The sequence below is a fragment of the Adiantum capillus-veneris genome, chromosome 6 (assembly GCF_014529385.1).
Source record: "Adiantum capillus-veneris isolate H3 chromosome 6, ASM1452938v2, whole genome shotgun sequence".
NCBI classification, from domain to species: Eukaryota; Viridiplantae; Streptophyta; class Polypodiopsida; order Polypodiales; family Pteridaceae; genus Adiantum; species Adiantum capillus-veneris.
In genome coordinates, this window is record NC_140936.1 from 166,596,018 (window position 1) to 166,668,106 (window position 72,089).

At 42.7% G+C, this 72,089-nt stretch overlaps 1 protein-coding gene across 1 annotated transcript; it reads right to left on the reverse strand.

Moving 5' to 3' along the window:
- Positions 1–15,666: 15,666 nt before the first annotated feature.
- On the reverse strand, positions 15,667–46,761 carry LOC147456665 (ABC transporter G family member 36-like). Its single transcript, XM_086515094.1, has 24 exons — positions 45,594–46,761; positions 44,997–45,117; positions 44,824–44,912; positions 44,632–44,716; positions 44,387–44,546; positions 44,231–44,307; positions 44,094–44,147; positions 43,913–44,003; positions 43,415–43,716; positions 43,036–43,317; positions 42,570–42,883; positions 42,296–42,456; positions 42,097–42,194; positions 41,605–41,767; positions 41,377–41,529; positions 41,143–41,306; positions 40,683–41,015; positions 18,624–18,914; positions 18,467–18,550; positions 18,256–18,389; positions 17,763–17,990; positions 17,501–17,672; positions 16,594–16,848; positions 15,667–16,502 (listed from the first exon to the last, which is right to left on the reverse strand). The coding sequence occupies exons 1-24, from the start codon at positions 45,995–45,997 to the stop codon at positions 16,221–16,223; spliced, it is 4,497 nt and encodes a 1,498-aa protein (XP_086371220.1). The 5' UTR covers positions 45,998–46,761; the 3' UTR covers positions 15,667–16,220.
- Positions 46,762–72,089: the final 25,328 nt, after the last annotated feature.

Sequence of the window (72,089 nt, forward strand, 5' to 3'; positions counted from 1 at the left end):
GTTGGCTAAAATTGAAAAAGGTCGTAATATGGACATGGATAACAACTGGTAGGGTTCGAGGACACTTGTGATACGTATTTAAGGCTAACGAATTTGCTGTCTTGTTTGCATGGATGCAGGTGATGACTCTATCCTTTTTTAGGATTTTTTCTTTTGCTTAGCTGATGTCCATCACTAATGTACCAATCCCTTGCCACATTGTAGACAATAATTGCAAATTACCCCATGTACAAAAACAAGAACCAATGTGATGTATACAAAACAGTATGGATGTGTGTACAATCTATTGCTATTGGTAGGATTATGGATATAAGGTGTTTCAAGTTCACTATCTTGGACTGTTTGGACAAGATGTGTTCACAGTTCACAAATGGGGATGGACATAGTGTGGTCTACATTTAAACTTTCTGTGAGGGAACTGGTGCTCGAAGTGGAATTTGTTTCAAGGATAGGCTGTTGATTGAAAATCGAAGGTGTATCCAACGGAGGGTACCTTTGATAGGGTGTCCATGGTAGCTTCTTCAACAGCTTGCGAGAGTCTGTTAAAGTTTATGCATCTCAAGTGGATGCCCAAGTTGATTGGAGGTGTATCCAATGGAGGGTACCTCTAATAGGTTGTCCCTGGTAGCTTCTTCAACAACTTGGTTTTCTTACAAGTGTCCACTATGACCTGTAGAGAGTCTGTTAAAGTTTATGCATCTCAAGCGATTGCCCAAGGTGATCCTAGGTTACTTATTTGTCTTTTTAAGTATTTAATTTACTTATTTGACAAGATTCTAGGTAGGGAAAATTCCTTTGGGTAGTTTATAAACAAGCTTAAGCCCCCATTGTATAATCACCGATTCATTGCCCAGTTGGTTGGCTGAAAATCTCTCTCTCTCTCTCTCTCTCTCTCTCTCTCTCTCTCTCTCTCTCTCTCTCTCCATCCATTGCTCTACGCTTTTGCATCATCGACTTTGACATATCTTCCATCTTCAGAACTCTCTTCATCCCTCCCTCAACCCATCCATCTCAGACTCCCCCCTCCATTGGGTGTCTCTCTTTGCATCTCTATTTTTCATCTCTAGTTCTTTCACCCTTGTCCTCTCTCTCTCTCTCTCTCTCTCTCTCTCTCTCTCTCTCTCTCTCTCTCTCACACACACACACACACACACACACACACACACACACACACACACACACACACACACACATACAAACAAATAAACAATTTCATGTGTAAAAATTGGAGTCAAATGGATGAAATCTTCAAACAAAACACAAGCCTTGAAGAATGAATTATTAGTAGAAACTAAAACGCTAAATTTACTTCCGCAAACTAGTACACATAGAGGGGGGGGGGGGGGGGGGGGGAGCACAAAGAGAGAATGGTGGGATAGAGAAGTAGAGGAAGACAGGGAGGGAGCGGTAGGACTCAAAAGTAGTGGCTACGTGTACATGATTTTGGTCAAGCTTTTTTTAGTGGGAGAGAGGGAGGGGAAAAAAGGGTTTAGGGAGAAAGGCTACTCCCCCCCCCAACACACACACACACACACACACACACACACACACACACACACACACACACACACACACACACACACACACACACACACACACACACACACACAAAAACCACTGGCAAGCTCCCTATTGCAAAGAAACCAAAAATATTCTCCCTACCTCTTGCTCCCTCCATCCATGCCCTCCTCCCTTCTTTCTTCTTCTTGCTCCTACATCATATCCCTTCTCCCTCCCTCTATATCGATGCCCCCCCCCCCCCCCCCCCCCCCCCCCCTCTCTCTCTCTCTCTCTCTTTATCCTTGCTCCCTACCTCTACCTAAAGTAAAAGGTCATCCTGAAGGCCCATGCATCAGTCATTCATGTAGTAGCAAAAGAAAACTACTTGTGCTTGATGTGAACTTTACGTTTTTAAAATGCTGGTACATGAAATTAGAGAGAGAGAGAGAGAGAAGGGGGGAGGGGGGGGGGGGAGAAGAGAAATAGGGGAGGAGAAACACACACACACACACACACACACACACACACACACACACACACACACACACACACACACACACACACACACACACACACACACGGGGGGGGTGGGGGGGGGGGGGGGGGGGGGGAGAGAAAGAAGAAGTAAGTGAAAAAGAGATGTGGAGGAAAGGGGAGGAAAAGAATAGGAGAGGTATATAGCGGGAGGAGGAGAGAGAGATGAGATAGAGGCTCATTTGATGAGGGAGTTAGTGACATCGAGGTGGGTTGCAGTCATGGAGAGAGAGAGAGAGAGAGAGAGAGAGAGAGAGAGAGAGGGAGAGAATGGGTGAAAGGAGGGAAGAAGTAAGTGATACAGAGATGTGGAGGTGGATGTTCGAGGAAATAAAGCGTAGCTAAGTAGAGATTAGAGTGTTTTACTTAATGAAGAGAGGTAATTTTCATACACGAGAGATTATATACAGTGTAGAGAGAGAGAGAGAGAGAGAGCACATGATATACGTGGCTACGTGCACATGATTTTTGATCAAGCTTTTTTTAGTTGCACAAAGAAGAGGTAGCAATAAAAATGCTACTACTTCCAACATTCATTCTTCAAGTATTTGATTGTTGAAAGAGAAAAGAAAAAGTTGCATTGTAGCTATTGTACATTTGTTGATCATTTGATGAAGCAAATTTTTAAGCTAAAGGCTAACGAGGCATGTAAGAAAGAAAGTAAATCATCTTCAAATGCAACCATTGTAGCATTTTGCAAAGTCACATATGTGATATTTTGATAGTGATGCTACAAAGTGCATTGTATCTCATTGTGACTTGTTCACTTCTCTTGATTTTTACCCCAATGGTAATACTATCACGTGCCAAATATGCCTCTTATCCGGTTAAGGGACTTGGAAAGATTAAACTCTAAAATTAATGATAGTTCCTTCATGCTTCTTGATGCACTTTTTGTGCATGGGATTAAGGACAATTTGATCTTTGTTTTTGCATTATCAAGACTTTGTTTTTCTATAAAGTTTGTGGATGATAGATGCATTATTCATGATCTTAGTTAAGGTGATACTATGGTGGCATTGTGTGCCTTGTCTGTCATTAGCTTTTGGTGTCTTTCATTTTTGTGCATTGGCTTTATTCAAAGTAAAAGTTGTTCGTCATGAAATGGTAAGAAAATTGATCTATAGATAGATCAATCCGGTGCTATTGGAATGGACATTAGGGAAATGATCATGAAGAATAAAGGCTTCTCTTCCTCGTGAATTGTTAACAAGAGGAGAAGAAAAAAGAGGAGGAAAGTGATTAGTAGAAGAGGAGAAGGAGAAAAGAGGAAGAGGAAAGAGAGAAATTAGTATGTGAAATTTCATCCTATCTCAAAAGAATTCCACCATGACTGGCAGACTTTTAGGTCCCAAAAGGTATGGGATTAGAAAATCTCATAGACTATGATTTAGGTTTAGACATGTTGTTATCAACAAAGTTGGATAGGGATGAATGTGCAAAGATAGACCCAATTGTTGTTGAACATTGGTAATAAAATCAAAGGACTATGCTGGGAGTTGGATGAGTTGGAGTGACTCATTGGAAAAGTTTAAACTCATTAATAAATTAAAGATGTTGATATAAGAGGCTTTACTTAGTTTATACTCATCTTTTGTAGAAAAAATATATGCCTTACAAAATGGATATTGTAGGAGTTGTACAACAAGATTTATTCTCAAAGGCTCTTCTTCTGATATCTATATCTTCATACTCTTTTTAAAATTTGGTGGTGTCCTCCTTGGACTCTTTCTTGGGGTGACATTTCCTTCTTCTTCTTCCTTTTCTTCTATATCTTGTCAACCTCTCTTCCTCCACTTTGCCTTTATCTTTGACTCTTTCTTTGGATCTCTCTTTGCCTCTTCCTCTGCTTGAAAAGCCTTTAGCAGGGTCTAAATTAAAGTAAAATTTCATACTTATCTAAGAATTATCAAATGCATGTGGTTGAGTAGTAGGAGTAAAGATAATCATAGCCTTTTCATTCTAGGGAATCCATCAAGATTGTTCATTAGGTAGCAAATATTTTCAATGATATCAATGGTTATAAATCCCCACTAAGAATTGTGGAAAATTAACTTACCTGGTGAGCAAGAGATAACATTAAATCATATAACAAAAAATCTTTTCAAAACACCTTATATCTCACGATAAGAAAACACCTTATATCTCACGATAAGAAAACAAATTTGAACTCACATTTCTTGTAGTCTTAAAAACCCAAATAGTTCACACCATGCACAAATTCAGATGCATTAGAGAAGACCATTTTTACATTAGTTGTGAACCCTATCAAGATTTCCTTCATAAAAAGTAGAACCAAAAGATTCTCACCTTGCGCAACTTTGGAAGGGTTGGATAGGGCTCCACCTAACCTATTCTCACATTAGCTGTTGTGAACCATATGGAATTTGAACACATTGAGTGTCTTTTCTAATGGTTGGGATGCTCACCAAATGGTGACTGAGTGTGGGAAAAGGGCAAAATAAAAACTTCACATAAATGATGCCTACCTCTATTTATATAGCCTTGTACAAATTTTAAGGAAAAATTGACCATTAAGCATGAAATTTGAGGAGGAGATTGGTGGGACTATAAGAAAGCTAAAGCCACTAAACATGAGGAAAATCGTTGGATGCAAAATTTAAAGATAAAGTTGATAGGACCATAAAAGGATTTGGCATCACTCCTTTTCCATGTTTGCTCCAATTTTTTGAAATCGTTATCCTTTCAACCTTGTTTTGGAGCTCTTCTACCTACCTACCTCCTTCAAATCCCTTGATCAAGTTAAAGGCGACAATATAACTCAAAATATTGTGATTTTGACATCCCCAGCGCATCAGGAGGGCATAAAAACCTTGGAAACACTCCTAGATTGTCCTATTGGACACCCAAAGAGGGAGAAAGGGGGGTTTCTTCCTTGCATAAATTTAGTGTAAGTGGATCTAGCAATCCTTTGCTAAATGTCCAAGATTGTAGCACTTCTTGACATGTTTATTGGATGTAGGACTAGATACAATACTAAAAAATGTTGATGAAAGTGATATGATGTGGCCGCAAATGCCAATTGCTTCTCCCCTTTAAGTAAAATTTCCCCTTTGTTCTCCCATTATGCCTTGGAGTGGTCTTAACGTTTGGATTTTCATCCCAAAGCCAGTGTCTGAACTCCATACAATTGCACATGATAATATCCACAATGATGGATGCATAAGCATACATGATGTTATGCTCAATTTTTTTTAAAAAAAATGGCCTTATATTACAATGATTTAAAGAAAGAGGAAAAATTCTTTGAATCTTTGCTCGTTTTAGTTGCTCTTTGAAAAACCCTTCTTGAAGCTCTTGAGAGTGTCCCTTTTGTATGCTTGGGGCTTTTCTTGAATGCGCTTTTGAAGCTGCTTGTTGAAGTCCCCTTGAAAAAGTTGAAAATTTTGATGCTCTTTTACTCACGAGAACTACCCTTATAAGCGCTTCAGGCTTGTGCTCTTCTACTCATGGGAACTGCCCCTTATAAGGGATTGAGGCTTATGCTCTTTTGCTTGTGGGGGATTGCATCCCTTACAAGGGGTTGGAGGCAAGAAGGGTGCAAGACCCCACTCTGTTGGAACTGAAAGGAGCCCAAAGTTGTGGTTAATCTAGATGACACTTTTGATGCCCTTTGATTTTCTCAAAATGGCCAATGGGGGTTGACCTCAAGACCTTTGCAAGGGATGATATATTCTAGGCAAGCTAACCTTGTTGCCCTTCACGTTTGCTTGTGCAAGGGCTCCACAACACCGGATTATAATCCATGCTTGATAGAGTTAATACACAAACACATGAAGTTCACATAGTCCATTGAGTCATTACAACATGTGTGGTCTAGCCTTCGTGGCAGTTGAGCTCTTTGTAGTGGGCCACTATTTTAGTCCAAAGTCTAGGGGGAGGTTTGTTGGGATTGTGGCCTTTGACATTTGTTGGGATTGTGGCCTTTGACATTTGTTGGGATTGTGTCCTTTGACCTATACCGAGAGTTGATGTGTGAACCATCTCTTTTATAGTCAATAACCCAGTCATCATATGAGCATGTGAGGGCGCATGGTCTAGCACACATGGTAGGTGAGTTTCCCAAAAGTCCAAAAAGGTATCGCAGTCACCCTAGCTTTCCAAATTCCTTTTTGGAGTAACTCTTTGACCCTTGGGAAAGATACCTATATGACCCTTGAGAGGTGCACCTAGCCACTTGTAGCTACTATATAGGTAGCCAATTCTTATACACTTCAAGCGTGCTGATAGTTTATTATTAATCAATTTATCATTTGAGTCTACTCTCTCTCTCTCTCTCTCTCTCTCTCTCTCTCTCTCTCTCTCTCTCTCTCTCTCTCTCACGCGCGCATTGAATAATTAGTGATTATCAAGTATGCTAAGATGAATTCTAGCCTTGCTGATCCCCCCTAAAGATTCCTTAGGTGGCCCAAATTTCAATTTGTCCAATATATGCTACATTGGAATTTAACCTTGCAGCTTGTATGTTGGGATTATTCAGAGTGCAACCCAAATTTTCGTGGAGTTTGGATCATTGAAGTTGTAAATGGAGGCTAAAAGTTTCTATAGCACTTTGTATTGGCCAAAACACTCAATTGGATGAGCAAGATGGGATTGCACTATGGTATTTGTATAGCATGTAGGGTCCATCCCCGAGTTTGGGATGAAATGGTTGGTATATCCAAACTGATGGTTTGTGCCATCTAGGGTCTTTCCATAATTGACCATGCACATGCATTCATATAATGTCAATATTAACCCTAGGTACCATTTCATGTGATTTGGAGCACCATAAGCAATGAGGAGGTTGATTTGTGACTAGTCCTCCATTTTAAGGAGGTCCCTTGCTTCATCCCAGTTGTACATTTTCTTGCTTTAGCTGCCATGACCTTGATTGGAATTTGGGTCATTTGGGTCATAAAAATAATTTTGATCATTTACAACACCAATGGGTCCTCTATCTGCTAGTCCCCATTTTGATGATTTTTAAACCATTGTTGGGGTAAATGTGTTCTGTCTTTGCTCGGGGCCAGACATTCGATGTTCGACCGCCCGTTGTGTGTACATATCTTATTCTTCATATATCAGAGAATAATGAGCTCCTCACCATACTTCAGGTTGCTTCATTCACACAACACTAGTCTCTTGCTTCTTCCCTTCCTTGCACACACGCATCGCACCGCCCACACACGCATTTTGCACACAAGTGCACTCACAATTGGCACTAGATTTACGGTTTGGTGATTGACGTGCATGCAAATGCTTCCTTTTTTTGGTTATTCCCTTTGGGTTGACCAATGTGTCCGTAACTTTCATGATGCTTATGGGCACCGTCTTGAAACCATATTTAAGCAATTTTGTTAGATTTTTTCTTGATGGCATTATAGTGTATAGTGCCTCTCAGGAAGAGCACTTCCAACAAATTTTTTATGCTCTCAAGGATGAATTAGATATAGAACCTATTGTGGCTATTGTGGATCCTTTGAAACCATGTTTTTAAGGAACAAATGCTAGTAATCGTGCTATTGGAGCAGTCCTTCTATAGGAGGGAAGGCCAATTGCACTGAAAGAAAAACGCTTGATTCTACACACCAAAATTATTCTAGTTACAAAAGAGAACTCTATGCAATAGTTTTGCTTTGTGTATCCAATTGTTTAAACACAACTCAACATAAGTACTGCAGATCATCTTGAAATGGATGGTTAGACGGAACGGGTCAACCAAGGGTTAGAGGATATGATATGAGCATACATTAGCAAGAATCAATCAGATTGAGAAAATTATCTCCCTATTCTCGAGTTTGTTTACAATAGTGCTAAGCATGTGACGAGTAGTTTTAGTCCTTTCATGCTTATGTATGGTTTTCAACCTAAGTCACAAATTATGGTGGGGTTAGCGATGAAAAAGCTTCAACAAGTCAAAAATTTCCCCCTAGAGCACATGGAAAAGGTATGCTAATGCGAAACATTGGCTAAGACTAGCTCGCCAAAATGCTTGACAAGCACAAGATTGGTATAAAAGGTATGCTAATGCAAAACATTGGCAAGTTACCTCACAGAAGAGAAAGAGGTATTTTTGCATGTGAGACAGCATTCAAAAAAATTGAAGGTTGGGATAACACCTAAATCATCTCTGAGGTTTTGTGGGTTGATGAGAAACATTGGCAAGTTACATCAGAAGGGGAAGAGGTATTTTTGCATGTACTAGAGGATTCAAAAAGTCTAAAGATTGGGCTAACACTTAGATTATCTCCAAGGTATTGTGGGCCTTTTAACATACTCACAAAAAATGATAATATGGCCTACAAACTCTCATTACCTACGCACTCTTGCATTCATTCGATATTCCATGTAAGTCGTTTACTTAAACGCTTGCATAATTCAATGTATAAGCAACTTGGATGTGTCACAACTTTATGTATGAATCAACCCTTGCTTCTGATAAGAAGTCGTCTATTTTATATATGCTCTCTTTTAATGACTGGATCAAAATTTTGGCTACTTAAAACAAAGATACTTCAGACGGTGTAGCCATGATCTAGCAATATTTTGCCCAATTACCCGTACTAGCCTTACAATACAACCAAGAGCTTGATCAATCTTCTTCTTCTAGTGTGAACTGTCTAATTTTCTTAAGAAATTATGTGGCCTCAATCCCACTTTTGTTAGTACCCGTACTACCCCTATTATCCCACAATCTGGTGGCGGCCTCTTTTGTAGAGACAGTGCTACTCTAGAAGCTGTCAAATAATTTCAAAATAATCTATGCTCCCTCAGTTACTCTACCCTGTTAGAGATGGGTTCCAAAGTTTTCAAAGTCTTCCCTTTTCTTTGAGTCAGACAAATTGAAGTTGAATCCTTTGGAGTAGACCATCAACTTTGGGTCCTTCCCAACAAAGTTTTTGTGGCACCTATCTAAGCAAAACTTGGATATATCTTGCCATCCTTCCACTACGAAAGATTGCAAACTCAAAGTACTTAAAGGCGAATAGTTCCTGGACAAAGGGGAGCTCGTTAAGGCTCCTTTTAGCCTCAATTTTATTGATCACTCTAAATGTTCATGTAATGTTGGTCTATATATTTGTACAAAAGGAAATATGGAGTTTGCCAAGATGTTAGGAAATATGACGTAGGTAAGTAGATAATTGAGTAGATTACTTAATGGAGAGAGATAATTTTCACACACAAGAGATTATAGAGTAGAGAGAGAGAGTACACACGATATACGTGGTTCACCCAATGTGGGCTACGTCCACGGGAAAGCAGCCACTCAATGGCTTTAGTACTTCAAACAAGAAGTAGGTTACAAAGGGATTATACCCTTAATAGAGCTCCCACCTTGCTTCACTCTCACCACTCCACACCCACCTTGTTGCATCAACTTCACACTATAAAATGTGTGTAGAAATGGCCTCCTTTTATAGGCCAAAAGGGTTGCCCTCTCTCATGAGAGGCAACCATGTGTAGCCGCCCTTGTGTAGATAAGTACAAATCGGACCCTCCACTCTGCCCATGTGTGGCCGCCCTTGAGAAGACAAGTCCACTTTTGAATCCGGCCACCGGCCATTGACTTCCGACCACCGGTCATCGGCCATTGACTACCGGCAACCGGCCAACCGACCAACCGACTGGTCGTTTTCCGACCACTTTTTGGCCGCCATCCGGCCATAATATTCCGGCGAGATTGGCCATGAAAATTTTGGTTTCCAACAAGTGATTTAGGTTTTTGGCGAGTGATTTTTCTTCACGCACGATGGCTTCTCCTCATAATGGGGGCCTTCCAAATGTGCGTTTTTACCACAAAAAAATTACAAGGGGTAAATCAGGCTCCATACTTAACAGAGAAATTTGGATTTCTACACCGAATCTATTTGGAATGTCTTTCAACCTTACTTAAAATGTCCTTGCTAATTTTTTGACCCAAAAGCCTCATATGATTCCAGTATTATGTGGTCTGACCATGCTATTTGGTACATTTGCAAATATTTGGAACAACTCTTTTCAAAAAAACCTGTGGACTTTTATTTATACGTTATTTTCTCCTGGCTAGGTGGGCAAGCTAAGCCCTTGGTAATTTCTCAGATTGCTTTTAACACCTTTCGCGGCCTGATGCTTGACATTCTTAAGGAACTCAAATCGGAAGAACCTGGCACTTATCCTCATCACCTATGCCAACTACAAGGGTGTTAAAATTGCTACTGGATTACTCAAACCCTGCATTGAAGATGATGACTCTCCCTTACTTAGAAGACCTAACTCATTAACCACCCCCAATAGCTCTTTTACATCTTTCCTAGCGCGTGGCACTTCTTCTAGCTTCAATAGGGGAAAATCTTGTAGCTTCACTAGAGGTGAGGAAGAAACACACCTATCCGGCACCTCCTTGACATGTAACTTATTAACTATGCATGTAATTTTTGGCCCTTGTGGAAGGAAACATCTTTCCAAAAAGACTTCGGTGGCAAAGCATATCTATGTACACTGTTTGTACCAGAATGAACTCCTTGTGGAAGGAAGCGTCTTTCCAAAAAGACTTCGGCGGCAAAGCATATCTATGTACACGGTTTGTACCAGAATGAACTCTTGGATTGGTTTTCACCCAAGTCTATCTTTTGTGAGTGTTTTGTTAGACTTTTTGGTAACCATAACATGCTAGATAAGGTCTTAATCGGCTGAAGCCTGGTCATATCATCAGCCCATTAGAAATCTACTTTACAACAATTACTTTCTACGTTACAATACTGTCCCTGATTTTTCATGTGAAAAGTTTGATGCATTTTGTAATGACTTTGGTAATTTAGGCAGGCATCTATGCACTTGTGATCTTAAAATTATTAATGATTCTACAGTCCAAAGGATTATTGCCAAAGGTCTGAACACTTTTCGACTTTTTCAAAAAAACCCATACCTTGCCCTCTCAGCTTTACTTAGCTGCTTGATTGACCTAGTCAACACTCTTCGACTGGAGAAGACAGTCCTACAAGACTTAACCAAATTGGTTGAACAATGTTTTTATCAAAAAGTGGCTCTTTTACCACATAACTAGTTATCTACGTATGCACTTGGATCACACTTGACCTCAGCTTAAAATTCCAAAAACTCACACATATTTGGTTTATTGTCGGTCTTGATAAGGCTGGCAATTGCTCGACTCTTATTTGCAAAAAATCTTACATGGAAAGCTACTCACTTACGATTGACAAGGGATGAGTTTGCTTTACTTAACATATCTCCTATTGAAGTTACTAATATTATTCTGAAAACGCTATAGTAATCTTGAATATTCTCTAGAGACAATCAAATTACCTGCGTTATTTCCTACCTATAAACATCACAAACATAAATTTTAGTGGATTTCGGACGCCTCAAATGGGATCTTTACTGATATTACTAGAGACATTACTTTATGCCTAGACCTTATATTAACAGAGTTTAAATCGGTCTGTGCAAAGAAATAGAAGGTATGTTTAGATTTTCTCAAGATCCACTACAATCCATTTTGGCTTGTTAAAAGCTTTACAGCCATAGAAAGAGGTTTCGAAGATAACTCTAGACCTTGGGAGAGGGAGATGGCTTGTAACAAACATTTGAAGAGCTAGAAAGAGACTATTTTGGATATGAGATTACAATGCTTTTTGCCTTTTGAGCAAGAAAAGGTCTTGTTCTAGGGGAATGGGTTTTTCTAGGGGGTTGATATTTTAGGTATTGTGTGTTTGTTTCATTATCCTTGCGTGTTTCACCGGGTCATGGATGACTCTCATGCGAGTAGTCATTTTATCATGAGTGTGCACCTGAAAGATTATTTAGAATCAAAGTAAGTAAAGATGGATTAGCCTGCAACCCTAAAGCCAGCAAAGTCAAAAGACTACGATAGTTGCGAGCAGGAATCCTTAACTATAGTCTAAGAGGGACCACCTAACAGAAGTCAACCTTAACAAAAATTATAGACAATGGGTCCAACATAGCTCGATAGTCCAACAAAATCCCTAAAGCCACCATCCCGGTTCCCCAGAAGACTAGGAGAGCCTTGTGTTGAAAGTTCAAAAGAAGAACGGCTTTAGACAAGGGACAAGGAGTAGCACCAAAATAACTCAGTCTTCGAATCATTTTTGTACATAGAAATGAGAGTGAGGTCTCATTCTAGTGTTTCTGTACATGGGGAAATCTGCAATGATTGTCTACAATGTGGCGAGAGTCAGGTACATTAGTGACGGACAAAAGCTAAGCCAAAAAAGTCCTAAGAAAGGATAGAGTCCTCGCCTGCATCCATGCAAACAAGACAATATATTCATTAGCTTTGAATACGTATTACAGGTGTTGACGAACCCTACTAGTTGTTATCCATGTCCATCTTACGATCTTTTTTAACTTAAGCCAACTATCCGAAATAGCTATAAATCAATGGAGCAGTTTTACTTCTTTTTGCCATAAGAAAGCCATTGCTTTAAGTACAAGGTGTGTGTGTTTTTTTATTATAAAAAAGTTCATATTTTTCTTGAATTTAAAAAGATCATCACTCCTTAAAGATTCAAGTAAGTTAATAGGTTATAAATAAGGTTACTATTTATCCCTATTTTTTAAGACCTTTAACATTTATTTAGATTAAATTCTGATCAGAAGGCCACTACCCCTTCTGATTTAAGTGTTTTACCCATATGCTTGTCCCATAGGTCTTTGTGTTTCAAGTGGTTGTGCAACTTTTCTTTATTTTTTTGGGTAAAGAAGGCACTTGCTTCAAAGTCAATGTTTGCCAATTGCATCACCTTAGTGGTCTCGCTTAATATTTAAGCACATAAACTTGTGATCTTGAAAGTTTTTAGTGTCTGCTAAAGACACCAATGGTGGGTGCTAAAAAACCAACCAATTACAATATTTTACTTTAACCAAAGACCTCCCATGTAATCCTTAAAAATATTCGATAATCAACCTGCTCACTCTCTCTTTAAAAAAAAAACCAAGTAGAGGCCCGAAAAAGATGTTTAAACAAAATAGGCCTTCCCTAGATAACAAGAAACGATTAAAGAACTTTCATATCAAAGCCAGTAAAGCAATATATTCTTTTGATCATCTAATGCCACAATTATGGTTAATTTTTCCAGTCCTAGGGAAGAAAAAACCAATCTATTTTAAAAAAATAGTCCTCTTACCCTTTATATTTCTAAAAAAAACTTTTTTTAAAAATCAACAACATACAAACATCTTTCTCTTTCGTGTGCATAACCATGCCACGAGAAGGAGCTATATATTGCTCAATCACTCTCGTGGCTTCAAAAACCAAACCAGAGGAAGTGCTTTCCATGTTCAATCCTAAAAAAAAAAAGTAGATCACAGGAGTACATAGTAATAAAAAACCAGAAAAAGGCCGTTTATTACAGCATTAAGAACACAGGCCCATCTTACGAAATACCATCCTAGGAGGAGAAAGAATCCAATCAGTTAACAGTTTTTATAAATTACACACATAAATTCACAGTACACGCTAATGTGTGCAAAAAAACTAGTAAGCTCAAAACTTTAAGATCATGTCGTTCATACCAAAAAAATACCCAAGCAAGACTCGACACCAACCTTAGAAACAATGTCATGCTCGATTATCTCCATGATTTCAGTATTGAAGCACTTTGATGCCACAATAACGAAACACCCTCAGTCCTCTCTTTCACACTCACACACACACACACACAATGCAATCAAAGGATAAGTGAGGGGAAAGTGTTTCCCTCACCTTTTAAATAGGGGAGCGACCTCCAATAGTCGGATAGAGACCCCCGCCAAATCATCTGATGAGATTCGCACAACGCCCAAGAGGGCACGTCATGGTGACCACCTGCAGATCCTTAGAGCAAGTGTATGGTGGGTGAGAGAGAGTGTGTGAGATCGTGAGTGGTTCTACAAGAAGCATAAGCTACTTATGAATCAAAAGTGCTACAAATTATTTGCATTGCAGTGGGTTGTGTGATGACAAGCGTTGATTACTCTTTGGCAATTAGAAAAGATTGCATGGAACTTCCGGTTTCAAACTTAACGAAAAATAACTGTCCAAGAAGGGTGACCGCTCGCATTGTAGAGTCTTGATTTCTTGATCAAACATTCTAACGAACTTAGACCACATTTCACTGGCAGTTTATACGGATGGAGAGATTTTCTTCGTGAGAGTGACTCTGTGATGACTAACATCACCTTCACATTGCTCGCATCCCAATCAACGCATGATGTGAGATACTCCTCAACTTGAAGTCATGCGTACCCATTGTTGTGTTGTCCCTCATGGGTCGTGCCTCCATGCTGTCAACGATGTTCCATAAGCCTTCTTGAGAAAACAAAAGCCGCATGATTAAATTCCAATAAGTATAGTTGTCACTGGCATTCGAACATGGTGGAGCCATTGTGGGGATTCAAGCCTCGGCAAACCAAAGCTGTCCCAAAGCCAAGTCCTTGGGGGCGCTAACTTTTCAAAACGCCAAGATCAATGACTTGCCCACAATTGTTTGACACCACCTTGTTTGCCAGAATGTTTTAAAACGCTATCACAAGGGCCTGCTGCGCTGCATTTCGAAACGCTCGCCAAAAATCACATGCCCACAATACGATGGCACTGGCAATCTCCTTCTGTGTATCTTTGGCTTGCACTGTCCTCTTTACTTGCATTGAAGAAGGCGAAGTGGCTCTGTGGATTGGCTTGGTAGCATTTTCCGGAGCGTTCTCTCCTACACAATCAACAGGCCTTGAGCTCTGATACCATGTCAAAGTCGACGAAGCGGAAGTGTAGAGCACGCAGGAGAGAGAGAGAGAGAGAGAGAGAGAGAAAGAGAGGGAGAGTTTCTGAAGCAACCATCCTCCACATCTGCATCCTCATCTTTGGCTTACTTTTCAACTTGCTCTTCCATATACCTTTCTCGAGGTGCAAACTCAGAATATAGCAGAGGAAAAGAAATATCGCTTTACGAATGCGTGTCAAAGAGGCCTGCTTCTTATCCATATGTACTTCGTGTTGATTGTTTCTATTGATGCCAACGGACCAAGGCACCTCTCCATTTAGCATTCTCTTTCATGACATTTTCAACAATATTGTCCATCGTTTTCTTTGCAAAATCTTCCTGCACTAGCCTGCTATCTTTAAGTTCTTAATCAAAGCATCTTTATCTTTATCTTTATCTGTCATATGTTTCTCCACTTTCACCTTCCAAGGTTCATAACCACACAAGTGTCTCATTCATCTTGTAAACCACATATTTATCTCAATTCTTAAATTAAAAAAGCTGGCATTATCGTTGCATTCTCAAACCGCAGTTCATTTATTACTTCTTTTCTCATGTGGCATACATTTCATTCTTCCCACCTTCCATAGCCTCATGTGTGATTCCCTTTTCCATGGCTAGTTCAAATATTATGCATTTTTCTGAGACAATACATTGTCTTTAATTCTGGCCGAAATCATCCCCACTTGCACGTTGAGAGTACTCATGTGGTCGAGGTCGAGGTCGAGGTCGAGGTCGAGAGAGAAGAAGAAAAAGAAGAGAATTTTAACGTCCTAGGAAACTATCCCAAGAGACCTTAAAGATCTATCTGACGAGGAGAGTTGAACTCAACACCTGTTATGAGAGAGAGAGAGAGAGAGAGAGAGAGAGAGAGAGAGAGAGAGAGAGAGAGAGTCCATTATTCAAAATCCGACCTTCAGAAAAAATTGTCGGAAAGAAAGTTTGAACAACTATACAAAGGACCAAGAATGTGAGTTGGTGTTGTACATTTGCTGGACAGGGAGGGATCTGTTTGAAGAAGGGATGATGATACATGTATGGAAATAAAAATGGTGTTTTCCTTTATGTGCTGTCATTCTGGCAAGCCAAGCCATATAAGTGAATAATACCAACAAAAAATAAAAAAATCCTACACTCAACTCATTCTTACAGATAAGCAAGCTGAGGTCAGTATTTCCTTTGATTCAGCTACTGCTCACATCCTATTACCTCCTCTGGAATGCACAGCAATAGCTTTGTGAGGTCTTTGGCATTTGCAGAGAGATCACAAACCCTACGCAGCAGCTTTGTGAGGTCTTTGGCACGCATAATTGTCGCCAATGCCTCATTTTCTCGCTCCTTGTATACCAGCGAAGCAAAGCTATTTGTCCTGTGATGCCTCTTTTTCTTCAGGAGAACAGGTTGCCACCACAACTTATATTAATTTGGTCATCTCCTTTGAAAGTTCAGCGCCCTCACACACAAGGCAAAAACTAGGGCAAAGAACACTGGGAAGACTATAAGCACAGCTGCAACCTCTCCAAGGAAGTCCTTGTGAAAACCAAATGTCCTGTTGAGGTACTCACTCACTTCTTCATTGCCTAATGCTCCTTCTGGCGTCGTGACCTCTATCAGCCTTTGCACATCAGCATATTGAGAGGTAATAAGGCCATTCACTGTCCATGCAGTTGGGCATAGCCAATAATACCAACGCCACCATTCTGGTAGTTTCTACAACACAAGCGAAACAAATTATGGTGAAGGATCAAGCAGCTGATAAGTGAAACAAAGCCCAAATAACTTCGATGTAATAAGCACTCACAGGTCTCGGCATCAAAAAGCCCGAAAAGAGGTTGAACACTGCATAAAACGCCGATGCCACTATTGCAGCTACTTGATGATTGGGTGTGATGGACACAGCCATCATCCCGTAGTATGTGAAGTAGAGAAATGTGCAGAACATAGTGAACAAGAACCACAAACATTTGGATGCGACCCACTGAAACCCTATCATAGAATACACTAACAGTCCGTACATGATTGTTTGAAAGAACACATACGGCAATTCAATTGCAACCTGAAAATTCAAAGGAAAGAAATCATTTTAGAAGACCATCAAAGTTATTTGGGAAGTGTATGTGCAAATCATACTCAATCTGCATTGCACAATCCTAACAAAAACAGTAAGAATCATGGCTTGTCACAAGGTGGTTGAAAGGCTGTACGTAAGAGAGTAGGTTCTTAGACCACGGCTTTAGCGGTTGTGAGTCCTCATCAAAAGAGAGTACGATAGAAAACAACATGGCTGTCTGTCAAGTGGGAACAGGAGGGGTAAGGGGCAACCCCAATAATCCCTTTACAACGCTCATGTTAAGCTGCATTGTGTCAAGGAGATCAGTTTTGTCTCTTATGGTAAAAAGCTTTGTGACAATTTAGAACAACAAGTACCTTCATAAGGTCTGAGTCTGAATTTACACCTCATGAAAAGGACTTTACACTCGCACAAAAGGACTTTACACCTCATGAAAAGGACTTTATACTCGCACAAAAACGCAATCCACAATAGACAAAACAATATACAGGACAATCCACAATAGACAAGACAATATACAAGGTTCTTGGCATATTTGTGCATGCATGTGCATGATTCTTCATAGGGAGTAGTTATAATAATCAAATTATAGCAGATCAAAGCATTCATCAAATTATGGGCATTCATACTAACCAACCTGTGACAAGGCATAAGGTATGGCAGAATACATCCCAGCACCACGCTCTCGATAGAAGACTGTACGCTCAACTGACACAACTGGCTGCACTGTTGAGCAATTGTTTATTCCCAAAAACAGTGTTGCTCCATACATAGCCCCCATTACAGTGAGGAGATCTTGCTGATTGTCACTGGCCATCCAAATGCACGTGTCATTAGAATTAATAAATCAAAGGAAACTTTCTAACATTGTATCTGAATTTTTTAAAGAGGACACTTACATCTTTGTGCCAAGCTGCCAAAATATGGTGCCAAATATGAGAGCTGATATGAAAGTGAAACTGAAGCGAACTAAGTTGTAATCCGGACTGCGCCAGTACGTCAAGTGCTGCTTCCATAAGAGCGATTTGAACTGCCCCCGTGTTGTTTGGCAATATTGGGTGGGGAAGAACAAATCTTGTGAACCTGGAACTGGCTTGCTGAGCTCCTTTACCATTTCCTTGTTGCGCCTGAATAGCAATGTCTTCCAAGTGAGAAGCAAAGTTTCAACAATACAACTAATAGAGTAGCCAAAACCCTATCCCCCCCTCCCGCTTCTCTCGAACACTACAGCTGGCATGAACAAGACACAATACAAAAAGGAGGCACATGCATGCATTTGGGCCAGTTGATTGGTAAAACAGGGTAACTTCCTATCTCAAAATTTGTTGACCATGTGAAGAAGGAAACTCAAAAACTTTGAAAACCAAGCAAAAATATTAGATGACAGCATACTGTGCAAGAGAGGATTTTCTGTAAATTTCTGCAAAGTCCACTCCAAGACGCTGTTCTTGTGAAACATTGCTAACCTCCAACATCCATGTGGCAGGATTGTACTTGTCTTTGATTCTAGGAACTCCCGGAATGGCCTATACAAGTAGCTGGCAATCGTCAACACAACCGTTTTAAAGTATTGAAAAAAGGCAGCACTTGAAGGCAACATTACCTGGAAATATTCAATTATTTTCTGGGAATTTTGACCAAGTGGCCCAGCATAGATGACCTGACCGCCTCTTTTCATCAACAAAAGCTGACAATGAATTGACAAATTATGATCCAATATCCACATATCTAATCAAAAGATTAGCAGAGATCACCCCTACCTCATCAAATGATTCAAAAATATCAATGCTTGGCTGATGAATTGTGCACACAACTGTCCGCCCAGTGTCCACAGTGTTTCGTACCGCTCGCATTACAATAGCTGCTGCCCTTGCATCTAACCCAGATGTAGGTTCATCCATAAAGATAATTGAGGGGTTCGCCACTAGCTCTACAGCAATGGTGAGCCTTTTACGTTGCTCCGTTGACAGGCCACTAACACCGGGCAGTCCTACCAGGGCACCACTAAGGTTGTCAAGCTCAACCAGCTCCATGACCTCATCCACAAATTGCTGAGACAAAAGCAACACCGAAACACATCAGTATCTGTAAAAGAGACTGAAAGCTCATTCTCTCTCTCTCTCTCTCTCTCTCTCTCTCTCTCTCTGCACCTCATTAGCCCTCACATGATTGTACCCCTCCCCATATGTTTTGAGCTGATGTATTATGTGATAAGGACGTTGATGATAATGAGGATGTAGGTTAGGCTTACATACCTACCCACTCTAGGTACCCTCATTTATTATTATCTTTATGTTTCCCTGACACTGTACTTGAGGCACACATGGCTGTAACCTTTTGGTCTCATAGGTTATTTTGGCCTTTTTAAGACGCTAATATAACCTTTCAATTCATTTCATCTCTCTCTCTCTCTCTCTCTCTCTCTCTCTCTCTCTCTCTAAAATGACCCTTTGCATCACATAAAATCGACCATAGGTCCATATACAAGAAAATGGGAAAAAACCCTGAAAGGTATACAAGGAAATCATGGGGTAAAATCCTAAATCAAGCCACAAGATACCTCTAGGGGTGAAGATACTTCAATCAGGTAGTGAACAATAGCTCTTTGGATAGTGATTAAGTCTACACAAATCTGCCAAATCTCTATCCACTTCCTTAGGGGATGTAGGCTGTAGCGAAAACCACAAATTCCAGTGCTGGGTATCTGACTGATAGAAAGCATCCGATGTAAAAGCCTCCTGTAGTAGCTCACAAAAGCCAAGGGACTATAGGCTGTGCCTCCAAAATCATCCGCATCCACTCTTAACATTTCCTGACCCAAAAAAGGATGCGGACCTGCATAAAAACCAAACTGTAATGGACCCACTGGGCCACTTGCTGTCCACCTCAAAAGCCAAGGGAAGGTAGCAAGATGCACATCTCTCAGACGAAACCAACTTCCCTACGGCCTCTTTGAACTGACGCTCAAACAAATTTGCCAATTGTCTGATAATTTGTATCATACACAACCTTTCTCGTTCAAAAGGAGTCATCATGTAAAACTTGCACTCTAAATCTGATCATGGGTGCTCTCTTTGGATCGAGGAAATTGTGACGTGCTCCTGACAACCACAAGAAAAATATAACCGGCTTGTAGCCTTACTAAAGGGCGGTAGAACTTTAGCTTTCACCCAAAACTATGTTGTCTAAATTTCCCTGCACTTTATGACACAAAGAAACTTCACAAATGAACCTGCAACAACTGGAAATCACCACTTTAAGACAATCCACGATTTGGTACCTAGAGTGCTCCCAAGTAGACAATGACACCCTATTGGCCCCAAAAATTGGCGCCCCTTTCGATATTTTTTTATTCAATTGCAAACCAACGACCCGAACACTTACACCAAACTCTTACCAATCTGTTCAAACCTGTCAAGGGCTGAAGTTGCAGGTTTTTGACCCAATTTAGGTAACATAACAGCGTCAAAACTTCAGTAGGTCAAAAGTACACGTTTAGGATGGATTCCCTTGCGTTTTAGAAGCTTCTGGTGAGCTATAGGTCGATTCAAGCATGCTGTAATTTCCTGTTTTGGTCACTGCCAAGTGCCCAAACCCTTGTATAACCAACCCAAGGCTTCGCCGAGGCTTCCTTGGTGTTACCTTGCACTTTAGGTGCGAAACCCTAAACTTGCAAATAAACACAGAAGGCTGTCATTCTTTGTTTTGGATCGTTTTGGGCAGAGCAAACACGTCTACGCATGTCTCAGGAGCTTCCACACGCAAGGGACACTTCCCCTTTGATTTGAATGAGTTTTCACGTGAGAAAACTCTCCGTTTTTGCAATTTGTTGCGATGAAACTGTGCGTATTTGTGGGGGATTAGCAATTAGCTAATCTGGTTCCTGTTCAAAAGGCTCTTGTTATGGCAAACACGCATAAAACCCATAGAACTGTACATGTTCATTCGAGTAGCCCAACTAGTGGGGCGTTACCATATGTGCAAAGGGGAGAGAGAGATGCATGAGAGAAAATCATCACACTACATAGACAAGGGAAGTTTAAAACTGAAAATCCACTCTCAGAAGAGTAAAATGCAGCCTCTACTCTCTTTTTGGGCACCCCCAGCTGGGAATGAGCCTTCTAAAAGGTGTGTTGGCTTGCAGGTTGCTCTCCTACTGAAATGTGTCCAGTTTGCCCTATTTGGTTTAATTCCTAAACCCCTACTTATAATGTCTTGCCGCAGGGCCTAAAAGACTTTAGCTTAGCCTAGCCACTTCTCTACTAGTCAGATTTCAGTGTTGATCGACACAACCATCTTGTGGCTGCTTGGCCTCGACTCCTACGGGTGAAACTCTCAACCATTGGCCGTTTCACACTGGCAGTGCAATGTCCGGGCATTTGTGATTTCAAAAAGAGGGTCCCAAAACTAGAATAAAAATCAAGGGAAGGACACCAACAAATGAAGTTAGTGCTATGGAGTGGAATGAGGAAGAAGCGACAAGAGAAGGAAAAGAAGAAGAAAAAGGAGTTCGTTTTTGCCCTAAAAAGCTCTAAAAACATGCTTTTTGATGTTTTTCTGTGTTGTAGATATGTGACAATTCAGTGACGTGGCACCACCAAGGTTCGATTAATGGAATAGATGGGACCTAAAGCCTAGTAAAGAAGAAGAAACATAAAAAACCCCAACTTATGAGGTCCTGCCGAGTGGCCCAAACTATTAATGGGTTAGGATTAATAATACTAACCCCAAATAACTCACAAGAGCCGGCCGAGGGGCCTAAACCAAAAATAAAGCAGATGCTTTTAGACTCCAGGTGCTTTTCATGTAAAGATTTTAAGTTTGGACCAAGGGCCTTTAAATATGTAACAAAGGATGTTTCTCTGGCATTATTCTACATACCTTCGTGACATAATAATAAAGAAATACCGAAAGGGACGCCAATTTTTGGGGCCACTACTGTCACAAACTAATGACATGGCATGACCACCCGTGGACAGAAAATGATGACATGGCAGTGTCTGTTGTATGGACAAGTTGACGTGGCAGTTGTACGGACCGCCGCATTTTGCACCAACATGCCACGTGGACAACAATACGGATTTTCGCATTTTGCGTTGATAGGTGCTGACGTGGAAGACTGGACGGATTTTTGGAAATTACACTGGCAGCTTTTGGCCAGTAGCTTTTGAGTTTGAGTTTTTGGACTAACTGCTTTTGGGGCTCTGCTTTTGGCATCCCTTGTAAACTTTATAAGAGCCCCTGGGGCCTCACTCTTCAGGGAATCTGGACGCCGATACTGAGAGAAGAGGACCCCTCGGGAGTTGTACTTTGCAATGATTAATGAAAAAGAAATACCCAAAGGGGCGCCAGACTTTGGGCACGGAACTACGCCGGGCCGTGTCGACTCTCTCTCTCTCTCTCTCTCTCTCTCTCTCTCTCTCTCTCTCTCTCTCTCTCTCTCTCTCTCTCTCTCTCTCTCTCTCTCTCTCTCTCAAAGTTCAGTGATTATGAAGTTTTTGTTCGTGTGTTGCTATTGATTTCTCGCTTAGAGTGTCTATTCAAGCCAATTTTGACGTCAACTTGTATATAAAATGAATATGCAACAGATGTCATCACGGCTTGGCATCACTTGCAAATGACTGAAAAAGATACATTGGATGCCTACTGCCAGAGGTTTTGGGATATGAAAGACCAGATTGAGCGGTTTTTGCTAAAAGAAATTCGAGACCATTGTCTAAACCAAAAGATAATATCCACCTCAACACGGCAAGAGTCCGTCAGATTGAACAGAATGAATCAGGGGAACCGGTGGATAATAGCTCATCACAGGATTCTGAAGAATCAGATGGTAGCACATCTTAAGTTTCCGACGAACTAAGGGAACCACATGCAAGTTCATGAAAGGATTCCACAAAAAGGGGATGAGATGATAATGCGTCTTAGGGTTCTGATGATTGCGATTGACGTGCCACCAGACAGGGGAAGCTAGAGAAGCTACCCACAGGTCCCAAGTCACAAGTAAAGAAACAAAAAAGAGAATCAGCTGGTGGATCAAAGATTTCCCCAGACTCAGGATAAGATTTTTAAAGAAGATCAGTATGATCTAGATCTGGATACTGCTTTTGCCAAGGTGCACGAGGCTCTTGAGAAGTCTCAAGCACGGCATAAGAATACAACCTACAAGATTCGACGCGACTTGAAGCTGAAGGAAGATGATTGGGTGCTCTTACGGTTTGAGAAGGCACGCCTTAGGAAACGAAAGGGAAAGGAGCAGTTTTTTCCAAAGCTAAGAATGCGATACTATGGCCCTTTCCAGATTCAAGAGAAGATAAATGATGTATCCTTCACATTGAAGTTTCCAGAAACTTGGAAGATTCACATTGCTTTTCATGTGAGTCTCTTGAAAAATTTCAAAGGCGAGGTGCCAGTTGACAGGGAGCCTGAGGAGCAAACTGTAGTAGAAGAGAGTGAGGAGATACTCGTTCCAGAACAGATACTGGACCACAAAGAAAGAAAAGTGAAAGGTAAAGTAATTTGGAGGTTCTTCGTTAAATTCAAGAACTATCCGGCATTGGATGTGAAGTGGATGGAGGAGGACTTGGTAGATAATCCTGAGGTTTTGAAACTTTACCTTGAGGCTTTCAGTTTAGCTGTGTCTACTCCGAAAGTTCCCGCGGATCAACGGGGTTGAATCTGGTGTAGACGGAACTGCACGAGGGGAGTTACTCCGCTCCTTTGTCACAGATTTCCTAGATGGAACAAAGTCACTCACTTTTCTTTCGACTTCAGGGATACTAATGTGCTGACAGTATTCTGCTGGATGCCTTTATGAATGAAGTACTTCGAAATGGGAATTCCTGAAACGGAATCTCATTTTCTGTGCTCACTCATGTGATTGTGTTTGAGTGCAGGTTTGCAAGACAGAATGGCATGATCGCAATAAGAATTAGTTGAATCCGACATCAGTGAGATCCGGGATGGATCTAGATGTGATTGCTAAATATGTTGCTCATGGCTTTGAGAATCTATAGACATGATTGCAATAGGGATTAGTTGAATCCGACATCAGTGAGATCCAGGATAGATCTAGATGCGATTACTAAATACGTTGCGCAGATTCGTGATCTTAGATTTGGAATCAATTTTTATGTGATTGATTTGATGTGATGTGATGTGACTGTCGTCTTTGTACAAGTGCTAGATGTGTGTGGTCTAGTGCAGAGTCAGTGTCTACTAAACTGGTTTATGGCTTATGTCTTATTTGCAGGCGTAATCGAGGGCAATTACAATTCTTTCAAGAGGGGGGTATGTCACAAACTAATGACGTGGCATGACCACCCACGGACAAAAAATGATGACGTGGTAGTGTCTCCTATACGGATACGTTGTACGTGGCAGTGTCTGCTCTACAAACAAGCTGACGTGACAGCTGTACGGACCACCGCATTTTGCGTTGACATGCCACATGGACAGCAGTATGGATTTTCCCGTTTTGCGTCGACAAGTGCTGACGTGGCAGGTTGTACGGATTTTACAAATTACGCTGGGAGCTTTTGGCCAGTAGCCTTTGAGTTTGAAGTTTTTGGACTAATTGCTTTTGGGGCTCTGCTTTTGGCATCCCTTGTAAACTTTATAAGAGCCCTTGGGGCCTCATTCTATAGGGGATCTGGACGCAAAGACTGAGAGAAGAGGACCCCTCAAGAGTTGTACTTTGCAATGATTAATGAAAAAGAAATATCGTAAGGGGCGCCAGACTTTGGGGCCAATACCTCTGGGCACAAAACAACACTGGGCTGGGTCGTGTCGACTCTCTCTTTCTCTCTCTCTCTGCACCCCCTCGCCTTGCAGCACCCGCCCCTCGCCGCTTGCCCCTAACCCCCTCGCCCCTCGCCCTACAGCACCCGCCGCTCGCCCCTCGCCCTGCACCCCCTCGCCCCCCGCTCGCCACTCGCCCTGCATCCGCCCCTCGCCACTCGTCCCTAGCCCTCACCCCTAGCCTTCGCCCCTCGTCCCTAGCCCGCCCCTCGCCCCTCGCCCGTTGAAACCGGCCCGTAGGGCGGTAGGCGTTGGCTTTCACCCGAAATTCTTTACTTTATACACACACACAGAGCACTTTGCAAAGAGAACCTGCGACGGGAGTTAACACTTCAACTCACACACGGCCCGGAAGCTAGAATGCTCCGAGCAGACGCCGACAACCTGTAGGCCCCAAAATTGGCGCCCCTTTCGGTATTTCTTTATTCTTTAGGAGGGTAAATTACAAGGTAAGGTCCTGGGAATCCTTCACGTGTATCCACCTAGATACCATTTGATTTGGCCAAATTTCGGCAGCATAACAGCCCCAAAACTTGCGCGAAACCAATTCCCCTGCTGGAACTCGCTTGCACTGTCGTATACCCTCTGATTCCTGTCCAAACACAGTAAATTCAGCACGCTGTATTTACTGGTTTTTGCCCTGTTTTCAGCCCCAAACAGTCCCCTAACTGTCCTTTGCCAGTGGGGCACGATTCCCAATGATCCTGGCGTCCGTATGGCTGAAAAACAGTCAAATTACAGCGCATACACAGCGCTGATTTTGCACCTGTACGGTGAGGTTATGACCCTCACCAGTGCCTGCTTTGGAGCAGCAGTTAGCTACCCCTGTTCCTGCTCAAGGAGGCTCTTGCCTCAGCACAAAAGCATGAACCCACACAACTGTACATCAGTCAAATGAGTAGCCCTCTTGTGGGGCATCACATAACTGCACGTAGGGGAGAAAGAGAGCAGTATGTAGCGTGCGGGGCATCACTCCCGTCACCATACTGTGCATAGAGGGCAAGGTAAGCATTCCATAGCTTCTGTACCTGTTGCAATCCGCCTGTGGCTGAAAATGGCACCCCCTTTGATGATATGCAGCTCGTTTTTGCCTCCCAGAGTGGCAGAATCGCTCACAAGCTGACACGTCGCCCAGTTTCCGAGTTTGGGCTTTCCCTGCTAAAAATATCTCAACTGGTGCGTCAGTTGACTTCGCGGTAGAGTTGTAAAGTGTTCCCCTAGTCACACCGAAGGTAATGACGCAAACACATTTCGTGGCCCAAAATAGCAGTTCCCTAAATTTTAGGAGATGCTTCCGTTGGGCTCCCACTGGTCTTCTGACCATCTATCCTCATTGGGACCGCATCCAAAAATGCAATGTGGCCCAACTGTCGGATACTTTTTGTTGGAAGTCCCACCTTGACTTTACGCCTTAATTGAGTTCACTTCCTAGTATCCACCAACTTGCTAAGTGCGACGGGGGGACCTATATGATCTTGCTCTGAGCCTAGACATCCTCTTACCATACGAATTCCAGTGCCGACCCCTTCCCGTCTGCGGGTGAATCTACCATTCACATTGGCCATACAATGTCCGACCGTTTGCTACTTCAAAAAGAGGGTCTTAAACAAATAAAATAAACCCCATTGGAAAGAAACCAACAACCAAGGTTAGCAATTGCCACATCTCTGTGACATGGTTAATAACTGCCACGTCCTCGTGACATACCCCCCTCTTGAAATCGCAAACGTCCTCGATTGCATACCATAAATACACGCCACTGATGATCTTGTGCTATTAACACTCTTTTATCATCGCATGTATCCGCAAGAAAGGTCGTAACATACATAGATACAAATGACTTAATGAGGCCTTCATACTTTTGCCATTTCCATCTATGGCACTGAATTCATATGTACATTTGATGTACTAGCTCTATCATTACCCCTCCTTTGCACACGTTGGGTTGGGGCATAAGTAGGCTGTAACCCAAAGGCTTCAAGGTAAAGCTGCAATACATTTGGTGACTCTGACAGTTCATGCTCTTCCATCCACTTTGCATCCATAGGCGGATAGTTCTTGAACTTCACCAAATAGCGTCTTGCAACTTGTCCTTTAACTTTTCTGTCCTTATGTGCCAAAACTTGCTCAGGTACTAGGATCTCATCAAGCTGCTCAACTTCTGGCTGATCCTCAACTGACATATCTTCTGGCACATCACCCACGAAGGGTCTTAGAAGACTCACGTGAAACGCATTATGAATCTTCCATGCATCAGGCAATTTCAACCTGTAAGCCACATCGCTGATCTTGTCAAGCACTTGAAAAGGCCCATAGTAACGCATGCTGAGCTTAGGAAACAGCCGTTCCTTGCCCTTCATCTTCTTTAACCTTGCCTTTTCGAACCTTAGGAGAACCCAATCACCAGGTGATAGTAGCAATTCACGACGGTGACGATCAGCAGCCTTTTTCTGTTTTGCCTGAGTCTTCTCCAAGGCAACTTTAATCTTCTTATACATCTCATCCAAGTTCTCAACATATCGATCTGCCTCAAAGATCTTGTCCTTTGTATGCAAAATGGGAGGAACCTTTTTGCCGCCTTCAACAATTTCAAAAGGTGCTTTGCCAGTAGACGAATGCACTGTATTATTGTACGCATACTCAAGCATAGGCAAATACTGTTCCCACTTGCCCTTATTATCTGACACATAGCATTTCAGTAGATCTAAGACAGTAGAATTGGCCTCTTCTGACTGTCCATCAGTTTGTGGATGAAACGAAGACGAGAACTTGAGCGTAGTACCCATGTTCTCAAATAATCCTCTCCAGAACAAACTGGTCATGCGAGGATCACGATCACTGATAATCGATTGTGGCATACCATGGTACTTAAACACATTGTACATGAACAAGCGTGCCATCTGATCAGATTTTATCTTCTTCCTGACAGGGATAAAATGGGCCTGCTTGCTGAACCTGCAGATAATGGTCCATATACCATCATTCCCTGTTGGCGTCCTTGGAAGATCAAAGATAAAGTCCATAGCAATGCTTTCCCATGGCTTATCCGGAATCGGCAGTGGTTGTAACAACCCTGGTGCCTTTTGCCTGTCAAACTTGACCTTTTGGCAAACTATGCATGCTCGCACAAAGGCATCCACATCTCTCCTCAAGGTAGACCAATAGAAGAACGTCTCTACCGCTTTAACTGTTGCATCAATGCCACGATGCCCTGCATACGGTGGGACATGACTCTCTTCCATGACCTTATGTCGCAGTGGCCTAGTGACACAAAGTCTGCCATGCATCATCATAAAACCATCTCTGAGGAGGTAGTGCTCGTGATGTTGCCCCTCTTGTAACTGTTCAAAGATCCTTGCAAAATCTTCATCAATTGACACAGCTGAAATTTGTGGCTTTCTTGATAACGCATCAGCCACAACATTCTTCTTGCCTTCCACATGTATAATCTGGAAGTGGAACATGGAAAGAATGTTTGCCCATCGCATATGCTTTTCGGATAACTTTGACTGTGTCAAGAAGTATCGCAAGGTCTGATGATCTGTTTGGACAACAAAATCAGCACCTAAGAGGTAGTGCTTCCAGCTAGAAAGCGCATGAATCACGGCCAAGAGCTCTTTCTCATAGACTTGCATAGTCCTCTCTGGCCCTTGCAAAATTCGGCTTTCATAGGCTACTACCCGTCCATCTTGCATTAGCACTACTCCGATGCTACTGCCACACGCGTCACACTGGACCACAAATGACTTCCTGAGATCTGGCAAAACAATAACTGGATCTGAAGTCAACTTTTCCTTTAAGAGACTAAAAGCTGAAATCTCTTTTTGGGTCCATCTGAAAGTGACCTCTTTCTTTTGCAATGCGTGAAGAGGCGATGCTATCTCTGCAAAATTTCTGATAAACCTTCTATAGTAGGAACACAATCCCAAGAAGCTTCTGACATCGTGCACAGTCTTCAAGTCTGGCCATGTCTTGATAGCTTCGACCTTTGCGGGATCCATTCTTACACCATCCTTTGAGACTATGTGGCCCAGAAAGTGGATCTCTTCAAGGAAGAATTCACTTTTCTTAGGATTGACAAGCAACCTGTGACTGCGCAGCTCTTCGAACACAATGGTCAAGTGACGCCTATGCTCCTCTTCATTCTTCGAATACACAATCATGTCATCGAAGAATGTTCCAACAAACTGTTGATGCGAGCGGAAAATCCGGTCCATCATTCTGTTGAACGTGGCAGGAGCATTTGTTAGCCCAAACGGCATCACTAGAAACTCATAAAGACCAAATGTCGTTCTAAACGCAGTCTTGTGCACATCCTCTGGGCTTATACGAATCTGATGGTACCCACTCTTCAGGTCTATCCTGCTGAAAATTGCAGCACCCTCTAAACGATCGAGAATATCATCAATGCGAGGAATAGGGAACCTATTCTTGATGGTATTCTTATTCAATGCACGGTAATCAATACACATGCGCCATGAGCCATCCTTCTTCTGCACTAGGAGCATTGGGGAGCAAAAGGGTGAAGAACTAGGCTGAATCAGCCCCTTCTCTAATAACTCCTCAACCTGGCCCATAATCTCTTTCTGCTGCGCCGCACTAACCCTGTAGGGAGGTCTATTTGGTGGGCTACACCCTGGCACCAAATCTATCCGATGGTCCTCAGGTCTCTCTGGCGGTAATTGCGACGGTAATGAATCAGAAAAACAGTCACTAAACTTTTGCAAAAATGCTGACCTTTCTTTATCTAACACAGATAAATTTGACTGATCCCTATCTGAGACATCACGTGCAAAAATCAAGTACACAGAAAGATGATTCTTTATTACAGAAATGATAGCAGAAGCAGATACAATAGGGACTGACTCTCCTTTAAGCTTTACATCCAAGATGTGAGTTTTGCCCCTATGCTGTACAGTGATCTTTTTGTTGTAGGCATCCAAGACTCCATGCACTCGGAACATCCACGGGATCCCCAACAAGGCGTCACAACCTTCGAGCGGCATGATGTAAAACTCTTCAGTGTCCACATACGACTGAATATGCAGACGCAGTTTTCCAATGATGGGAGTAACACACTCTGAGTGGCCACGACATGCCAACCCTGCCTCTGCTGTGTACCCCATCTCTTCAGCTCTGATGCCGAGCTTCATAGCTAACTCTGGTGAGATAAAGTTGGCTTTGGCACCTGGATCAAAGAAGATGAGTGCCGTCTGATCCCTAACTTTACCCCATGCCCTACATAACTCACTGGCATCTGTGCTGGGCCTGTCACCCACCATGTCTGGCACTAAACCTGCCGTGGGTTTTGGCTTCTTGCCTTTCTGGTCTTCTTTATCCTCTGAGTCAGCTGGCCTTTTCCTTTGTGGACAATTTATAGAAATATGACCAGGCTGCTCGCATATAAAGCATTTGTTCTCAGCCATTAGGACCTTCTTTGCCTCGAGCGACTTGCGCACAAAAGGCTTCCTTTTCTGTTTCTTTGCCTGCGCTCCAGAAGTCCCAGCTGAATCCTTGTCTTTGGTGGCCTGTTCTGACCCCTGTGACGCATCAGGAGCCGTTTTCACAAAGGGCTTCTTCGCTGAATTTTTCTTTTGCTGCCCTCCTTTATCACTGCTCGGAAATCCACTGTCCTCTCCTTTCAACAAGGCAAGACCAGTGTTCGCAACTTCCATAAGCTGAGTAAGGGTAGCCACTCTATTCTTTGTACAGTAATCGCGAAGCCCTTTAGGCAGCCCACAACAATACTTCTCTATCTGCTCTGTCAATGGCACAAATCTGTAGGAGGTCACTGAGAGTAATGCTTTACAAAACCTCCTATTGTACTCCAGCAAGCTCTTGCACGAAGCTGCCGTAAGCTGGTGCCAATCTGTCAAGACATCGGCTTCAAATTCATTTGATAGCCAAGCAGATGCAAACATTTGCTTGAAGTAAACCCAAGTGGCGGGTGCCTGTCCTTGCATTAACAATGTCGTCCACCATGTAAGCGCATTGTCCTTTAAGAAAGTGGCAGCTTTCCTAACCTTCGAGGCCTCTGTAAAATTCCCTCCCGCATAAGCTGTATCAAACTGCTGGAGGAAAGTGAGTGCCTTTGTCTTATCCTCGAAACCACTGAAGGTACTGAACTTTACCGCTGCACCACCTTCTTTGTAAGCCTTCGGCTTCTCTAGTGCCCCCAAGTTGTCATACGGAATGGTCTGCAACATGGGCACTGTACTAGGCATGATCGGCACGTGTTGGCCATTCACATTTTGCGTCAGAGGTGCGATATCTGGCTGCTGTCCAGAAAAACCAGCCATGCCAAAATGACCCTGTGGCACCCCAAACTGGCCTTGGTTGCCGTGGAAACCTTGCTGCATGCCGATAGTACCATACATGGGGTTTGGCATGATGCCTTGCATACCCCCGAACACTGTTCCTGGCATGTACGGCTGACTTCCAGACGCATAACCAACCATACTTTGGAACACTGATCCACCCCCGAAATACCCAGGATGTACCGTGGGTGGTGGAAAAACTGAGTGCATAGCCTGGTATCCAGCTCCCTGTCCATTCAAGACAGCATGCTGGCTCTGAAAGGTGGCGGGCTGAACTGGCATAACCTGTGGAATAGGCGTTCTAGCCACCTGTTCAAGCACGGGAGGAACCTGCTTTGGAGCCCCCGACTCCGCAACATGCGAGTGTTCCCTTTCCTCCTGCGCCTCATGAAGTACCTGGGCTTGAGCTTCAACAAGCTCCGTACGCGGCGTAGGTTGCCTATTTTGATGTTGCACTGGTGGCACTTGCAAGAATTCCATAAACCTCGGATTCTGCACCAGCTGCGAAAAGACATTCACCGCGGCAACTAACTGAGTCTTAAACGCATCATCCTCGAGTTGCCCTGTCATAAAGCCCTGTACTACTGGAGGGACATTCACGTTGACAGGACGTACAGACTGACGTGGCCGTGAGCTCTCGCCAATCTCAAAAACCATAGGAATCTCCTGCCTGTCCTTTGGAGAGGAACCCTCTTCCATAATTCCCTTCCCCTTGTCGGCCATAGTGTAATCCCCGCGTTCTTGCACTGTGTGTCTTTACCCTGAACAATCGAGGCTCACTCTTTGAGGAAAAAGTGATTGATGTCCCGGCAACGGAACCATGAAACCGGCCCGTAGGGCGGTAGGCGTTGGCTTTCACCCGAAATTCTTTACTTTATACACACACACAGAGCACTTTGCAAAGAGAACCTGCGACGGGAGTTAACACTTCAACTCACACACGGCCCGGAAGCTAGAATGCTCCGAGCAGACGCCGACAACCTGTAGGCCCCAAAATTGGCGCCCCTTTCGGTATTTCTTTATTCTTTAGGAGGGTAAATTACAAGGTAAGGTGGTAAATTACAAGGTAAGGTCCTGGGAATCCTTCACGTGTATCCACCTAGATACCATTTGATTTGGCCAAATTTCGGCAGCATAACAGCCCCAAAACTTGCGCGAAACCAATTCCCCTACTGGAACTCGCTTGCACTATCGTATACCCTCTGATTCCTGTCCAAACACAGTAAATTCAGCACGCTGTATTTACTGGTTTTTGCCCTGTTTTCAGCCCCAAACAGTCCCCTAACTGTCCTTTGCCAGTGGGGCACGATTCCCAATGATCCTGGCGTCCGTATGGCTGAAAAACAGTCAAATTACAGCGCATACACAGCGCTGATTTTGCACCTGTACGGTGAGGTTATGACCCTCACCAGTGCCTGCTTTGGAGCAGCAGTTAGCTACCCCTGTTCCTGCTCAAGGAGGCTCTTGCCTCAGCACAAAAGCATGAACCCACACAACTGTACATCAGTCAAATGAGTAGCCCTCTTGTGGGACATCACATAACTGCACGTAGGGGAGAAAGAGAGCAGTATGTAGCGTGCGGGGCATCACTCCCGTCACCATACTGTGCATAGAGGGCAAGGTAAGCATTCCATAGCTTCTGTACCTGTTGCAATCCGCCTGTGGCTGAAAATGGCACCCCCTTTGATGATATGCAGCTCGTTTTTGCCTCCCAGAGTGGCAGAATCGCTCACAAGCTGACACGTCGCCCAGTTTCCGAGTTTGGGCTTTCCCTGCTAAAAATATCTCAACTGGTGCGTCAGTTGACTTCGCGGTAGAGTTGTAAAGTGTTCCCCTAGTCATACCGAAGGTAATGACGCAAACACATTTCGTGGCCCAAAATAGCAGTTCCCTAAATTTTAGGAGATGCTTCCGTTGGGCTCCCACTGGTCTTCTGACCATCTATCCTCATTGGGACCGCATCCAAAAATGCAATGTGGCCCAACTGTCGGATACTTTTTGTTGGAAGTCCCACCTTGACTTTACGCCTTAATTGAGTTCACTTCCTAGTATCCACCAACTTGCTAAGTGCGACGGGGGGACCTATATGATCTTGCTCTGAGCCTAGACATCCTCTTACCATACGAATTCCAGTGCCGACCCCTTCCCGTCTGCGGGTGAATCTACCATTCACATTGGCCATACAATGTCCGACCGTTTGCTACTTCAAAAAGAGGGTCTTAAACAAATAAAATAAACCCCATTGGAAAGAAACCAACAACCAAGGTTAGCAGTTGCCACATCTCTGTGACATGGTTAATAACTGCCACGTCCTCGTGACACCCGTTCCCTTTCTCTTTTCTCCTCGCCCTCGCCCCCGTCAAAATCCCCCCCCCCCCCCCCTTTTTTTTCTCCAAAGCCTTCGAAGCATCTTTATATCTTGAAAAAATATCAAATTTGATGGATTGTCCACTTTCCTTAAACTCTTGGACTTTCTTGCTTTTATCTTCCAGAAAGTCATACTGGTTGGCTTTATAGAAATTCTTCTTGTTCGCATAAAAGTTGCCGTTGTCAGAGTCTGAACTATATGTAGACGAGTCCTCTGTAGAACTGTCACTCACTAGGCGAGATTTAGACTTCTTTGCCTTTTTCTTGCCCTTTCCGAAGCGTTGTTTCTTGCTTCGCTTTTTGCCTTTTCTGTCTTCTTCGCTCAAATCTGAAGAGCTAGAAGAACTGTCAGAAGAAGAAGAAGAAGAAGAACTGGGTACTCCTTCAAATCGAACACGCTTCTTCTGTTTCTTTGCTTTATCAAATGTCGACTGAAACCCAAATAACCCGGGAAGTCAGTGCCTTTCTTCTGCTTTTTGCCGTGCTTTTTAGCTTTGTTCTGCGCGTCAAAAAGTTGAGCAATCTGTGCATCAACCACCTCTTCTAATTCCTTATATGTCTTGTGAACAAAAGGTTTCTTGAGAGCGGGTTTCGGGGGTGGTGTTGTGGTTTTCTGCCACTGCTCGTGCACTTCCTGAAAAGAAGTCTCGCTCATATATTTTGCCAATTTTGGGTCCTTTGCAAAACTGAGCATCATCTTTGTTGCATCGCCGATCAATTGACGACACTTTATCTCTTGTTGCTCCGCCTGAGTAGGCCGAGGTGGGCCATACTCTCTGCTGAAATCTTCGTTGTGATCCTGCCCGCATCTCCGGATGCAGAGGGAGTCGGCTGATCCTTGCGTGAAGCCATAGGTGCCGCGGAAAAAAAATAATTGGGATCAGATTTCCCGTAGAAGAGAAATCGTCCGTGCTCTGATACCACTGTAGCAGACTTGGACACTCCAAGTTAAGAATCAATCACGACAGCACCAAATAACCACTTCAAAACAGTTCACAGTTCACAATAGATTTGCACTGGCCCGGCGGAATTCCGTGCCTAGAGATATTGGCCCCAAAGACTGGCGCCCCTTTTGGTATTTCTTTATGTATTAATCGGTGTTCAAAGTACAAGAGTGGATCGGGTCTCACTCTTAGACTCTGCGTCCAAATGCTCTGCAGAGTGGGAGCCCAATCCACATATTTAGTGTTTACAAGCGATGGAGTCCCAAAAGCTTCAGATCCAAAAAGCCTAAAAACAAAAGCAATGGCTCTTTTCTCTCTCAACTCTCTTGAGTTTTAAAATAAAGCAAAGTATTCTCTCTCTCTCTCTCTATCTCCAATTGCGTTGAGCCAAAAGGGTTCTTTTCCCAGCGCAAAATCCGGAAAGTTCCGTACGGTGCCACGTCATCATGTCAGCGCTTTTCCCGTGTTCAGCCTGCTGCCCTAGGGTTAGGGTTAGGGTTTCTGGCAGTTTTTAGGGTTTGCAGGTTTTAGGGTTAGGGTTAGGGTTAGGGTTTCTGGTAGATTTTAGGGTTTGCAGGTTTTAGGGTTAGGGTTTCCAGCAGCAGTTAGGGTTTCAGTTCTGGGCAGCCACGTCATCACTTCGTGACAAGACCAGCCAAAGAGGGATATAGGGCACATCAATAGCAAAGGTATACTAAGTGATCGATCAGCAGAGTCCAGGAGGCTCAGGAGGAGGGGATGCTCCCATCGACGGAGGAGGTTGCAGCAGAGGATCAGACGAGAGATCCAGGAGGACCAGGATGAGGGGATGCTCCCATTGACAGAGGAGGTTGCAGCAAAGGATCAGACATGGGAGACGCCCTCTACAGACTCTCGCCATGGAGAACATCAACAAGATCATGCACCGACCGACGCGAGCGATCCCCGGATTCTAATTCACATATCTACAGACTCTCACCACGGAGAACATCGACAAGATCATGCACCGACCTACGCGAGCGATCTCCAAATTCTAATTCACATATCCACCATTTTGTATCTGTTCTCTGAGATACACACCTACTTTTTATATATGTACCTCTCAGGCTCTTGATACCCACCGTTTACATCTCTAGTAGTGTTTCTGTTTAGTAAGTTTCTTTCTTTCCTTTTAACCAGACCTTGTTTCAGATTCACCATGATGTAACTCTCTGGTCTCATAGGTCAATATGGCCCTTAGAAGAGGTTAATATAACCTTTTTAATTTCTCTCTCTGTTGGGAACGAAGATGGCTTTCTATAGAGAGCATCTTCTCCACCTCACAGGGGATGGGTTTGTGATTCGACCTAGCTATATGGACACACATCTTTCTCATGGTTTGCGTTGTGCCATTGGCTAGATACGCACATCCTCACATCAGCTCGAGATTGAGAATGGCAGATTCAGAGGGATACCAGCAGATAGTAGGATATGCCGCTTATGTCATCTAGAGCCACAGACAGAGTTACATTACATATGCCATTGCACAAAGTACTATGAGATACGAGGCCGTTTTCATTGTCTATTCAGAGAGGGTTTTGGGCCTCTATCTAGGGTGATGAGTTATGAGGATCAGAGATGTCTTGGACTGTATCTACTTGAGTTACACAGGCATAGAGACACTTTACTGAGGAGAGCTGGAGAGAGACAGTCCCAGAGACAGGTTACAGATTTCTTTACACTAGATATTGGACACCCAGAGGAGCAACCTGAGGAGCAGCACCATTGCAGAGCTCTGCCAGTACTCATACTACCATTACTGGCATTCTCATAGACCGAGCATTGGAGCTAGGGAGATCTAGACGACTGCGATTGAGGAGAGGAGCTACACAGTATCGACGGAGACTACACAAAAGGATTCGAGCCATACTTTCTTGACGTCCAGAGTGCACATGAGGATGGATCTCTACCATACCAACCCCCCCCCCAACATTGTACTGGGCACCTTTTGTATTAGCTAGCACATCCATACAGTCCCAGTTTGTAGTAGTTGTATTTTTTGTTTCAGTTCTTTTTTATTCCGGACGTGGTATCAGATTCACTATGTTGTAACACCTTGGTCTCATGGGTCATTTTGGCCTTTGAAGACGTTAATATATCATTTCATTTCATCATCTCTCTCTCTCTCTCTCTCTCTCTCTCTCTCTCTCTCTCTCTCTCTCTCTCTCTCTCTCTCTCTCTCTCTCTCTCTCCTGGAGAGTGGGCAGCATAAAGAAAAATGGAAGCAATGGGGAAACCTCAAAAGAAAGGACACTCATCCTCCGTTTCCCCTCCATGGAAGCGAAGAAGTCCTTCTTGAAGAAAAGGCCAACCCTTACAGAGACGGGCGTTTTTCTCGGGGATGATCTTACCCTCTCACAGATCGCTCATATGCAGGAAGTAATGCCAGACATTAGAGCGGCAAGGGGAAAAGGCAAGATTGCCTTGTACCGAGATGGAAGAGTAGTCATACTGGAGCGACGCTCCACATGACGGTGCAAGACTTATGGGACCACAATCAAAGTGGCGGCCTGGAACTATAATGGATCCATGCGTCTTGATGTGGGTGCTTTTGAGGATAGCTTTACTGGAAGAGACATCATCTTTTACTCTGAGACACACCAGGCCCCTCGGCAATCCATGCCTCACATCAGTGGATACAGATGGGAGACAGCTTACAGACAGGAGACACACTCAGAGCACAGAGGACGGGGCTCAGTGGGAATGGAAGTGTTATTTAGAGAGGATTTGCAGCCATTGATACATATAGCCCGCAGGGATGAGCAGGCTAGGTACATGTGGGAGAGATTGAAAGCAAAGACAGGCAGATATCTCTACATTGCTATTTGCTACTTTCCCCCGAGTACGTCGGTCTATGCATCACCCAGAGGACAGTCCCCCTTTTCGATTTTGGATGATGACATATGGGAGTTCTCTACAGATGGTGACATTATCATTCTAGGGGACTTCAATGCTAGGACTGCCCATCACCAGACAGTGTTTTATGATACCTCAGAGGAGATGCTGAGAGAGCTAGATGTTGTAGAGATGGGCCTGTCCAGACTATCACACGATGCGGAATATACTAAGTATGGGCGACACCTGATAGACATGGGCACCGCACATGGACTGGCCATCTTGAATGGCCTACAGAGGTTTCTTGCTTCGGGAGGCTTCACATGCTTCCCACACAGACATGGAGCCAGCACAAAGGACTATGTCATGGCTCAACCGAGCCTCATCTCTAGTATCCAGGACCTCACGGGTGGACCCAGACCTATTGGTGTGGCAGTGGATCATGCTCTTGTATCGCTGACCATTTCTTTTCAGTTTAGTGTAGCACACAGGCTACGGGCAACAGCCCCTACTCGCTACACCTTCACGCGGGAGACGGACTCTGTATACATAGATGGGATCTACAGACGCCTGTGCACAGAGGAGCCAGGGCGACCACTGGAGGAGCTTACTACTATACTGACACAGACACTACATGATGCAGCAGCAGAGGCATACCCACATACCCAGCCTGAGCAGAGACACCGTTCGGGGAGCATGCCCCAGAACAGTTGGTATGATGAGGAATGCCAGGACACTAGAGCTAGACTTCAGACGGAGGTGCTTTTGGGGGACATCACTCATAGGAAGTCACAGATTGACTTCCGACGCCTAGTGCGGCGGAAGAAGAGGGCATTTTTGGCTCGCCTAGAGTAGGATCTATACCAGCTATTCTTGAGTCAGGACTCATGTGAGGCGTGGAGGCTCTTTCATGAGCACTCCCCCCCCCCCCCCCCTACCATCACTTCTACAGAGGCTTGGGGTCAGTATGCATCATCTTTGTACACAGTTCCTGAGCAGCCCCCCCCCGATCCATGCCCACACACGTGTTTTTTTCACCTCCGCTGAGATGGTGAGGAACGCCATTGACAGGATGAGGACTGGGAGAGCATATGATCATGATGGCTTAGTGGCTGAGCATTTCATGCATGCCAAAGATTTACTACTATTGTACCTATCTTCAAATCGGGAGACCCTATGGAGCCTGGGAACTATCGCACTATCATGATTGGACACACATTGGCACGGTTGTACGCATCTATTCTTGAGCAACAGCTGAGTAGATGGGCAGAGAGGGAGGAGATGCGGGCAGGCAGGTTTCAGGAGGGGTTTTTCTACTCTTGACCATATCTTGACACTCAGAGCCATCATTGAGGAGGGCAGATTGCGTGTTTCAATTGCAGCTTTGTGGATTTCCGTAAAGCATTTGACACAGTGCCCAGAGCTAGATTGATGCGCAGATTACAGTAGATGGGAGTACCCATAGAGCTCATTTGGGGGGTCATGGCATTATACAAGTCAGTAGCGGGGCATGTACGCACCCCAGGAGGTCTATCCACACCGGTTTACTCCACTATTGGTGTGAAGCAGGGCTGCCCGCTCTCTCCTACTCTATTTGGTATGTATGAAGATGAGGTTTCTGACTACATTGAGAGAGATGGTGATAGAGGTGCACAGCTGGCAGGGACATGGATTCCACTATTGTTATATGCTGATGATATTGTTATGATCTCTGACTCTCCGGAGGGGATGCAACGTCACCTAGATGCTTTGCATAGGTTTGCCCAAGAAGTGGTTTGTCCGTCAACCTTGGTAAAACCAAGGTCATGGTATTTAATACCACCCCACAGTGGATCAGGAGGTCAGCGCCCGCCATCACATACGCCAGGAGAAGGTGGAGTATATAGATGCTTACACTTACCTTGGAGTGGTTATTAGTGGGCCAGCATTTTCATTGAGGAGGGCAGCAGAGACTAGATTGACCAGAGCCCATGCAGCATTGGGTAAATTGGAAAGGATGTGTTCATAGGTTCAGTTTCAGGAGCCTCGGACGAAGCTCTGGCTCTTTGACACTTTGGTGGCTTCTGTATTGCTCTATGGAGCTGAGATTTGGGGACCTTCACTGGACCATCACGGGAGGACAGGTCGCAGTGATGGATGGGGGGACATGGAGAAGCCTCTCGTCTCTATGATCTCGCGGCTCATTAGGGCCAAGGCTTCAGTACCACGTGCTATTATACGAGCAGAGCTAGCTGCCCCCCCCACTGGTGGTTGAGGCGCTCACCACATCTGTCTCCTTCATACAACGCATGTGGGAACTTCCTAGAGACAGATATGCACGCCTTGCACTTGAGTCCTCTCGACAGTTAGCCATGCAGGGAGATACAACATGCTGGAATGGGGAGATGACGTCATGGTTTCAGGTGCATGGGTTCAGCATAGACAGATTGCCTCCTTTCCAGTACTCACTGGATGCGCCCTCTCTGACTCTTACACAGTCCGAGATCACCAGGCTCATTCACCGGGACTTGACTCGGCTAGACACCAAGAGGACATGGATACAGCCAGTACAGGAGCTAGGCACGAAGATGGCTTTCTACAGAGAGCATCTCCTCCAGCTTACGGGGGATGGTTCTGTGACAAGGCCCAGATACATGGACACTCACCTGTCTCATGGGATACGATGTGCTATTGGCCAGATATGCACATCTTCACACCAGCTGCGGATCGAGACTGGGAGATACAGCGGAGTACAGCAGAGGCCAGGACATGCCCCCTGTGTGACATCGCGTCTGAGACAGAGTTGCACTACACATGCCACTGCCCCGTCTACTACGAGATACGAGGCCGCTTCCATTGCTTGTTCAGAGAGGGCTTTGGACCATTGTCTAGAGTCATGCGGTACGAGGATCAGAGATGCCTGGGTTTGTTTTTGCTCGAGCTGCACAGACACAGAGAGAGCTTGATGAGAGGAAAGACTAGCCAGTCTCAGAGACAGATCACAGACTTCTTTAGAGCTGCCACTAGACACCTGGAGGAGTTACTACCACAGCAGAGCTCGTCGCTTTACACCAGAGGCATACTGATCGACCGAGCGACTGAGCTGGGGAGATCCAGATGCCCACGACTGCGGAGGACTACACAGCATCGACAGAGGCTGCATCAGAGGATACGGGTCACTTTGGCTCGACATGCACGACGCCCGGTCAGACTATTGACCATGGAGGAGATTGATGAGATCCGCCAGCGACCGATGCTGTATCTCCTGTGATCTAGCTATCCCAGCTAGCTGTTTTAGCTGCTTAGTCCACACCCAGCAGTCTAGGACTCCATAGTATTTTATTTTGTCATTTTGTCATTTTGTCATCTTGTTACTCTGACTTTGTATCAGATCCACCACATTGTAACTTTCTGGTCTCATAGGTCACTTTGGCCTTTTGAAGACGTTAATATAACATTTCATTTCATTTCTCTCTCTCTCGTGTGTGCGTGTGTGCGAGCGCTTGCATGCATACATGCATCTTTCTTGAACAAAAATACCCCATACATGTTCCAAACATACCATTTTTGTGTCATCATCAATGTCGCCAGGAAGTCGAAGCCACGCAGAGAAGATCAAAGATTCCCTAACAGTGACTTGCGGGGAGTGAATGTCAGTCTGCTCACAATAACCAGAAATCCTAGCAAAAGTCTCCTGCCTCTTTGGGTACCCAGATATACGAACATCTCCCTCAATGTAACCACCGGTTTTTCGCCCTGCCAATACATCCATAAGAGTTGTCTTTCCAGCTCCACTTACTCCCATGAGCGCAGTAAGAACACCAGGCCTGAAAGCCCCTGTTACTCCACGCAGCAACTGCAATCTGTTGTCGGCTATTCCTTGCGCCATCATTTCCTTCAATACAATCAGAAATTATGAGCTCTAGCTATGATGTGAATTCATATTTTAGTGATTGGGGATAAATGAAGACTATTGTCACGTGCACAACAGTTTCTTGCCTATGAAATCCTCAAAAACTTACCACAGGCATGTCTACATAGTATTTGACATCTTCAAATGACATAGACAATGGTTGAAAAGGCAAGGACATTCCATGCTTCACAGCAGCAATCTCAGTAGCACTGGTGTGCTTATAGCTATTTCCGTGGATAGAATTGCTTGTCACACGACGCATCTGTGAATCATCTGAATTCACACAATATTCTCATGTTATTCCAGAATAAAAAAGAGAAACTTGAATATTGTCAATGCTTACATAATTCACTCCCATCAGAAGATGATAAGGATCTAGGCAAAGGATTCCGTCTTGAGGGTCGCATTTTTGGGTCAAGTAAGCCTGTATCTTCATCCAATGCTTGCATCTCAGCAAGAGCTTCCTCTGAAATTACAGCCTGAGGCTTTCCAAGTGCTGCAAATATTGATGAGAATTAGTAAAATTTCAAACTTACTACTCAGAAGCGCTAAAGCAGACTTATTCCCATACGGTGGAAATATGATAGCACCAAGGTGAAGAGGAGATTGAAAACCACAATGAATCCTATCAATGCGCCAACACCAATCCAATAAAAAGACGCTTCGGTGTTGAGACCTCGATTAAGCAGTACTTGAACACCTGTAGTGTTGTTGCTTTGGGGTGCAAGAGTATCCTGCACAAACAATCAGATAAAACTATTAGATAAATATCTCGTATATTCACATGGCTGTAAAGTTCAATGTATCAACCATGGGTGCTTGCTAGACTTGACAAACAAATGCACAGGTTTGCTATCACAAGGAAAGTGCCTGCGTAAGCACAATGTCAAGAAAACATTGTCTAACCCTAGCTTGGCATGGAAAATGGGTCAAGAATGAATAGAAAGGTTACAGCCAAATGCAAGTAATGAAGTAAAGGATTACAGACACGAACACACAAATTTTTGTTACTGACTTTCGTTTGGAGGAAAAATACAATCTAAATGACAACTTATGATCATACCCATCTGGGAGCGAGAAATTCGTTAACAGTGGAAGCTGATTCCCCATAAGCAAGCGGTGACAGATAATAACCCCAAATCCACCAGCTTGGGATATTATCTGCACGACAAAATAAGGTAGGGTTCTCAAAATGCAAAATGGTGACTCTGATTCTAGCTCATTCCAGCAACAATGTTTGGAACTAAAAGCAGCACCCGCACCTCTAGGAATGATAAAACCACCAAGCATGAAGATGGTTAGCAACACAAAAGAGCCCCCAGTGTTGGCAAGGATCATAGAGCGACAGAAACCGCCTATCAATCGAAAAAGTGAGGATGACATCTGATGCATCAATAATAATAGCAAGTATTGCCGGAAGAACCTGGCATGAAAAAAATTAATGTCATACAATGTAATGCTTAAGTTTAACTCCTTAATGGCTAAAACCGTTGGCAACATGCAGGCTGTAAGCATCACAGGAGTTCAAGCAAGTACCTGGTTGGTTCAGGAGTGAACCCGATGACGTAGTAGGTTAAAGAGACCCAAAGACCTGATTCAATAACAGACTGGGGAATTCTCAAAACAAAAGTTGGCAATGTATATGCCCATGCAGGGTAAAAGAGGAGATCCCGTTGCTTGAAGAACACAGGAAGCCTAAAGATGGTCAAAGACATCTCAGCAAAACCATTAAACATGATAATGACTAGGGAGAAGAACAATGCTCCCAAGTAGTAATTTCCGTCTTCCAAGGTTTGATTGAGTCTCGTCCTTAGAAACACGGTCATTGCAATAAAAGCCACAATGACCAGCTGCATAACAAAATAAAGCTGGTCATATTTTGTCTGTGTGTACAACCAACTCAGCAACAATAAATCAGCACCAGTAAAATAGTACAGAGTTGCTAGTAAACCTGAGTTTTTATCAGATGTGTAAGAGGCAGTATACCAAGGTGCTTACATACCTGTACACCTTTGAAAATGTAAACAAAGGAGTTTCTTTTCATGAGAAGCCATTCTCTAGCAAAGCAAGCTTTGAAGAGGTCCACCTTGCTGACTGAGTACCTGCTGAAAGCCAACGCTGCTCTGTGGCTTCTTTCTCTAGGATAGGACCGGGATAATTCCTCAGCAATGCGCCGACCCACATGAAAGTATTTAAACTTTTCCACAAATTGTTTGACTGTTACGTACTGATAGCGCTTTCGCTTATCAAACCAATACTGTTCTTGGTCTTTCCGAGAGGTCACCTGATCAAAAGTATCAAAAATACATAAAAGACATTGTGCAAAAATCTTGAATGCACTGACAAGGGCACCCCAATATATAGCACAATGCCAAATGTACCTCCTGTAAAAAGTCAGCAGCACCTTTTCTCTCTGGGCACCTGAAACCGCAGGTCTCAAAGAATTCTAAAACATGCTCTCGTGGGCCTTGATAAACAAGTTGCCCTTCAGCAAGAAGAAGGACATCATCAAACAGTTCAAAAGTTTCAGGAGGAGGTTGTAAAAGGGACATTAAGATGGTCCCTTCCAACACATGCACAAACTGTCGCAGGCACTTCACCACCTGAAAGGTTGTGGAGCTATCTAGACCTGTGGAGATTTCATCCATAAATAGAGTCTTTGTAGGTCCCACAATCATCTCTCCTGAAAATTGGAGCAAAACTTCTTTCATTTTAAGCACATTTTACTGCCTTGAAACTGGACATGTCAGCAAAAGGTACATTCTATTTGGCTATGCAGTTTCTTTATGCATCTTTATGTAACACTATTAAGGCTGGAAAAGTGACTTGCCCATATTTCATAGACAAACACGGAAATTCAAAAAATCTATTGTCCTTGCCTGTTGTCACCCTTTTCTTCTGGCCCCCTGAGATCCCTCTCCGCATAGGATCACCTACCATTGTATCTGCGCAGACGTCCAAGCCGAGAATCTTTGTCCAACCCAACAATACAACTATTAGAATATACAAGACTTGCCAGGTTGCAAAGAAGATCTGACTGCAGTGCTTTCAGTTGCACACCTTCAGTGTGTAATCTGTTTGAAGACTTCCCTGAATCCCTTTTAATGACGTTGCCTGTCCAATGACACATCACATTGCTCAAACTCACAGGACCTTCTGCTTGGCTGTTGGTGCCAAAAAGTTTCACATGTACACACCTTCATAAATGCATCGATTTCAGCATCTGGAAATATTCCAGCCTGCTTCTCTCTCTTAGCAAGCTCCAGAAGCATCTCTGTATGGTGATAAAAGAACGTTATGTCTGAGCATAGATCTAACATTCTTGTAGTCCATCATATGTCAAGGTGCAGTACCATATCTCGTGCCAACTCCTTGACACTGAGCAGAAAAATCCAATGTCTCCCTTACTGTCAATTCTCCAATGTGCAGGTCATGCTGGCTGATGTATGCTGAAGTTTTTTGAGGAACAAACTCATGGAGTGCATGCCCATTGTATGTAATGCTTCCTTTTGTCTGTAAATTTCCCCTTAATGACACATGATTAAATGGAATAAAGATCAATAGAGAGACGTACAATTCACATTCTAACTGGACTCACTTTTAAAGCAGGATTTAATTTTCCAGCCAAAGCTAGGAGAAGGCTGGTTTTTCCTGAACCAGGAGGCCCTAGAAGCAGAGTCATTCTGCCATCAAAAAGAAAGTTACACACTCATTTAGTGCAGATTGTTGTGAATGCTCTAGCACCTTGGTATATGAAGTGCAATGGCTTCGAAAGGCATTTATCACTAACCTGCAAGGCTTGATAATGCCACTGATATTCTTCAGTATTGTTAGACTGGCTTTTCGAGTTCTTGATAAGTGAAGGATTCCCAAAAGTCCCTAATGAACAAGGAGAAAACGAAGCATGCGTTGTCAATCACCCCAAAAACCAGAGTGTCACAACTATGATTAAACCATTCTCACCTCGACAAAATTCCGGATTGTGTTCCATAGAGTGGGAAGAGCCCGACTGCCTACATGACATTGTGCATCTATAGTGAAATTCTCGAACCGAACCTCAACTGTCGGCAGCTCTATACCCACTCTAACCAGATAAAAATCAGGATTAGTCATTTGACTCATTGGCAAACAGGTTCTATGCTACCTTTTCTCAAAGGTACAGCACATGCTTCCCCTCACCACTAAATTCTTAACAGCTTCATAAAATAGTCATTTGTGTCTGGTCTCTTCATCAGCTAATCACATTTTAAAAGTAGTAAATGCTAATCCACTGACCAGATACTTTCCAGAATACAATGCCGCTGGTCTAAATAAACAAGATGGGGATGCGCATAATTCAAAACCAGCATCACTGTGTTTCACAGTCAGTAACAGAAATTGGACACAACTATGTTCCACATCGGTAACAGAAAACACCACTTCATTATCCGCTTAGCTTGCATGATGGCAAAAGTTGGGATACTGTGGTTCCCAATTTTATAACCTTTAAGAGCCATCACGGAACTTGCAAATCGGTAGACATATACTAGAGAAAAGTCTCAAGCAAGGAATGTAACATACTTGTCAATGCGGTTGCGAAGCTTAACAAGAAATCGTTCGTTGTCTTCTTCAGTGACTTTTAAGAGCTTTTCAATAAGCATCTGTCTTTCCACCATGCCCAAGTTCCTGACATCAATCTCCTGAGTGACAACCTTGCCACCTTCAAAACTCTTGAGAATAGAAGTGCGGAGGCGGTCATATGTGGGTAGCTTCTCCAAGGCTGCCCACTTAAGAGCTTCTTCATCGTCATCCTCAGGGTCTCTCCGAGATCGCAAGGAGCGTGTGAACACATTGTCTGGCCCCCTGGATGACCAGCTCCGTATGCTGGGATTTTGCCTCATCGTCCTGCTCATGCTCCTGCTTAAAGTATTCCTCAGTTGTGTCCCCCATATGTCTATGTTCTCTAGCTCCACTGCTTGCGCCATGGTCCTTCAATTACGTGCAGATACCTCTTTTTAAATTTTTCCAGGACAAACTTACCAAAGAAACTTGATTTGGTGGCACAAATTTGAGTTCTGCAGCCCAGCTGCACAGGTACCTGTGGCTCCCGGCCTCATATATTGCCTTGGAGGCAGGTGGAGTTAGGATCAAATTCGATTCCGGGAATCCGTGTGTGTGTGTGTGTGTGTGTGTCTGTGTGGATCTACTCGGTTGAATGATGTGCTCCTCCGCACAATTGGCTGAGCGCGTAGTGCTGTGATGTTTCAATTGTGTGGTGAAGTGATTGCTGCTTCACTTGGAATTGTAGTGAATAGATGATGAGAAAACTTGAGAATTGCGGAGCCAAGCTCACCAAGCTTGAGATCAGAACCAAGCAGAGCTTGCATTCTATGCAAAAAAATGCTCCAAAATTTTCCTGTACAAACAGTAGATGAACAAGGAGGAGCCTGTAGAGGGCCTTTACAGCTTATGATCATTGAAAATTGATCGGCGTGATTATTAAAATGCGCGTTATACAAACGCACACCAGAGAGAGAGAGAGAGAGAGAGAGAGAGAGAGAGAGAGATGCTCAATAGGCCTGCTCGACTGCGGTTGTCCGTCTTCAGAGGAGAGAAGTTGGGGAATTTGGGAAAGAAAAACCCGGGGGTTTATATAGTTATAGTGGCATAAATATTCGAAATGTGGAATTTGGAATCAAATTTTCTAAGTTCGTGGCCAGCCCGCGAAAGAGAGAGAGAGAGTCGAGAGAGAGAGAGGGAGAGAGGGGGGGGGGCGCAGGGAGAGGAATGGTCAAAGAAGAGACTTGTCGCCGGTAGCGAGTAGCAACCAACCAGGCAGCAGCAACCAAACCACATTTTATTATGAACAGAAGCCACCTGACCTACAACTCCACAGGCCATAGAACATACAAGGCTCGGCCCCTCCAAAAAAGATGATGAGGGACATTGGGCTTTTGCCTACAAAGAGAGAGAGAGCGAGAGAGAGAGAGAGAGAGAGAGAGAGGAGCTGCTGCTGCTGCCCAGGACATTTTTGAATGGTAAAATGGCAGAGAGCTGAAATGGAAAACCTCGTCGCTATTTTGACTTTCGCATATAGTTTTCTTGCCTTAAAGCTAAAACGAAATTAACTTTTCCAGCCTTTTCTGGATTATTACCTCACGAGCCACAGCTTCATGCCACGTGCACCATTCGGTGCTTGTTTTTGTCAACGCATGATACATCCACCGGCTACTGCCCGTCCTCTTTGACAAAGTCAGAGCCAATAGAGTCACGAACTCGGACATTGATTGTTATTGTGAATTTATGGCCTAGACGCTTCCACTGTCCACGCATGACATTTCTAACATCTTCCCATGCTTGCTTTCTACAAATCTGCAACTAGTCTTGCTTGGTGGGCGTTGCTAGAGGACATATGCAGATTCATATCAAGCATTTAGCACTGAAGTAAACAAAGTACAAAGCTTTTTTTTAAAGTAATTGTGTACATCGTGATTGATTATCTCTATAAACATTGTCTGTAAAATGGCCCAATTTCTCGGCATTGACGAACTTTTAAAAATGAATTGCATGTGTATTTATTGCTCCAAATCAAACAGTCGATGTTCTCTTAGTTCTAAGAGAGAGAGAGAGTTACGTTTTGTCACAATCAGAGGGAGCAAGGAGTCTTGGCTATCGATCACACAACCTAGTGAGAAAAACATATGGCTAAACTAAACTTAAGGAAGCATTGACAAACTCAAAAAATACAAAAAGCATCAACAGACTAAAAATTGAAATACACTACTGACCTGGTAATCGTGTACGAGTGTTGTCCAATTGTACAAGTTGAAGGCCAATGTTTGAATCAAGCTACATAAAAGCAATGTGAATAGTTAAACATTTTGTTTTGCAATTAGGCACAAATTAAAAATGATAAATATATAGTGCACGTCATGCAAAAGTGTCATACAAAAGTATGGTGGAGAGTTGGCACTATGGTCTCTCCAAACATTATAAGAAACGAAAGTCGTGTCCTGCCCCGTTGCACTTATGTGTTGCGCCAAGCAAACGTATAGACATAGGGAATTGGATACACATAACGGGCCTTGCAATGTTGTCGAGCTGGAGTCGTTCTTGTGCAGTCGAAATGTCCATTATTGTGAATATATGTCCTCTTTGTCAGACACAAAACAGGAGTCAAGCCAAATATAAACGATACAGGATATTGATTAAACTTAAAGAGAAGCAAGGTAACTATATATTGTACATGCTTGGAGTATGTCGACTGTTGTGCCTATTTTCAAGGCAAGAGATCCAATGATGCCCGTGAATTATGATTGAGCACACACTGGCCATGTTATATGCTTCTGTTCTTGAGAAGCAATTGAGTAGATGGGCAGAGAGAAAGCATGCATGCAAGCATCAAGACAGGCAGATTTTAGGAGAGGTTTTTCCACTCTTGATCACATATTGACACTCAAAGCTGTTATTGAGGAGGGCAGATCACATGGTAGGAGGATTTACTGCACTTTTGTGGACTTCCACAAAGCTTTTGACACAATCCCTAGAGCTCGACTGATGCGCATGTTACAGGAGATGGGTATACCCACAAAGCTGATTTGGGAGATCATGGCCCTGTACAGGACAGTTGTGGGTCAGGTTCACACTCCCGAGGGGGTGTCTGAAATTTTTCACTCCACTATTGGGGTGAAACAAGGTTGTCCACTCTCCCCTACTTTATTTGGTTTCAAGATACATTGAGAGGAGAGGCGACAAAGGAGCACAATTAGCAGGGATTTGGATCTCATTGCTACTATATGTAGATGGTATTGTGTTGATCTCAGATTCACCAGAGGAATGCAACGACATTTGGATACATTGCACACATTTGCTAGTGATAGCCGCTTATCGATGAACCTTGGCAAGACCAAGGTTATGGTGTTCAACACCACACCACAGTGGGTCAGGCGATCTCCACCTACCTTTGCATATATGGTCAGTAGACGGTGGGGTATACAGATGCATACACTTACCTTGGTGTGGTCTTTAGTGGCCCAATGTTTTCTTTGAGGAGAGCTACAGAGACTAGGCTAATGACAGCGTATGCGGCTTTAGGGAAGATGGAGAGGATGTGTTTGCATGTTGAGTTTCAGGAACCTCGAACGAAACTATGGTTTTCGATACTTTGGTCACATCAGCTATGACTTATGGGGTTCAGATTTGGGGTCCATCGGTGGACCGCCATAGCTAGGTTGGAAGTATTGATAGAAAAGAGCGTGTCCTTGAGCTTACAGAGGATGGTTTTGTGATTAGACCTGCCTAGATGGACACTGATCTATCCCATGGATTACGATGTGCTGTTGGACAGATGTGCACATCGTCACATCAATTAGAGATTGAGACTGGTCGATCTAGAGGAGTACCAGCAAAGGCCAGGATTTGTTGGCTATGCCATATAGAGCCAGAGACAGAGTTACATCACATCTATCATTGCCCAGTCTACTATGAGATAGGAGGTCGTTTCCACTACCTATTCAGAGAGGGTTTTGGACCACTGGCCAAAGTTATGAGATACCAAGAACAGGGATGCCTTGGGCTATTTTTATTGGAGCTACACAGACATAGGGAGAGCCTCTTGAGGAGACTAGACATTAGGAGACACTCACAAAGGGAGATCACTAAATTTTTCAGATTACATGCGTGCCATTCAGATGAGCAAGCATCACAGCAGACTTCAGAGTCCACTTGTACCAAAGGTAGACTGACATGGCCACTGAGCTAGGGAATTCCAGATGCCCACGATTGTGAGGGTCATTGAGATATCGATGGAAGCTGCATCAGAGGGTCCGTACTATTATGGCACGACATGGGAGACGCCCTTGTCAAAGTACTCATTGAGGAGGACGTTGATGAGCTCCACCAAAGACCGATGTTGGATATCATAGGATAGGATCTTGATTCCAGCATCTCAGCCTTTCATTTCATTTCAATTCATCGCATTTCATTTCACTTTAGCTCGGTTCAATTTCAGTTTTTCAATTTTCAATTTTTCAGTCTTTTACAAAGACATTGTATCACATCCACCATTTGTAAACTCTTTTGTCTCATAGGTCACTTTGGCCTTTTGAGGACATTAATATATCATTTCATTTCACTTATCCCTCTCTCTCTTTCTCTCTCTTTCTCTCTCTCTCTCTCTCTCTCTCTCTCACACACACACACACACACACACACACATGTGAGTGACAAAGTTCAGGACGAGGTGTTGTGCAGACGAGGGCTGCATAGCAAAGAGAGTGAGGGCCCCTAAGTTGCAGGGTCTACGTGCATGGTGTGGGGGCCATAGGGCGGTAAGAGATGAGGGTAGAGGTGGAGGGCGGTGGAGCGAGTATGAGCGCAACCTCTTTTTTTTTTTTTTTGGGGGGGGGGGGGGGGAGGGTATTTGGTGTGAATCCCAAAAAGTAACCCTTTTCATGTAACGGGATGGGCACCACACATGCCAATTGAAAGAACAGAGTAATGAGCGCAACCTCTTTTTTTTTTGTGGGGGGGGGGGGGGGGGGAAGGTATTTGGTGTGAATCCCAAAAAGTAACCCTTTTCATGTAACGGGATGCGCACCACACATGCCAATTGAAAGAACAGAGTAAGAGAAACGTTCTAGCGGATTTTCATACAGTCTACCACGTCATCAACTCGCACGCAATTTTGGATGTGCGTGTGTGTCTGCTTTGTTTTAGGCCCCATCGAACAGGGTGCAATAAGTTGGGTTGGGTTAGGATTACTAAATCCTGTATTTTTAGGCCACTCGGCAAGTACCTGTAAGTTGGTCAATCCTTCTTCTTCTTCTGCTACTCAAGGTTTAGGCTAGGGTAATCGTTTGCGATTTTGCGATTTTGTTTACAAAACAACTCAAGTTCGATAAAAAAAAGTATCCGAGGGTCATTCAATTTTATCATTCCATCTCGAAGCTCTCGACATTCTGGTGTAGCGAAATTATCCATCACACCCAAACCGCGTTGACCTTTAGAGGGGTGTCTCGATGCACTAAAGTTACACACCCATGCAATCTCACCCAATGAGGAATATTTAGTGGTTGACACATCACGATGCAACACAAATGCTGCTCATGATGGACAAAAATCTTCAGGCCATTCAATTCTCTTGAGAAGTACAAGCGACCCCTCTAGGTAATCTTTCAAGTTGTGAGAGAGAATAAGCTTTTCATTAATCAAAAGAAAAGTGAATTTTTCCTACAAGAGATTCAATATTTAGGTCACATTATCTCTAAAGATGGCACCCGTATGGATCCAACAAATTTAGAGATAATAAAAGGATGGCATAATCCAAGGAATCTATAGGAGGTATAAAGTTTCATAGGTATGTGTGCATACTATAGATGCTTCATACAAAAAAAAAAATCTCGCTAATAGCAAGCCCATTACATGACTTAACAAAAAAGACATTAAGTATTCATGGACTGCAGAAGTGCAAGAAGCTTAAGGAGATGCTTATCTCTCAACATGTGCTCACACTACCAGATCTCTCAAAGACATTTGAGGTCAAATGTGATGCTTGTGGTGATTGCCTTGGAGCTGTTTTGCTTCAAGAAGGGCATGTCATAGCTTGTGAGAGTCAAAGACTCAACTCCGATAAGCGAGTATTGGGAAAATACAAAAAAGAGCTACTAGCTGTTCTAAATGCCCTAGACATGTGGAAACGCTATCTTGGGGACTCCATTCATCCTACAAATGGATCACAAAGCCTCAAGAACTTCATGACGCAAACCAAGCTCTCCAACAAACAAACGAGGTGGACAAATTTTCTTTTGCAATTTAAATTTCATACTACTCACATTGTTGGAAAGCACAATCAAGTGGTTGATGCACTTTCACACGACCAAGGGTAAATGTGGTGTCTATAGCAACTGACAATGATCTATCTTTTATGATAGATGAGTATGCTACTGACCAAGAATTTAAGTACGTAATTACAGCCTTTGCAATAGGGAAGAAAAAAGAACCATTCACCTTGAAGGATGGTTATCTTCCAAACGGCAATAGGCTATGTATTAATCACCCATATAATAAGAAAGTCATGTATGAATCCCATACTTCTCCTTATGCAGGGCAAAGAGGGATTCCATAGTCTACTCTTCGAGGAGTAGAAATGTATTTCTGTTGGTATACCATGAAAAGTAAGCATACAAGAATATGTTTCAAAATGTGTGGTATACCAAAAGTTGAAATTTGATCGAGGGAAGCAACTTGGATTGTTTCAGTCGACAGGCTTAACAAGAAAACACACTCTATGCTTGTCAAAATGACTATTAAGGCACATCAAATGGCAACCCTCTTCAGATCTCAAATTTTCAAGTATCATGGCTTGCCAACATCCATAGTGTCGGACAAAGATCCTAGATGACCAGTAATTTTTGGAAGGGTTTCTTTGAGAACCTAGGAAGTAGATTAAATCTCTCTTTTTCCTATCATCCACAAACATATGACCAAAGTGAAATAACTAATTTAACAATTCTTGATCTACTAAAAGCTTATGTCATGGAAGTGGATCAACATTCTCAATGAGAGAAGTACCTACCTCTTATAGAGTATGCGTATGATGTTGTACATACTTCTATGGGGAAAGCACATTTCAAGATTAAAGAGGGAAGATCCAAAGACTCCTTACTACTTAAAGTACATAAGAAGATCTCCGTCTGCTGCTGATGAATATAGCCGAGACTTACAAGAATCTTTTCCAAAGATTAAAGAGGTTATATCCATCTCAAAGCAAAGGCAAAAAGGGTTGCTGCTAATAAGCATAGAAGAGCCTTAGTCTTTAAGAAAAATGATTGGGTCTTGCTAAAATTTCTCAAGGTTCATCTAAGGCATACTACGGGCAAGAATCCTTTGGGCCACCAAGAGTATTATGCTAGCAAAAAGATACTATGGTCCTTTTTAAATTCTTAAGCCAATCAATGAGATGGCTTATCAATTAAAGTTGCCCAACCATTGGCACATGCTGCACAATGTTTTCCATGAGAGCCTACGTAAGCCTTACAAAGGAGCGCCACCAAAAGAAGCAATAGTTGCAGACTCTCCAAAAATCAAAGATGAAGAAGAAGTACTTCAACCTGAGTCCATCCTATGACATGAAGACAAGGTATTAAGAAACGGTAAGATTATCTGACGATATCTTATTAAGTTAAAGAATTATTCTTTTGAAGATGCTGGATGGACACAAAAAACCTAGCTTAAGGGTAATATGAACCTTGTCAATGCTTACAATGATGTCTTAAAGTAAGCATATGAAAATGCATTTTAAATGAACAATGTTTTTGTCTTATAAAACTAGTTCTCTTCTTATTGTGCACAAATTTAAATAGTATGCATGCTTAGAATCATGTTTGTGGTGACGACGTCTCCCAAACACCAAGTAGAACTTGTCACTATACTTTGGAAGTATGATATGGACTAAAGTGAAGGAGTACGAGCGGAAGTGCGACGTGAGAGACAGTGCGAGAAGAAGAGCACGACGATATGGTGAACTCGCTCTACTGTAATGTGTTGAGCATAGTGAGTTCTTATTAGGTTTTTACAAAAGAATATGTGTACATACCTGGCGGCCCGCCCACTTACCTGGGCGACCACATTGGGCTTTATACCCCAACAACCTCCCACTTAAAGTCCAATGTGGTACTTTAAGTGTGAGAGAAGCTACTATACAAGCTAATATACAAGAGATGTAGAGAAGTGATGTACTACCCTACACCTAACTGCTTGCGAAAATGCGCAAAGCTCTCTGAGGGAAGTCCTTTTGTAAGTAGATCAGCAGGATTTTCTGTGGTGTGAACTTTGACAAGCTGAAGTTGCTTATCCTCGATCATTTCCCTGATGAAATGATACTTCACATCCACATGCTTTGTCTTTGAGTGATAAACTGGATTGCGAGCCAATTGTATAGCACTTTGACTATCACAATATAACACAGGCATCTCTTCTTTGATTCCCAAATCTGTTACTAGTCGATTAAGCCAAATTGATTCTTTGCATGCCTCTGATGCTGCAACATATTCAGCCTCTGTAGTAGACTGAGTAACACAATCTTGTAATCTAGAACGCCATGATACTGCTCCACCAGCCAATGTAAAGACATACCCTGACGTAGACCTTCGGTTGTCTAAGTCACCTGCATAATCTGAGTCTGTAAAACCCTTCACACTTAGCTCCTGACTCCCATAGCATATGCACATACTCTTTGTAGCTTTCAGGTATCTCAATATTCCTTCCACTGCCTCCCAATGTTTCTTGCCTGGGTTTGACATGTATCGACTTACTACTCCCACTGCAAATGCAATGTCCGGGCGAGTAGCAATCATTGCATACATCAAACTACCCACTGCAGACGCATATGGAATCTTATCCATTTCAGCCCGTTCTTCCTCAGACACAGGACAATCTTGTTTGCTAAGTTTCACATATGGTGGCAATGGAACACTCAGTGCCTTTCCCTTCTCCATATTGAAACGTTGCAAAACCTTGTCAATATACTCTGTTTGAGATAACCAAATCAACTTCTTTGATCTGTCTCTCTCAATGCGCATACCAAGTATATGACTTGCCTCACCCATGTCTTTCATGTCAAACGATTTTGCCATCTTTGACTTCAAAACTGAAATTTCTTCCAAGTACTTGCCAGCAATCAACATGTCATCCACATACAAAATAAGGATCAGCCAACTACCATCCTTAGCCTTCTTTGTATATAGACAGTGATCGAACTCACTACGTTTGTAGCCTTGAGAAAGTATAAACTTGTGGAATTTATGGTACCATGCCCTCGGTGATTGTTTTAAGCCATAAAGACTCTTTAACAATTGGCATACCCAATCTTCCTTGCCTTTCTCAACAAACCCTTCTGGCTGCTGCATGTAAATTTCCACATCTAAATCACCATGCAAGAACGTTGTCTTGACATCCATTTGGTGCAACACCAAATCTAATATGGCAACCAATGCAAGAAAGCATCTCAATGTAGTCATCTTGACCACCGGAGAGAAGACTTCATCAAAGTCAATGCCTTGTTCTTGCTTAAAGCCCTTGGCAACAAGCCTTGCTTTGCACTTTGGCTGACTATCATGAGCGGTGATCTTATACCTGTAAACCCATTTACAAGGTATAGCCTTTTTGCCCTATGGTAATTTAACTAGCTTCCATGTCTTGTTTTTATGTAGAGCTGTCATCTTTGACTGCATGGCCAATTGCCAATTCCCGGAGTCCTTCATTTGCACTGCTTCCTTGTAACATGAAGACTCATTGCAATCATTCAACATGACATAGTTCATAGATGGAACAAACCTATCAGGAGGTCGTGTGACACGTCCTGATCTACGCACAATAGGTGGCTCAGGCTCAACCACAACCTGTGGTTCCACTCTATCGTGTCCTTGCTCCTCTTGAGCCCTAACATTTTGTCTTGCACGTGCAGGTCCATCTTCTTGGAAGACAACTCTTCTAATCTCCTCAACCATCTCTGGTTTAGAATGATATTTGGATTCATTAAAGTGAACATCATTGCTGCGGAAAACCTTTCTGGATTCGGGATCCCAAAGTCTGTACCCCATCTCACCAGAATTACCATAGCCTGGAAAGATGCACTTTCTACTCTTTGGCTCAAGTTTGTTCCTAAATTCCTTTGGAACGTGAGTATATGCCTCACAGCCAAAGACTCCGAGGTGCTTGTATGAGGGCATTTTGCCTGACCATACCATCTCTGACACTGAATCCTTCTGCAAAACCTTGCTAGGAGATCTATTTACAAGATGAACAGTTGTTGATACAGCTTCATCCCAAAACCCATTTGGAGCTGTGCATTAGACAACATACTTCTGAACTTCTCTTGTATGGTCCTATTCATCCTCTCAACAACACCATTTTGAGGAGGATTGTAAGGAGCAGTAAGTTCACGTTTTATACCTTTTGACTCACAAAAGTCCTGAAAGGCCTTTGAAACATACTCTCCACCATTGTCAGTGTGTAAGCATTTAAGCTTCTTGCCACTCTGATTCTCCACAAGTGTCACAAACGTTTTGAAAACACTAAACGCTTCATCCTTGTGCTTGAGAAAGTAAACCCATACTTTCCTTGAGTAATCATCTATAAATTTCATAAAGTAAGAAGCTCCCCCTAGAGATAGGTTAGGCATAGGTCCACACAAATCACTATGAACAAGTGCCAACTGTGTATCTCTTCTACTGCTTCTATGCTTATGTGGCTGCTGTGTTTGCTTACCATACAGACAATGTTCACAGAATTCAAAATCATTAAATGAAAATCCACGCAAATAACCAGAACGACAAGATTTCCATTCCCTTCTTGGACATATGTCCTAACCGGCTATGCCACAAAGGAACGTTTGGCTGCTCGGTTACATTGATTACATTTTTAGAGACATTTGATACATAAATCATGTAAAGTCCTCCAGACTTTACTCCATGTGCTACTGTCATAGAACCCTTGGATATCTTCCACATGTTCTGTCCAAAAGTGGTGACGTAGCCAACATCATCAAGTAAACCTGTGCTGATCAAGCTCTTTGTAATTGCGGGAACATGTCTCACATTATTCAGCGTGAAAGAAGAGCCATTCTGAAACTTCAATTGAAAATCTCCAACACCTAAGATCTCACATTTCTGCCCATTTCCTAGCCGAACATGATCTTTAGTGGTCACATAAGAGGTAAACCACTCCTTGTTTGGAGACACATGAAGTGATGCCCCTGAGTCTATAATCCAGTCACTCAGTGCATTTCCATCAGATGCTGTAAGAAGAGCTGAGTCCATTGTATTCTTCAAGAAGTAGATGTCTCCTGACACTAGACTGTCATCCTCTGCAACAGTGTTTGTCACATTTATTTCTTGAATCTTCACTGAGGACTTGTTCTTCTCACCATGGTCTTAAGCTTTCTCTTTGCCTTTTTCTGCTTTCCATTCTCTGCAGTCTCTTTCCATGTGACCCTTCTTGCCACAATGGTAGCATTCTATGTCACTCTTTCCTTTAGCACTGCGGGACTTGCTACGAGACTGATTCCTATTTCCACCTTTGTACTTTTCTTTGGTCCTTCCCCTGACAACTAAGGCTGTTCCTTTGCCTTTGTCCATTGTCTTTCTATTGGTTTCTTCAGTAAGCAGACTTCCTTCTACACCTGCTATGTTCAAACCATCTGGAGGTGCAGAATTACTCAAAGCTGTGCGAAAAGTGTCCCAACTTTCCGGCAATGTGATCAACAGGAACATAGCTCTAATAGGTTCATCAAACTTGACACCTTGAGCTGACAACTGACTATAGATTGTGTTGAATTCATTCAGATGATTGGACATAGGTGTCCTTTCTTTCATCTTCAAGTCAACAAGCTTCTTAAGCCAGTATACCTGTGAAGCTGCACTCTGCTTCTCATAAAGATCACTCAGCTTTAACCATGCTTGATAAGCTGACATCTCGTCTGCTACATTGAAGTAAACGCTTTCTGCCAAAGTCAGCATAATGGTAGAAAGTGCCAATTCATCCATTTCGCTCCATTCATCTTCGTCCATATCTTCTGGTTTTATCCCCTTGAGCTTTATAGGTTTTATCTGCTTCTTTTGTACCAACACGTGCCAAATCTGCTTCTTCCACAATGGAAAATTGGTTCCATCCAGCTTCTTGATATTGTAAAGAGCAGTGTCCTGTGATCCAGTCATAGCTACGCTTCACAGTAGTTTACTTTCCTGGGAAAAATTTGGCAGAGTTTCCCCTGTAAACTGACCTCTGAACCAATATCAACCTGTCAAATGAACCAAGAAAGCTTCAGATTCTGCAGAAATTTTGGCAGAGTCTCCTTTGTAAAATGGCTCTGGTGTACTAAAAACAGACCAAAAAACAGCTCAAAAAACCACTGTCTCTGTAACACTGTAAGCTGTGGGTAAACCTGTCCTGCACCTGTACTGTCTCTGACTGTCCTGTCACTATCCTGTAAGCATAGACTGCGACAATGCCTCAACGGCAGTAAAGCAAAGATGCAATCCCAACTGTCTAACTCACAGTCAATACATCCTACCTGCCTATCTAAGGGTGCTCGAGGGATCGCTCCAAGACCTGTATCACCGAAAGGATCTCAACATTCGAGAATCCCCCAGCTCAATAAAACCTCACTCGACCCTCAACAAAGGCTGCAGTAAATCTGACAGTACATAGACATCCACAAATTTCCCACTGTATGTTGTAACCGCTGCGGCGGTTGTTTGCTGCGTGACTCACAGCCAGCAAACTCTCAACAGACATACATCATCTCTGACAATACATCCCATGTGGAAGTACCTGCAATGTCAGGATGAAATCTGGAATATCAAGTAGCAAACACAAGCTACCTGATGAACTAGTGGATGTCGCCTACAGTCTGTGTGTAGATACGCCCGTGTCGTATGTGACACGTCTCCAAGAACTGTGAGCCGTCCTTCGATGTGTAGACAACCACAAATCAACACTCTGGGAGTGTCGATATCCTCAGCACCTGCAGTCGTAGGCCGAAAACCCCAAATTTGCACAGTCGGATCTGCACCCGTCGAGACCACGTAGTCAAAAATGGCCTGCACAGACCTTTGTCGAAGCTGAACGGTGGTCGAGATGACCTCAGAATGAAATTCTGACAACACCAAGCCCGTCGGGCTTGCCACGAGATTTGGGGGGCCGTGTCTTCGCCTGTCGAATCTCACTCCAATCTGAGTTGGTGACTCTAGCCTCCTGCAGTGCTGCCCCGAGCCTCGATCTGAGCTCTGATACCAGTTGAAGGAGTACGAGCGGAAGTGCGACGCGAGAGAGAGTGCGAGAAGAAGAGCATGACGATATGGTGAACTCGCTCTACTGTAATGTCTTGAGCATGTGAGTTCTTATCAGGTTTTTACAAAAGAATATGTGTACATACTTGGCGGCCCGCCCACTTACCTGGGCGACCACATTGGGCTTTATACCCCAACATAAAGAGCAGACATGCTTGCGACAGCTACGTCTCCCAAGCACCAAATGGACTAGTCATCCATCTGGGAATGATGTCATAGGGTAAAAAGGGGAGCAATGTACAATAAGTGCTTCTAGACTTATCTCAACAGGAGACCAAGAGGAGAGATGGTTACATTTCAAATATGGGTCCAAAAGGAGGTAGTCTATCAAAGAGCAACGTGCATCTAATGGAGCTTAAAAGACCTTAGGGTTAGCTTCATTAAAGACCTCCAATAGTTAGTGTTAAAAGTCCTTTGACCTTAGGCAAGCTAGGGTTGAGCTTGGGTGGGGAGCTTGGGTGGGAACCTGACCTAAGCTTGAGGTGCTTGATGACTAAGGTGCTTGAGGTGCTTGTCGTGCTTGATGACTAAGGTGCTTGAGGTGCTTGTCATGCTTGACGACTAAGGTACTTGAGAGGTGCTTGTCATAATTAATGAGGAAGGTGCTTGAGTCAAAAAGAGACCCTATAAACTTAATGAGGAAGGTGCTTGAGAAGCCTCCCATGCATGGGGAGGTAAGGTGCTTGAGTCAAAAAGAGAGCCTACAAACTTAATGAGGAAGGTGCTTGAGAAGCTTCCTATGCATGAAAAGTCCCAAAGTTAGGGGAATATTTGACTTAACCTTCCACTCACCCAAAGGGCACCCCTTTTCTCAAAGGGCACATGGAACACATGTTAGACTCTCCCTATGCTTAACCACATGGTGTACTTAAATGCTATTGGTTGGGCTAAAGAGGCGTCCAATGAGCTTCTAGTTCCATCCAACAAATATCTAGATATTTTCAAGCTCTCTCTCTCTCTAAGGGGTAAGGAGGACACTTGTCTATAGACTTTGAAGTCTAAGGTCTTGCCTCTACTTGTTTTGCAGTGCTTGGCACAAAGGTTTCTTTTGTGCTGAAACTTGCAAATAGTAAAAGGTCGAAGGTTAGAGAGGCTAAGTGTCACTCTAATGAATGAAACCTTGTTGGAAACGAAGCAAAGGGATTCAATCGAGCCATCTCCCATGCCATCTTTTAGTGTGCAATAAAAGAAATACATTTGGTGGTTGGGTGCTATTGAGGTGCCCAAAGAGACAAATGGAGTACTTTCATGGATTTTTGAGAGAACTCCATGGATCACAAAAGTAATACACTCCCAACTTACAAGTGAGAAGTTGGAGGTTGAGGGTTTTGGTAGCTTTGATGTGGAGTGGCACCTGGGTGGGGACTTAAAGACCATAAAGTGTTTGCTTGGCTTCAAACAAGGGACTTCTTCTCTCTTTCCTTGTCCATTTCTCACTCGGGGGTACAAACCTAACAGACAAAAAGCACAAAAGAACTCTGCAAAGGGCCATTCATTGCTTCCATGGCAAGAGGATGGAGACGAATCATTGGATAATCTTGATGTTGGAGATGAAGGTAGAGAATGGGAAGTGTCTATTTTAAGATGCCCCATGCTCAATGCCCCAGATCTTGCATAAAAGAACAAGGCTTGGAATCCAATCTTTCCATTTTCTCTATCTAATCTACATTACATGCATTCGTACATATTTTTGATAGGCTATTGAAGCTCCACATTGACTATGCTTTCACAATGAAGCCATTGGAAAAGTCTCGAGAGGCGATCGAAATCTTGTATAGCTCATGAGACAAGGTACCTGATGCCAGAATAGTATCACTTGGACTAAGATCATGAAAAATACAGGTGTCATCCAACAAACTTTACAACAAGCTAATGTAAAAATAGACAACATGTTATTCTTGATCCCAATCACAAAGAGAACATTAGAAAGTGTGAAGGAACTTCCACTAATTGTAGTAAGCATAGTATTTTCAACTCACTCAACTAGATAAGAGGCATTGGTTGCACAAGCGAGAATTCCCATTAGGGGACAACAACAAAAGAAGTGAACAAGCCGTGATGAGATGTAATGTGCTTTGTAGCACCACTATCAAAATACCACACATGTGAATTTGAAGCCTCAATCATCCATGCATCATGGATAGAAGGGTCATACTAACACTACGTACTAAAAGCTCATTTTGAATCAACAATAGTATTTGCAGATTCTGCAATGGCTGCATTTGAAGAATATTCACATTATTTCTTACGTGCCTCTTTAGCCTTTAACTTAGGACATTGCTTTATTGGACGAGCAGCATCTCTACAATACATGCAATACAACTTTTTCTTTTCTCTTTTAGCAACTCTACCAGATGCATTGATGTTATGGAAGGTAGTTATCATAGATATTTTGCTACCTAAAAAAGGAACACTGGAAATAGTAGCATTGCTATTGCTACCTCTTCTTTGTGAAACCACAAAAACTTATTCAACAACAGGTTGCGTAGTCTTGTTTTTTCTTGACATAGACTCTTCTAAATAGGAAAATGACCAACACATCAACTTAACAGCATCATCATTTTTGTGTGCAATAACAAGTCTTAAAGTAGAAGTAAAAGTCCAATTCAAATCTAATAATGCATCCAAAACAATATGCACAAGTGAATGGTCATAAACAAATTCACTTGCAGCAATGAGTTTCTCATTATATCTTTGATTTTAGCAAGAAAAAATCCGTTTCATCTTCCTCATGCATGACCTTTGATTCTAGCTGTTTGCACAAAAATGACATTTTTGCCTCATTAAAACCTACATCAAATCCAACTAGAATGTCCCAAGCCTATTTTGATGTTGTGGCTGGATAATTGTGAGGAATAATGATGTACTTGACAAGCAGTGCAATCAATGCATGCACATACATATCTCTATTATCCCAATGAGCCTACTCAATTGTAGTTAAAACGACACTAGCAACAAAAGTAAAACTACTAGAACCTGCAATATCCTCCACAGACCTTGGGTGTACATCAAAAAATTAACAATGTTCCATACACCCTTAAAAACAAGTACATGCTACATCATGTAAGCCCACAATGGATAGTTGTTCCATCCAATTTGTCATCAGTAGAGACAACATCTTGAAAACATGATTGCTCTCTACCATAGTGAACAACTGAACTTGATGTAAAAGATGCCCAAATTGAGTAAAAATTCTACATGCTATATAGCAAAAACCACATTAGACTATGAAAGATTTTTTATACAAAAACTTTCAGTGGAAGAAATTTTGCACAAAAGGACAAAATTTCCTACTTGTAGCTTGGGGAAAATCCCCTCCTAGTGTGTCTCAATTATCCTGATTGTGTTCACACATCAATACCATATATTTGATAACCGATAGGAGATGTAGATGCAATAGAAATCTACTCCAAAATCTATCAAATTGTAAGGCTTTCATTGCAGATTCAAGATGAGCCCCATCTTGAGCTTCAAATGAATAAGAGGCTGTGAAATTTTTCTCTTGACATTCCCATGATACGAGTACAAAATTGAGAGAAATCATTGACTAGAAGTAGATCTCTATGCATTAATGCATCTAATCCAATGAGAGACAACATAACCATCAAGATTATCATCATCAAATTGGGAATAGTCAATTGTGTTATATTAGGAAGGCTTAATTAGACTAGAATTCTTAATCATGGCATGCATCTATTTGTCCCAAATTTGACCAAATTTCATCAGTGCATCTAGGATTACTATAGACACAAAGGCATAGTGTAATAGATGAATTCTAGCAAAACGGTACATGGATCGCGATCCATGTTGGGAAGCATTTTGATAATCCAACTAGGGGAGGTTGTTCCTCGGCATATGGAGATGCTGTTGTGAAAATTTCTCTGGATTTAGGGTTTGAGGTACATGGATCGCGATCCATGTTGGACAACATTTTGAAAATTTGAGGATACCATTTGGTAGGGTTCATCTAGATGGTGCTTTGGTCCAAAAAATTTGGGATTTGGATCATGGTTTGGTACTTAGGCTAATTTTTGGAAATCTTCTTCAGAATTAGAGAAATTTGGCACTTTGAAGTGGATTTTGGAATTCAAATGGCTTGAAACTTCATGGTTTGGCTTTTTTGAACATACTGGGCCAGATGGTATGGATTTTTCTTTGGTTGGGCAAAAAGATACATGATCGTGATCCATATTGGGAGGAATTTTGTTACAGTTTCTTGGCACCTATGTTCCCATAGGTCTTCCTAGTACACTGGTGAAATGTTTTCAAATTTGGACATGTTTTTTCTTAGTTTACCCCATTTCCCAGTTTATGGCCACGTTTTTTCTGTCTTGACCATATTTGTTCTTTGGAACCACTTTTGGGCACATCCTTTGCCTGATATCTATTATTGCCTCGATTCCTGATGATTTGTGCCTGTAACTCACAGCTTTGCCTAGTTCCCTGTCAAATCCCACCAGAATCTCAATCCATCTTGGGGGGAAAATTTGATCCAGGCAAATTGCACCACTTTGCAAGTAATCTTTTGGTTGGTTTTGATCGTAAAAACACCTTTAAGTTACATCTCCTTGATGATAGACTTTGAGGAGAGTGTGAAGCTTCCCAACTGGCTAAAGCAGCAAATGGAAACTCCATAAGAACTCTGCTCCTAGCCCTACTCCATGAGATTTTTTTTGGAATCATACCATTTTTCCTTTTCATGAAATTTTGCTAAAATCATACCATTTTTCCTTTGAAAATGGTCAAAAGACCATTTGCAGACTGAAGGTAGCAAACCAGGAGGATTTGATGATTTTAAGAGCAATTTTTGTGATTAATTTTGCAATAGTCATATTTTTGCATTCCCCAGCTAGTGAACCACACTTGCCCTGATTTTGGCAAAAAGGTACATGGATTGCGATCCATGTTGGGAATCTTTTGGCAATTCTAGCTAGGGGAGGTTGTTCCTGGCCACCTGTGGATGCTTATCTACAAATTTTTTTGAATTTAGGGTTTGAGGAATATGGATCGCAATCCATGTTCCACCACCTTTTGCAGTTGTTTTTGCCTTGCTTGATTCTGCCAGCTACTAGGGGTCTACTGATGAAAGGTTTTTGGTTTTGGGTGAGTTTTGAAGTCCCCCAACGGCCATGACGGTTTGCAAATTTTGTGATTGTGGTCTGCTTCGATCTGTTGTTTTGGCAATGTTGATGCAGTATGGGACATACATACACGTTCTTGTAGGGTTAATGATCATACCTATCAAATCCAGTGTAGTAAGAGCTATCGAGGTAGTCGCAGCGGGCAGAAACAAAGCAGAAAACCCTATGCTTATGTCTCTCTCTCTCTCTCTCTCTCTCTCTCTCTCTCTCTCTCTCTCTCTCTCTCTCTCTCTCTCTCTCTCTCTCTCTGTGAATGCAATGAGCTTATGTTGCCCCATTTGACTATATGTTCCTAGTCTACCCGGAATGCCCCATTCATACTTACCTCCATTGATCATATCTTGTTGTTCATGTCACTTGCAGTTCAAACCATTCTTCATTCTGATATTTGGTCGGACAAATGACATTCAATTTGTAGTTTTGATTCCTTAGAAGTTGGATCAAAATCCATCGTGTGTCGAATCTTTTCATATTTGCCATGTTCAAAGCCCTTGCTTTGAAGTTTAGGCGTTTGCTTTCAAAAGTCAATTCCAAATTTCCTCGCTCGACTTATCAATTTTTGTTGATTATGTGTGGTTTTTAGCTTTATAGCAAAAGAAAATTATTTATATTTATTATTAGTTGATAAAAAATCAGCCAAAATTAGTGTAATATCTCATACATACATATTCTTAACCCGATATTAGATGGTGTCAGTATGGCTCATGATTTTTGCCGGCTAAGAGTCTATAAGGCTTTGAAAAGCTTGTTTTAAAGAAAAAAAAGAAAAGAAATGATATGATAATAATATATAAAAATGATAATCATGCTTCATTTTCCCCCCTTCCTAGAGTGAGGTGTCCCAGATGAACATGTGTTAGAGTGCATGGGAACAAAGTATGTGTCTATGCATAGCCATATAGTGTGGCTCTATGATGCGAATGAAGGATATGCATGGGGAAACAAAATTCTATGCAAGAGAGGGGTGCTGAACAATATGTTCAGTGGTGGCTGCTGATGGCGAGGTTATGTTGAAGCTACGTGGTTCGAACAGTAGTAATTGTAGAAGACGTGCCCTATGTTTGACGGTGGCCTGCAGAAGTTGTGACCCTGCTTGTTGTTTTGATTGAAGGCTTTGTTTTGGTTGCCACTGAAATTGCTTTGTTGTGGATTTCCTTGAAGAGGTCATCTCATGAGCGAGTTTGTTCTGGTTTCCATGCCCACTTGACGTCTTTTGGTTGTCGATGTTGATGTTGGATTGGCGTAGGTTGCATGACAAAAGCCTTGGGTGGTTTGTTGAGGTCGGATTTCTGTTGATGCAATGTAGGCTGGCTTGCATTGCTTTGTCGTTTTGGTATCCACAATTTCTTTGGATTGGTTTGCATGATGGACTTTTTAACCCAGATTTTCCTGACCACCATTGGAGAATATCGTTGAATTGCAGCAGGTGGTGATTGTAGAGGTTCCCATGCATGGTCTATTTGTACAAAGGGTGTGGCAAAAGATTGGTCCTCTTGTCTGAGATGCAAGGTATTGTCCTGCCAATTTGGCATGGCCTGATAAGTGTGCATCCATGGCACTCCCAAAATAACTGCTTCGTTAAGATCCTCGTCCTTGACCACATGAAATTGATGCGGATAAACTGCTCCATCAACAATGATTGGTAAATTTATGTGTCCTAGACTATCCATTGTGACTCTGTTTGCACTTTGAACCTCATCATGTTTGGCATTAGAGGTTCCCTTGTGAGTTTTCTAAAAGTGGAGTAGTTAACAACATTAGCTCTTGTCCCAATGTCCACTAATGCTCGCTCGATGGTGCCCTTAGCAAGTTGTAACCTAATGCATAGATCCATGCCACCTAACCATGTAGCCTCCGTTTGTATGGACGCTATCAAAATAGTATCGATATAATCGTTCTGTTGTGCATTTCTCCAAAAGTTGTCCTGCTCCTTGCACTTATTTTGATTGTGGCTTCCTGCTGTGCCTGTTATGGAAGTTCTAAAAGCTACTCTATAAGCCCATAGTGCAGTGTGTAGCTTTTGATCCCAATTATTGTGTGAGTCATTGACTATTTTGGTGAGTACATTGCATAAGATTTTGTTGGTTCTCTCCGCTTGCCCATTAGCTTGCGGGTGATAGGGTGCTAATTTGCAATGTACCACTATGAATTTGTCAAGGAGGCTTTCAATGATGTTGTTTAGAAAGTGTGTTCCCCTATCACTCACTATTTCAATGGGTAGAGCATATCTTGTAAAGATATGTTCGAAAAGGAATTGAGTTGCAGTTCGTGCATCGTTTTTCTGTGCTGCCTTCGCTTCCGTCCATTTCGTCATGTACTCTGTTGATACTATGATATATTGTGCATGCGACCTGTATCTTGGAGGTATGATGGGACCAATAAAGTTGATGCCCCATCTGGCAAAAACGTGCACCCCCATCATTGGCCTCAATGGCATTTCATCTCTCCGTAGGGGTGGTTTTGTGCGTTGACATTCATCACATTGTTTGACATAGGTTTTTGCATCCCTAAATACATATGCTTGAGTATAGCACTAGCTTTTCCGTTTTATTAGCAGAGAAATATTCCCCTGGCTGACCTGAATGCGCTTGTTGTAAGATAACGTAATATTCACCTTCCATGGCGCACGATCGTAGTTATTCGTCTTTTCCCCACCTATACAGTTGGTTGGCAATTAGCAAATAGTGTTTGACCTTTTCTTCGATAGTTTTCATTCTCGCCTTGCCCCATCCCTCAGGGAAGGTCTTGTTTCTTAAGTACTCTGTTATGTGAGTACTCCATTTGGGTGCTTGTACTACTCGAAACAAGGTGGCATGTTCCATTGGAGGTTGTTTTGTACAGATATCACATGATTTTACATATGCATGGACACTTTGTTTCATGTTTTGCCAGTAGGCTCCTAGTCTCTTTAGCCGTTGGCATGTTTGCATTTCTCCATTGTGAAACCCCGTATTTTGTATATGAGCCTGTTTGAGGTAGTAGTCAGATTCTTCGGGCTGTACACATAGTCTCAAAATTCCATCCTTACCATGCTTGTACAATTGTCCTGCTAAAAGCTGGAGATTTTGTGTTCAATGTATAATTGAGGGTTATCTTTCTACCTGTAATGACCCAATTGTGAGTAGAGGAGTGACCTCTTAATTCCACCTTGGAACCATTTCAATGTTAAATAGATACGAATCTGGAAGATCATCATCGATACCCTCAGGTGCTTCCCCATGGAACAGTCGTGAAAGATGATCTGCTCGTGTGTGTGTGTGTGTGTGTGTAGTCCCCTTTTTTACGACTACCGTGAAGTCAAACTCAAGCAATAGTATAAACCAACAAACAATTCTTCCAGTGTTGCAAGGTTTGTTTACTAGATATAACAGTGCTTGGTCATCCATGAAGAAAATAAACTTGTTTGCAAGAAGGTAGTGTCTATATTTTTTGACAGGATATATCATTCCCAGAGCTTCTCTTTTCGTAGTGGTATAATTTTTCTCTACGTTGTTTAGGTGTCGACTAGAGTAGCAAATGGGAAAATCCATTTTCTTCTCTCCTGGCTGGGCTAATATGCATCCTATGGCATAGACCGATGCATTAACATGAACATGAAATATTTTGCTCCAATCAGGGGCTTGCAAAATTGGAGCAAAAATTAGTTGCTACTTTAATTTGTGGAAAGCCTGCTCGCATTCTTCTTTCCATTCAAACTTAGCAAATGAGGGCATACAACGGCTTAGCTATCACATCATACATATATATGAAACACTTGTAGTACCCACAATGCCCCATAAATGTCTGCACTTCTTTCATTTTCGTTGGTCTTGGTAGTGCGGCAATTATTTGTACCTTTTCTTGATCAGTGGAAATTCCATTTTTGGACACAATGTGGCCCAAAATTTTACCTTGTCTTACCATGAAGATGCATTTTTTTGAGTTTAAGCAAATACGATATGTTCTGGTAAGACACATTTTTCAGGGTTTAAGCAAATACGATATGTTCTGCACTTTTCAAAGACTTTTCCTAGATGCGTTATGTGCTCATTCTCTGATGAGATTGAACACAAAGATCATCCATGGATATCTCTAGAAATTGTTTGAGATATTCCTTGAATGCATGACTCATTAGTCTTTGGAAAGTAGTAGGGGCATTGGTCAGGCCAAAAGGCATTACCCTATACGCAAATATACCCCACTCTATTGCAAAAGATGTCTTATGCTGGTCTTCTGCTTTAATTGTCAAATGGTTGTAGCTTGAGAACCCATCCAAAAAACTATAGGCCTCTTTCCCTGCTACCCTCTCAATAACATGATCCGTTATTGGTAGTGGATAGTCGTCCTTGATGGTGGCTGTATTTACCTCTTTGAGGTTTACAGACATGCAGTTTGCCATTCTTTTTGGGTACTACCACAATAGGGGACACCCAATCAGTGTGTTAAATCTCGTAGATAAACTCTGCATCTTTCAGTTTGTCTATCTCTTCCTTAATTTTCTTGGCAAAAGTCTCATTGTATGTGTAAGGACATTGTCTGCGTGGGCTAGTATCACTTTTAAGGGGTATCGTGTGCTGACAGATCTCATGATTTATCCCCTTTAGATCTTTGTATGAACATGCAAAGACATCTTTATATTGTCTGAGCGTATCTATCAAAAGTCGCCCTTCTTTGTTAGTGAGGTTCGTGGCAATGTATGCCGGTTTAGGTTCCTCGCCTGGTCCTGCTAAGTTGATGCATTTGGCTTTTTCAGGCCCATCATATGAAGTTCCTGGTTCTTTGGGATCTCGTTTGGGTTTCTGTACCATAATTTTTCTATCTTGAATAGTATACTTCTTATAGTGGAAAGGTGCATCGAGTTTATCATCCCTCATCAGTTTCCATTTCTGTTGTCCAAACTTCCTTCAAAGCTCGTTTCAGTTCATTGTATTTGTTTTTGTGCTCCATTTTGGACAACTTCGTTGCTTTCTCAGAAATGCTTTCCATTTGTGGTTTTCGTGTGTTCTTCTTTTTCCTTTTTGTTTTGGTTGAGTCAGATATCATGTACCTCTTTGATATCCCGTCTTTGAGGCAATCAATTACTTCTACTAACCTCAAGTACTACATTTTGTCGGTTAACAGAGGTACTGAGTCTTCTTTTGTCTTGTTTTGGTTATTTATCCCGATATCTACGCTGTCTTTGAGGATTTTGGTTCGAAAAAGTCATAGTAGATCATCCGTCGATCCTTTCATTTGATGTTCTGGCTTGAGCTACTAGAAAGCTCGTCGTCTGCGCTGTCCTCTAGCAGCTTATTCATCGAGTCCTGGAAAAGCTTCTTTGTCTGTTTGGTCAAGGTCTCTTATTGAGATCTCATCCACTATGCGTCGGCAATCAGCAACCCCTTCCTCGTCAGGAACTTCCAATTCCAATTTTGGTTCTAGACCGACACCCAACATCTGGAATGGAATGATATCATATCCTTCCTCATCGCAGAATTTGGTGAGGGTCACCTTGTTTACACACACATCAAGAGTGGCCAGTATCTATTTCCATCTAAAAGGTTCAAACATCTCCACTGGAAAAAGCTCTGGTACATATGTCTCGTCTTGTGTTGACCTATCAAGAATGCATTCTTGCTTTTTTAAACTACCACACTAGGAAGCTTCTCTTGTCCAATGGTGAGATTTGTTCTACAGCCAAGCCGGTATTCCCCCTTCTTGGTTAGTTGTGGAGTTTAGTTCTTCTTCTAGGCTTCGTTCTACGTCTCTATAACTATGATCTGTGACACTAATTTTCATAGTGACATCCTTGTTCCTTAGATTGATATAGTCGTATCCCCAATCTTGTACCATTTTGAGTTGATGCATGAATGGTCTGCCCAATATGATATCAAAATTACTGCTCTCATTGAAAGTCATAATCGCGAACGTGTGTTCATATGCAATTCTGCAAGAGGTTACTACAATCTGCTCTAGGATGCCAATTGGTCTCTCCAGATACCCATCTGCTAATTGAAGTTTCATTCTAGTCTTTTGGAGAGCAGGTTTCCCCCATTTTTCCCACATTGATTTGGCGGCTATGGCTATTCCAGCCCCATTGTCCAATATTGCTACCGACTTAACCTCTTTGTACTCCACCGGCAGGGTAGTATTTCCTTCTTCACCTTCACAATAATCTCCTACCTTATTCATTGGTACTAGCTCATGTTTAGCTTGTTTTGAGGTTTGGGTCTTCAGTGTTTTTGGCGAAGCATTGGGTGGCGGAATCACCAACCTTATTCTTTCCAAATTTTTCTTAACCTCCTCCCAAAGATGAGGTCGTATCTACCAGTAACTCTGATAGAGTTACTTGACCTCCTCCCAAAGATGAGGTCGTATCTGCCAGTAACTCTGATAGAGTTAGCGTACAATGGATAGGGGATGACATCAGCTCATGAAGAGTTTTGGTATCCATCATCTTAGGATTGGCCTTCCAAAGATGAGGTCGTATCTACCAGTAACTCTGATAGAGTTACTTGACCTCCTCCCAAAGATGAGGTCGTATCTGCCAGTAACTCTGATAGAGTTAGCGTACAATGGATAGGGGATGACATCAGCTCATGAAGAGTTTTGGTATCCATCATCTTAGGATTGGCCTTCCATTGAGATGGTACTTCTTCACCTCCGATCAGGTTTCATGGTTACCAATAAATGAAGGTAAAGTCTTCAATGATTGCGGTTTGCTGTCTTTCGATATCGCTGTACCCGCATCACTATATAATGATCGGATGTCATTTGGGTAGAGCTCATGTTCTAGGTGGATCTTTGTGATAGGGGCTGACAGAAGTGTAGCACTTCCATCTTTTCTATTCATGATCTACTCCTAAGGCCATTGTTCTTCCACTTTTGGAATTGGCAATGGTGCTTGCAAATACATTCCATCTATCATATTGGCCGCCACCCTTGTATTCAATGATGTTTTGTTTATAGAATCTGGTTGGTGTTCCTTTCCAATTCCCCGTTCCTTTAACTCTTGAATTTTTTTAATACCTCAGTTTTTGGAGCAGTCGGAACCGGTGGTTCCATAAGCGCTTGAGTGGCTTCGATGAGCTCCTTGCACATCTTTAGCCTCTCTTTTTCACAGCCCGGATGAGGGTACGTTATCCACTTGTCCTCTTGGGTTTGGTTAGGCTTTAGCCTTGCATCGTAAGCTTATAAAATCGCGTCCAAGGGTTAAAAAACCTTGTCCACCAAGAAAGATCCTCTCAATGGTATAGTTGATGATTTTCTACATCGTTCTTTTCCTTAAGGTCTCTTTCCATCCTTAAATGTTCCTCCATTTTCAGTAATTTGGTTTCCAAAAACGTTTTTTCTTTCTCTCTTTTGGCTTATATCTTGTCTCGTTTTACCTTCCAGAATTTCCTAGGGGTTCAAACATATAAATATTCTATCTCTATTTGACTGGCTGGGGCGTTCCTTGCAGCCTCATGTGCTTGGGCTCTCATTATTGCGTTTATCAAAATGGTTGGTTTTGTTTTTGATCAACTTGAGCTTGGCACAATCCCGATTTTGTTCATGGTTGCTTTCTCTTTGTTATCAGGGTTTTTTGGATAGTGTGGAATGAGATGGTCAGTTGTACACCCTTCACAGAACCCAAAAAGTTTAATCCATTCTCCCTTTTTAGACAAATACTTGCCCAATGATCACCGCCACATTCATAGCATGGTCCTACAGGTGGTGGAGAAGCTTGTGGAGCCCCCATCGGTTGTCTTGCTGTAGGAGGATACCTCCTTGGTTTGTAGTTCTAGTTTTCCATGAACATAAGCATATTTTCATCGACCAAGTAATGGTTTTTTGATGGTTGTGCTATGTATGAGGGCTCACGCATCTCTTCAAGAATTATCCATGGAACTTGTCTCTCCGGAGCATATGCATTCCCGTCAAACCCCCTCTCGTAGGTATTGTCTAAATCTTCTCGGTATGAAACTACTTGGACCATAGTTTGATCAGAAGGAGTTTCTACCATTAGGAAGAGGATGGGGTCTAGGAGGGCCTCTTTATTTTCCATGAGATTATGGAGGTGATTAACATTTGACAATGTTATGCTCATCTTTCATTTTATGGTCAAAGTTTGCGTTTTCTTCAACTTT

Excerpts from the sequence above, each read along its gene's own strand:
- LOC147456665 (XM_086515094.1), bottom strand. The coding sequence starts at position 45,997 with ATGGCGCAAGCAGTGGAGCTAGAGAACATAGACATATGGGGGACACAA. Across the intron at positions 44,308-44,386 it reads AGGAGTTGGCACGAGATATG|AGATGCTTCTGGAGCTTGCT; the intron begins GTACTGCACCTT and ends ATCACCATACAG. Across the intron at positions 16,849-17,500 it reads TACCTTATGCCTTGTCACAG|GTTGCAATTGAATTGCCGTA; the intron begins GTTGGTTAGTAT and ends TTGAATTTTCAG.